The sequence below is a fragment of the Nicotiana tabacum genome, chromosome 24 (assembly GCF_000715075.1).
Source record: "Nicotiana tabacum cultivar K326 chromosome 24, ASM71507v2, whole genome shotgun sequence".
NCBI classification, from domain to species: Eukaryota; Viridiplantae; Streptophyta; class Magnoliopsida; order Solanales; family Solanaceae; genus Nicotiana; species Nicotiana tabacum.
This window is the reverse complement of record NC_134103.1, coordinates 21,932,804-22,004,892: the sequence shown is the minus strand read 5'-3', so window position 1 is coordinate 22,004,892 and position 72,089 is coordinate 21,932,804. Positions and strand designations below refer to the sequence as shown.

General features: G+C 39.8%; 1 protein-coding gene across 1 annotated transcript; it reads left to right on the top strand.

Moving 5' to 3' along the window:
- The first annotated feature begins 47,601 nt into the window (after positions 1 to 47,601).
- LOC142178058 (uncharacterized) lies at positions 47,602 to 47,961 on the top strand. Its single transcript, XM_075247381.1, has one exon. The coding sequence runs from the start codon at positions 47,602 to 47,604 to the stop codon at positions 47,959 to 47,961; it is 360 nt and encodes a 119-aa protein (XP_075103482.1).
- The last annotated feature ends 24,128 nt before the right edge of the window (positions 47,962 to 72,089 follow it).

Genomic DNA, 72,089 nt, shown 5'->3' with positions numbered 1-72,089 from the left:
ATTAGAAGATGGTTGATATAGCTTTACACCAACAAGTTAGTCTCTAAGTTACCCTTCCCTTCTTGATACAATGCCTTACCAGTGTTTATCTCTTTTGCTTCTCTCACTAATTACACATCAGATCTAAAACAGAACTATAATGCATGTTTGGAGTAGAACAAAAAGAGTGATAATGGTTTGTTCAAAGTATGTCTGCTTCAAGCCTAGAACAGATGTATATATACTTCGTGAGGCCTTCTTGATTTTTGATTGACATGAATCTTGAGAGATTACAAACCCACGGGAGTTGATCCTTGAACCGAATCGTAAATTGATTCTTTCCAAGAATAAGGTTAAGTTTCTGTTGATCTTCCTTGACTTGTGGCCTTGACAAGTTTTTCTTCCGCTAGACAGATCTTCCCGTTACTTGAGTGATTGATGATGGATCCCCTGATTTCGAGCTTTAATGATCTTCAGTGTAGAGCTTTGCAATCTTATTTTCCTTTGATTTTGGGACCTTCCTATAATATCTTCAGTCAATCATCTATCAAATCATTGATTGATTTATTTTCCAGATTTTCGCTGATTCTTCCATTTTCATCTCTAATCATTGATACTTTTCCTTTCCTTTGCTTCTAGAGTTCCCGTTGATAGATTGTTTCCTTAGTCCATACTTGAATGATAGAGAATTTTGATTCCTTTGTTTTTATCCCTTGTGATCCTGCACCAAACGTGATATATTATTTTTTCATCATTGAAACTTATATTTAATAGAGTGCTCACTTCCTTTAATATAAAATTGCTATCAACTACATAGTATAAGTGCACAACTATTCGAACGCAATAAAAAAAATATCAAAAAAGTCTTATAGTCACAAGTCAAGTAATAATCAAACATGCGCCTCTAACTTCAGACGTGCCTTTAGTTCAGCCTCAATACCACAACACCCATTTGTCTTTTTTATTCTTGGGTGCTTGCTAGGATCTTATATCAGTTTTCTTATATTTCTTATAAAATTATACACAGTTTATATGGAGGTCAATGGGTGCTTATGCACCTAAAATTAGTACGTAGATCTGCCACTGGTCTTGTAAGTTTAACGAAGGGAGAAAGAAAAGTGACAACCTTCTAATTAATAGTTTGTTTGGTCAAATTTATTTTTGGTTAAAGTCCTTTTTGGGTGCCAAAAAGTACTTTTTTCCTAATTCCTATTACACAGTTTCTGCGAGAAAATTACCTTGCTCACTTAACCTTTTCAAAGTGTGCCTAAGACACACCACTTTTAACAGGTAAATTACACGCAAAAGGAGCGCGTGAAGAGGTAAAAATCGAGCATCTAAATTTTTATTTGAACGGTGTAGATTTGAATAAATTGATCCAGAGGTCTAAATATATTTTTTTCTTTTTATCCTTTTTTCTTTTACCACTACACACAAAATACATAAAAGACAAACATCGCTAATGCAGGATGCTAAAACCTTCGTCCCCAACCTCCCTGTCCATTGGTCTTGTTCCCATAATAAACCCCATCCAAGCACTCCAGTTGATCCAAGTAGAAATAAAAAGAAATAATCTTTAGATTTAACATCTCCCCTTGTGTTTTTTTCTAATGCCATGGATTTATCAGTGAATCCCTCTTCTTTTTCATCTTTTGCTGGTCGAAAATGGTGTTTGCTTGAAACTCCGGCCGGTGAAATAATATAGATTCTGCTTCAAATTGAAGAAGAAAAAAGTTAATACAATTGGGTGCTTCAATTACTTGAATATGACAGTATCACAAGAAGAGAATCAATGGATTGTTTTTGTGGGTTTTATCTGCCATGGCTGCTGAGGTTTTAGAGGAGACACTTCTACAATTTTTACCTAAAATTGTCCATTTTATTTGGGGTTAGGTATAAGTTTATCCTTTATATATTATTTTGAGCACTTATTCGCTCTTAACTTTGCAAGAGTTGAGCAGCTTTAATTTAGTTAACGGAAAACCCAAACGGAGACGAAAACTAACGGGAAATACGTTTGATTGGGTATAAACAAAAGACTTTGAACTAACTTCAGTGGCCCCCAAATTTGCATTAAAAAAAGCTTCAGTTTTTCAACATCATTCCAACACTGTCTATAACTTCAGCAATCTTAAGCAGAAACTTAATCAACATAGTTTTCATTAAAACTATTGGTTTTTTTTCTTTTTTAATTATTTATCACCATTATTCTACAAACCATAAGCACTTTATATCTTGAACAAATTGATACTATAAACATTAGCCGTGAAAAATATTATAGTTGACTGGTCCCACAAAATCGTCGCCAGGCCAACCACATTTGTAGTTGCTAGGTTATGATTTGTTTTTCCCTTCCCCGATGTAGCTAGATTTTATAAAATCAAATTGGGTGTCTATTTTTAACCAGGCGACACAGATTTCAATGAAACCACATTAGTTTTAGGTTTTCATTTGATTTTCTTGTTAAGTGGACTAATGGTGCTTAACTTTTGCAAAGTTAAGGGACGATAAGCGCTCAAGGTGATATATAAAAGACAAAGTTATACCTAGACCCAAACATAAGGGATAATATTAGCTAAAAACTCATACTTCTAATATAATTTAACTGGTGCAAAATTAATAATCCATTTCAGATATCAATCAAAAGAAAATGTAAGAAATTCTGAATTTTTCTTAAAGAATGGGAGAAGAAAGGTGTTTTATGAGGGGATTTTCCGGTTAATCGGAGAGGAAAGATGGTGGGGATGGGGAGGGGATGGGGAGGGGATGGGAAAGATAAGAGACGGGGGGGGGGGGGGGGGATTTGTTTTCTAATTTCTTTTCTTGTTTTAGTTTTATCAATGGGATGCAAATTATGTGTATTCTTTTTTTCCATTGAGATGTGACACATGTCATTGATTTAATTAGCGCGTGTGATGTAATCTCCAAGAATATGTGGTCAAACATAAAACTGGTGTGTCTTAGGCACACTTTAAAAAATTGAGTGTGTAAGATAATTTTCGTCCGCAAAAAGTGTGAAACGAGAATTTGGTCCATAGTTTAAGGGGTAACTTATGTATTTTGCCTTTTTAGAAAGAAATAAAAATATTTTTGAGTATAAGTAGAAGCAATTATTTAGAAGAAGAAAAAAATAACATCTCATTAAAAGAATGTTTTTGAAAAATGCTTTTGAAAACAATAGACTTTTAGCCGGTTTGGCCAAGATTTTTTTTTTTTTTTGCCAAAAATATTTTTTTCCTCTAAAGTTAAAGTGTTTGGCCAAGCTTTTAGAAAGAAAAAAAATATTTTTGAGTTGAAGTAAAAACAATTTTTGAGAAGGAAAAAAGTAGTTTCTCCCTCAAAGTACTTTTGGGGAAAAAAAATACTTAGAAATACTTTTCAGAAGCTTGGCCAAATACTATATAATTGCTGCTCAAATGTGCTTTTCAAATTAATTAGGCACACTACCCTCCCCAGACCCCACCTGTTGGGATCAAACTGGGTTTGTTGTTGTTGTTGTAAATTAATTAGCCACACACAAATTGTTTATCACCAAAAGTACTTTTTTTGAAAAGTACTTTTCAAAATAGGGCGATCTTAGAAGCTTGGCCGAACATGAAGTCATATATATGTTGTACGAGAGTAAAGCTATGTCGGAACTAGAGAGGCAGAAGAGGGCTCACCTGGCTGTCTTTGTCTAAAAATTACACATTTTATATAAAGTTTAAATTTTCTATACAGCAGACGTTAAACTCCCTTGATAAAGAGCCCGTCTGGATTGGCTTAAAAACGTGACTATTCAGCAGAAATAGTTTTCAAGTCAAAAAGTAAGATGTTGGTGTTGCCCAATTTATTGCTTTTGGCTTACTTTAAGCAATTTTAAATTTATTTTTAGCACTTTTTAACTTTGTCAAACAATAAAAAAAACTTAAAAGCTAATTTGACCAACTTAAAAGCCAATCCAAACACCCTTAAGAATTTCTGTCTCCGCGAATAGAGTGAAGCGCATGTTATAATGAGAAAATCAGTAATATATTCTAATGACATTTATAAGAGGTTATGAGAGAACTTTTGGTGTGGAAACTTTAGATGAATTTCGCCAAAAGAAAAGAGGATAGGTAAGGTTGGCGAAAAGGGATGGGGATATGAATACGGAGGATAAATTGAGTAGGTGTTGAAGAAATGCTAGGTAAATATTGCAAAGTTGCCAAAAGTTTAAATACCTTTTGGTATTAGCACAAATAACGTCCCTATTACACTCTTAACCTGAAATTGACGTATTATTCTTAGGGATTATGTTATAAGAAATGTCAATATATAAATGTTTTGGCAACAATTAAATTATTTTATCTATTGTAGCAGGTTCTCAATCCGACAAATGTTTCATCGTTTTCTGTGACTAAGTCTGTATACGGGTAATACCAGGGCTAGTGAGCACCCGATTTTCCGGTGGGAGGCAAACGAAGTAAGGACATAACTACATGAAATTAGGATCGAAGCTAAGAACCTCTTGTACAAAGGCCCGAACGAAGCGCTTACCACTGGGGCCATCGAGATCACCCCCTCCCGAATCCGGTTCGGGCTCTAAGACCTAGGAAGACATAACCAAATGGTTTTACACGACTAACGAAGGGCCGTAATACCAGTGCCCAACCAGATATCACGGCGTGGATCTCGGCCCGTATCGACAGCGGATCAGTGATTACGAAAAAGAAGATTTTCACCTTTCTTAGAATTGTACTTAGAGTAAAAATCTCCTACTATATAAAGGAAAAATTTATTATTCAATGGACACATTGTAACACACATATGAAGGCAATATACACTTCATTTTACACTTTATGGGGCTAAGGATAATAGCAGTAGTTTGATACAAATCTCCATAACACACTCTATTTTACACTTGTTCTTTAAGTTCTCAGTTTCAGGTTAGCTTAAAAATGTCAAATTCTCAATCCGCTCACACGAACGTTGAGAATGGGTCTGGCCATCATCGCGAAAACAACAATCTGGCGCCTAGCAATGAGGTGCCCCCTACTGATCCCAACGGGGTCCCGATAGTAGACTCAGTCGATGCTAACTCACATGTGACCAACGACGCCAACCTTCCTACCGACCCCAAAAATAGCGTTCGCGGAGGAGCCCGACCAACGGCTTAGGGAGCACCCAAAGGTGAAGGCAACGGAGTCAGTCTACGATTGATCTTAAAAATGCTACAGGCTCAGCAGGCGGCGATAGAGCATCTGCAAAACCAATGTCGTGCCCCCAGCTGAGTTGAGTTTGAACCGCCCCAGGAAAACGCCCGAAGAAATGAACAGGTCACCGAAAGTTCGGGCGAAGCTGAGTCCGGTGTCAGCCCTGAAGTAATAAAAATGCTAGAGGCACTAATGAAACGAGTGGAATATGGTGAAAAGAAACTCAAGGCAAATGACAAGAAGGTAGATACATACAATTCCCGAGTTGATCAAATTCTAGGAGCGCCTTCGATATTGAAAGGCCCGGACTCCAAGAAATTTGTCCAAAAGCCTTTTTCTCCTAGCGCAGTACCGAAACTAATCCTGAAGAGGTTTTGTATGAACGATATTCCAAAATATAACGGTACCACGGATCCAACTGAGCATGTGACCTCTTACACATGCCCCATCAAAGGTAACGACTTGGAAGACGACGAAATCAAGTCAGTGTTATTAAAAACGTTTGGCGAAACTCTGTCAAATGGAGCGATGATATGGTACCACAACTTGCCCACAAATTCCATTGATTCGTTCGCTATGCTAGAAGATGCTTTTGTAAAATCTCATGCCGGGGCCATCAAGGTCGATAGTAGAAAATGAGACCTTTTCAAAGTTAAGCAAAGGGACAACGAGATGCTTAGGGAGTTCGTGTCAAGGTTTCAAATGGAACGGATGGACATGTCTCCGGTTTGTGGATGATTAGTCCGTTCAGGCATTTACCCATGGACTCAACCCCCAAAGCTCCTTGGCTTTGCAACAGATGAAAAATAACTTGGTAGAATATCCGGCAGTAACTTGGGCCGACGTCCACAACAGGTACCAGTCAAAAATCAGAGATGAGGATGACAACCTCGGGGCCCTTTTCGGGTCGGTTTACCCCATCAGAACCGAAGACAGACCTAATAGGGTCGTTGATCTTGAATCAAGTCCGGTCCGAGATCGGTATCAACCATACAGTGCATATCGAAGGAGAAACGGGTCCGGGCACAACTCTACAAGGAACGAAAGGAAAAGCTATCGGGGGGCCCAATAGCCGAGGCCTGATGAGCAAAATAGTTTCGATAGGACGCATGTGGGAAAGGAAGCTCCGAGATTATCAGAGTATAACTTCAACGTCGATACAGCTAGCATCGTATCTGTCATCGGGTGCATCAAAGAGACCAAGTGGCCTTGAACATTGCAGTCCTATCCTACCCAAAGAGATCCTAACCTGATGTGTAAGTATCATAGTAGTCATGGCCACAGGACCGAGGACTGCCAAAATTTGAGAGAAGATGTTTCCTGGTTATTTAATAACGAACACCTGCGATAATTTCTGAGTGATCGAGCCAAACACCATTTCATAAATAGGGACGCCAACAAATAGACTGGACTAGAGGAACCCCAACACGTCATCAACATGATCATTGGAAGGGTCAATGTCCCCCAAGGGCCGGTGATAAAGCGCAACAAAGTGTCGATCACTAGGGAGAAGCGCACCCGAGATTATATCCCGGAAGGGACCATTTCATTCAGCGACAAGGATGCATAGGGCATCAGACAATTTCATAATGATGCACTAGTAATTTCCGTACTTATCAACAAATCTCGAGTCAAACGTGTGTTGGTTGATCCAGGTAGCTCGGCCAACATCATTAGATCGGGGGTCGTAGAATAGTTGGGGCTACAAGATCAAATTGTGCCGGCGGTCCAGGTGTTGAATGGATTTAACCTGGCATGCAAAAATACCAAAGGAGAAATAACTTTGCCATTAAATATCGTCGGGACGATTTAGGATACTAAATTCTACGTGATCGAAGGGGATATAAGGTATAACGCCTTATTCGGAAGGCCTTGGGTTCACAACATGAGGGCAGTACACTCGACACTACACCAGACTCTGAAGTTCCCCACACCGGGAAGAATCAAGATATTTTACGGAGAACAGCTAGCCGCAAAGGAAATGTTAGCAGTCTACGAGGTGATCCCAGTGCTCGCGCTCTTGACATCAAAGAACAAGGAGCCGATTAGGAAGGAAGAAACTAAATAGCAATCGTCGGTACCAACCCCGACCGAACCAGAGGAGAAGGGAGAAGGCAAGAATAATAATTATGGAGTCCCTAGATCGTTCATCACCCCTGATTATTCCGATGCCTACAAATCAATGGTCGAGGATCTAGAGCAAGTCATATTGATCAAACACTTACCCAATCGAAAGGTATAACTGGGCACGGGTTTAAATCCCGAGATCAGGAAAAAACTCTTCGAATTTCTTATATCTAACATAGATTATTTCTCTTGGTCCTATCTTGATACGGCAGGGATCCCATGTTACACCCCATATTTTTGTACATGAGAATACGTCGTAAGTCAATTGATGTAAGCTATGAAATAAGATTATATTTGGAAGTATATAAAGTAAGTTAATCATATTACCTTGGAGTTTATAAATATTTAAGATCATGAATAACGAGTACCAAGAGGGTTGGAACGCTTAGAAGCTAAACCAATTGAAGAAAATAAGTTTCGTCGAAAGTCGACAAATTTGGTGTTACACCCTGTGCGTCCTAAGGTGGTATATAATGAATATGAGACTTGTTAATCATGATTTGAATAAGTTTAAAGTCATAATATGACTATATATGATGTTTGGATATAAAATATAAAGTTTGAAAAAAAATGGATTTAACTTACGAAAACATCGAGTTAAGATTTTCCTTGTAACGAGCCGTTTTGAGAAATTAAATTTGTAAGCTTTATGATATCATTTTGGGACATATCTCATACCAAAATGAAGATCTTGGAACATTGTTTCCAATGGTCCAAACCATATATTAACACGACATCGGGGTAGAGAAATATAAATTTTTAAAGTAGGGTCGCCAAGTCACGTCGCCGCACTTCGGAGAAACTAGCAGGTTTATAGGCCAAGTTGCGATGCAGTTTTCTCCCAATATATTGAGAATTACATGGATATCTTTATATGGAATTAAATTCCAAAAATGCAAACCGTTTGTCAATACGATATCGTAGTAAAGAGATACAAGTGTCCGAAGTGGCACTGCTCAGCTTACCCACCTGCTTGGAGAATTGAGGCGGTTGTCTTATTCTCTCGTCATCAATACATATTTTACTCACAAAAAAATCACTCTCAAGATCTCCAAAATCATCCCTAACATATCTCAAGACTACAACAACCAAACACAAGGAAACAACAACTCAAATCATTATCAAAAATGTTAAAGATTACAAGAGAATGCTTCTATGGTGTTGTGGTGTAATTGACGGCTATTGTGAGATAAGTTGAGATGGGGTTTCGAGTTGTATATGCTGTCCAAGGTATGTATAATATCTTCTTGCTTGTGCCTAAGTTTAATCTTGTGTTGGTTGTGTTGTTTGAGTGAAAAACCATAAGATGCTATTGAAGGAACATAGGATACAATTTTCTTTTTGGTTGGACTATTTTGTGGCTAAATATATGGTTTCTGGTGGCTGAAAATTATGATAAATAATTTGATAATGTTGTGGCTGATGTTGTTAAGCTTTTATAGGTGTTAATTAAGTTGATTCTAGAAGAAAAGATGAAAAATAAGTGATTGACGATAAATATTAAGGTGCTAGACGTATGGGGCTTTTTTGGAAGGCATTTTGTTGATGTTTTAAACTAGAAATAATATGGTACATATAAGTATGATGTTCTGAAGGTTGTAAACTAATTTATGGAATAAGAGTTGGATTCAATTTATATATTGTTATGAGTAAAAATGAGCTTGCCGCTCAATATGATTGTTAAGATAATCGGAGAAACTCATATTGGATTATATTGTTGGTTATATTTGTTGTTGTTGGGCTATTGATGACCCTTAGTAGTCTTTGGGATGTATTAAAAATAGTGGAATTTATGCCCTATTTTTCTTAAGCCATACGACTAGCCAAATACGATGGTACGACATTATATGTTAACGGCAATATCATTTCACTTGTTGTAGATGCAAGACGTTGTGTCGAGCTTGGTTGAGTAATAAGGAATATATCATAAAGGTATGTTAAGGCTAAACCTTTCTTTTATTTTGGCATGATCCAGTAACTACATGTGTTTGATAACGAGACATAAAGAGAAATTCATATTCCTGAATTTATGTACATTGTCCAAGTGTCCTAAGTAATAGCATTCTCCCTTATCGGGACTTCATATTTAGTTTAGTTTTGTCTTCTTTCAGCCAAGAGAGCAGAGAGTCTATACATATACAATATCATATTATTTTCACTACCATCGAGCTATAATCGATGGGCAGGCCCCTATTTGGCAACCTATGATCAGATGGTGAGTTATATACCGAGCCTACTGTGGCCGAGCGCCTATGAGCTAGCCCAGAATGGCCAAGATAAAGAGCCTATTATGGCCGAACGCCTATGAGCGAGCCTACTACGGCAGAGTAGTTACACATACCGAGCATTAAAAGGCTGGATAGCTATTTTACTTACTATATTGAGAGAGTTAAGTCAATATCAGCAGGTATGCATATCTTTAGAATATCTTTGACTCCAGTTACTTTCAGTTATTATATTATCAATTTAGTTTTAGCTTTCAGTTATTCTGTTTCCTTACTTAATCGGTACATTATTTCGTACTGACATCCCTTTTGCTGGGGATGCTGCATTTCATATCTGCAGGTCCTGATTGACAGTTGAACAAACCTTCCAGTAGACAGAGTCAAACATCAGCTTGGTTGGTAAGCTCCACTTCCTCGGAGTTACCAGGTCTAGGCCTTGGAGTCCATTTTATATATACAGGTTTGATGGGTAGGCCAAGGCCCTGTCCCGACCATGGTACAGTTCAGTTGTCTCTAGAGGCTTGTAGACGAGTCCTGTATATTCTTTTATCAGTAGATGTTCATGACGGCTTCATCGGCCTGCACAGTTATATATATCAGCTTTTGGGTATGTTTACCCCATAGATGTGAGAGACGTTATTTTCAGACGATTCAGAATATGGCCTCATCGGCCTAGGTTGATGGTTACCCCTTCAGAGTTCACAGTTACAGAGTGGTGCGCTCGGGCAGAGTACGGCACCGGGTGCCGGCCATGCCTCTTCAAGTTTGGGACGTGACAAACTTGGCATCAGAGCAGTTCTGTCCTAGGGAGTCTACAAGTCGTGTATAGTAGAGCCTTGTTTATAGATGTGTTGTGCACCACATTATATAATCAGGAAGCTACAAGAAATTTAGGAGTATGTTACCCTTCTTTCAAATCCACATCATGCTTTAGAGCTGAGTCATAAGAGTTCGAGCCAAGACTTATGTTTGCTAATTATAAGAATGCTTGCAATTTGATAAACTACAGCTAGCCAGAGGGCTAATACAACATGAGGTAAGGGCATTAGAAGAGAGAAAATTCTCGACGACGTGGCCCTGTTTGAGGCCCTATTAGATCGTGCATACCAGATGGTGCACTCTAGAATAGAGCAGTCAGATATGAATACTAGAATGTCTAGAAAAATCTCAGAAGATAGGCAGTGGAATCCTAGAAAGAATAAATATTTACCTTTGTATGGCTCCCATCCCTTGTAAAGAGAGAATGCTAGGCGACCCAAAGAGCCAGTGGATAGAGCAAGGGGAGCTAAAAGCGAAAGAATGTTTTGTTGAAGTTTTTAGAATAAGGTAATAAATAGAGATATTAGCAGGAGAATAAGAAGAGAGTAAATGAAGCATTACGAGTAAGATGTGATAAAAGGGTGGTAACGGTAAATCATAATATGATATGATGACATAGTCTATAGTCAAGTGAAGGAAAAGACAAGAGGTGACATGACTTGAGACAATAAAAGAGTATAGGCCAAAAGTCATATCCTCATTTCGAGAAATGAGTTGGTGACTCCAATGTGATTACCAGAACAAAAATTTAGACCCCCGGAGTAAGAGAAATCAGCATGGGCTAGTGAACAAGATAAACTGATCATCAATTAGGGACTGAGTAATTTGATAATAGTCGGCATCATGAGAATTTCAGATTACGTCCGGCGATAATAGAATGGACAACAGAAGAAGATTCATGAGAAATTCAGAGAATGGTCATTCAGAAAGACGCTTCCCTAAAGCAAGCAATGTGAGGAAAGTTAAGCTTAAGGGACTATATGGGCCAGTTATACTAAGTGTCACCCTTGCAAGTAAGGAATTTTGTTATTCTTGGTACAGAAGGATTTTCGCAAGGCGAGTAAGGGTCATCGATAATGTGAAAAGATACCAAAGATGAAAAGGTAAAACATCTATAGGAAGATCCTCGTGGCTCCAACTCTTAGTACTCCCCTAAAGGGGGGATATGGAGTGATATGGCATTAATTCAGAATTTAGTGGTTCTAGTAACTATGGAATGGAAAAGGAAGAATGCGATAAAAATAAGAAAGGGATGAGATTGCAATTATTCAAAGCCTATAGATATGTTACGATTCCAGAACATTATGAAAACACGACGTCAAGGAGAGGAAGTAAGGGTTCCTACTCGAGATGTTATTGATAGATAAAGAGCCAGTGCGAGACGTAAGTTAAGACATATAAAATGACCCAAGAAAGATTACGCGAAATATTGATATGAGAATGGGCCAACAAGTAGTTAGTAGTTGATCCAGGAAGAGCCTAGTTATGGCTAGATAAGAGGATACAGACAAATCAATAGATCGTGCAAGATAAACATAGTGAACCCCAACATGAGGAATTCATTCTCGCAGATATGACATCGTGATCCTTGAGAAATATTCAGATAGGATTTGGGGTAGTTAAAGATACCGTATGAGTATTACGAAAATAAAAGAGAGTGCCACTGGGAAGACAATCAAAATATCAGTTCAGAAGCAACCCTACAAGCACAAGGGCGTGGAGGTAAGTAACTACGGATAATTATAGGCGAGGAAGGACATCAAAAAAATTCTGTCGAGTATACGATGTAATAAGCTCGTAACTTTACAAGAGTCAGAGGATCCTCCCTACGTACTACAATAAAAGACTAGCTAAAGATATAAGGAAGAAGGCTTCAACCTAAGTACAGTAACCTAAAGAGGAAATGGTCTTGTAACAACAGTCTCACTACAACATTGTATGCACTCTATAAGAAAGTAGGATTCGAGATCATGTGAGTTGCACGGAAATTTCGTCATGCGTGGGAACTAAGAAAAGTTAAGTATGCATTCTATAAGGGGGCAGAAAGACTAGGAAAAGTAATAGCCTACGTTTAAAGAAAGCTGAGAAGAAACAAAAGAAATTATTCGAACAATGATCCACAATTAGTTACGTTATGAATGCACTTAAGATTTCAGAGTATTATCCATTCAGCATATATGTTGACAATCATACAGTCGCAGAAGACTTCGGTATAAGTTAAAAGAAAAGAAAAGAATTGAGTCTAGATCATAGACAAATGATTGAATTGTTAGATGATGGTGTCACGGGTATTCCATAGCGTCAATGAAAGGCTAAAGTAATAACTAATACCATGGGCCGCGGACCGGAAGATGGCTTAAGCCTACATAAAGGCTGATAAGAAGGAATAGGAAACTAAAGAGTTACATAAACTAAGTAAATCAGGAGTCTGATTATTGGACCCAGAATATTATAGAAATCATGATTGAGAACATTGCAGAATTACTCTAATATCATAGGTACAAGAGAGATAGTACAACAACCATATTCTATAACGGCTCTACGATAAATCCAGTTAGAAGAAGTACCAGCCTCATAAGAAATCAGTATGAAGCTCCCCACTGGATTGTGTATGCACCAGAGGTACAAGTATTATAATAGAGCTTCAAGTTGTGGATGTGAATTATACCTATGTGGAAGGAAGGTCATGAGAGAGATAGAAAACGTGATGCCAGATTTTAAGGTAAGTAAGGTAAAGCTGAAAAACGTACAAGATACTCAGGTACAGAAGATTGTGAATAGTATAAATACATATGTGTGGGTCACAAGCTAAAGTATGGTAAAGAGACAAGGTTTTAGGAAGAGAAGAGTAAGGATAAGGAAAGGCGAGAAGGTAACGAGAATGGATAAGTCCTCAGGATTAAGCCCAGGAAAACAAAATAGCTGATGGTTTCTCTAAGTTATAGAAAGTTCAGTATAGTCTGAATGAACTCAAAGGAGTCTAAGACTAATAGCATTTAGAAGAGATGGAATGATGCCCTGGTAATAGAATAAGGGTGTAATTGTGATAGATAAAAGACAACGTTTGGGCCTTCGATTAAGTAATAATTTTAAAAAGGGGGATTTCAAGAACTGTACAGCATTAAAATACCTACGTAAGTGAATCACATTGGGATGCTATGAAATATGGTTATGGAAATATAGTATCAGCCTCAAGTAGACCAGTCTAATCATTTCAGATATTCCCCGATGAGACGTGAGACCTATAGGCAGTGTTACATAAGAGGTCAAGTTATCAGTGGTAGATTATAGATCAATATTGAGGTGAATCAACAATGGATGGATAAAAGTTACAAAGTATGAGATGAGATTAGGCCATCATCCTTAAGATGAACAGTAATAAGGAAGCATTAAGGGTCATAGATTTATACATATGGGATAAGAAACGAGAGTAACCTGGAGTTTGGTAGCAGACCTCAGTAACAATAAACCGAAGTGAGAGTTATGGTATAGTATGACCAACGTAGATAAAGTAAAGCCATAGACGCCTAGAGGGACATCTTGTCATAATTTTATATATGTTCACAAAGTAAGGCCTAGAGATTGGCTAAAAGCTGGAGGGAAGAGTCGCATAAGCGCACATACAAGGAAAAAGTCGTATAGACTGCATGATAGAAGGTAGCAACAATTACGAGATTAGAAGAATTCAGACCACAAGTTGTGGTGTGATAAAGAGGCATAAGGAGGAATGCCCTGTCATTTGGATTGATTCACAGAACAGCTGCCTAGATGGCAAGGATAATATTAAAGTATTAGTAAGAGCTATTGCTTAAGAGATAGATAAGTGCATCAGTCAACATTCGATGACGAATGTTCCAAAGGGGGGAATGATGTTACACCCCATATTTTTGTACGTGAGAATACATCGTAAATCAATTGATATAAGCTCAGAAATAAGATTATATTTGGAAGCATATAAAGTAAGTAGATCATGTTACCTTAGAGGTTATAAATATTTAATATCATGAATAATGAGTACCAAGAGGGTTGGAAAGCTTATAAGCTAAACCAATTGAAGAAAATAAGTTTCGTCGAAAGTCGACAAGTTTGGTGTTACACCCTGTGCGACCTAAGGTGATGCATAATGAATATGAGACTTGTTAATTATAATTGTAATGAGTGTAAAGTCATAATATGACTATATATGATGTTTGGATATAAAATATAAAGTTTGGAAAAAAATGGATTTAACATACGGAAAGATCGAGTTAAGATTTGCCTTGTAATGAGCCGTTTTGAGAAATTATATTTGTAAGCTTTATGATGTTATTTTGTGACATATCTCATACATAAATGAAGTTCTTGAAACATAGTTTCCAACTGTCCAAACCATATATTCACACGACATCGAGGTAGATAAATATGGATTTTTAAAGTAGGGTCGCCAAGTCACGTCCCCGCACTTCGGAGAAACTCGCAGGTTTATAGGCCAAGTTGCGACACAGTTTTCTCCCAATATATTGAGAGTTACATGGATATATTTATATGTAATTAAATCCCTATGTGTCTAGTTTCCATCACTACAAACCCTTTGTCAATACGATATCGAAGTAGAGAGATACAAGTGTCCGAAGTGGCACTACTCAAGTTGTCAAGCAGGCAGCTTACCCACCTGCTTGGAGAATTGAGGCGGTGGTCTTACCCCCTTATATCTCGTCATCAATACATATGTTACTCACGAAACACCACTCTCAAGATCTCCAAAATCATCCCTAACATATCTCAAGATCACAAGAACCAAACTCAAGAAAACAACAACTCAAATCATCATCAAAGATGTTAAAGACTACAAGAGAATGCTTGTATGGTGTTGTGGTGTGATTGAGGGCTATTGTGAGCTAAGTTGAGATGGGGTTTCGAGTTGTAGCTACTGTCCAAGGTATTTATAATATCTTCTTGATTGTGTATAAAGTTAATCTTGTGTTGGTTGTGTTGTTTGAGTGAAAACCCATAAGATGCACTTGAAGGAACATGGGATACGGTTGTCTTTTTGGTTGGACTATTTTGTGGCTAAATATATGGTTTATGGTGGCTGGAAATTGTCAGAAATATTTGATAATATTGTGGATGATTTTGTTAAGCTTTTATAGATGTTAATTAAGTTGATTGAAGAAGAAAATATGAAAAACAAGTGATTGACGATAAATATTAAGGTGCTAAATGTACGAGGCTGTTTTGGAAGGCATTTTGTGGATGTTTTAAACTAGAAATAATATGGTACATATAAGTATGATGTTCTGAAAGTTGTAAAATAATTTATGGAATAAGATTTGGATTCAATTTATATATTGTTATGAGTAAAAATGAGCTTGCCGCTTAATATGATTATTAAGATAATCGGAGAAACTCATATTGGATTATATTGTTGGTGTTGATATTGTTGGTTATAGTTATTGTTGTTGGATTGTTGATGAACCTTAGTGGTCTTTGGGATGTATTAAAAATAGGGGAGTTGCTGCCCGATTTTCCTTAAACCATAAGACTAGCCAAGTATGATAGTACGACATTATATGTTAACGACAATATCATTTCACTTATAGATGCAAGACGTTGTGTTGAGCTTGGTTGAGTAATAAGGAAGATATCATAAAGGTATGTTAAGGCTAAACATTTCTTTCATTTTGTCATGATCCAGTAACTACATGTGTTTGATAACGAGACATAAAGAGAAATTCATATTCCTGAATTTATGTACATTGTCCAAGTGTCCTAAGTTACAGCATTCTCCTTTATCGGGACTTCATATTTAGTTTAGTTTTGTCTTCTTTCAGCCAAGAGAGCAGAGAGTCCATATATATACAGTATCACATTATTTTTACTACTATCGAGCTATAATCGATGGGCAGGCCCCTATTGGGCAACCTATGATCAGATGGTGAGTTATATACCGATCCTACTGTGGCCAAGCGCATATGAGAGAGCCTAGTATCGCCGAGATATAGAGCCTAGTATGGCCGATCGCCTATGAGCGAGCCTACTATGGTAGAGCAGTTACACATACCGAGCCTTATAAGGCCGGACAACTATTTTACTTACTATATTGAGAGAGTTGAGTCAGTATCAGCAGGTACGCATATCTTCAGATTATCTTTGACTCCAGTTACTTTCAGTTATTATTTTATCAGTTTAGTTTCAGCTTTTAGTTATTATGTTGCCTTACATACTGAGTACATTATTTCGTACTGACGTCCCTTTTGCTGGGGACGCTGACAGTTGGACAAACTTTCTAGTAGACAGAGTCAAACATCAGCTTGGTTGGTAAGCTCCACTTCCTCAGAGTTACCAGGTCTAGGCCTTGGAGTACATTTTATATATACTGGTTTGATGGGTAGGTCGAGGCCCTATCCTGACCATAATACAGTTTAGTTATCTCTAGAGGCTTGTAGACGAGTCTTGTATATTCTTTTATCAGTAGATGTTCATGGCGGCTTCATCGTCCTGCACAGTTATATATATCAGCTTTTGGGTATGTTTACCCCACAAATGAGAGTGGCGTTATTTTTAGATGATTCAGAATATGGCCTTATCGGCCTAGGTTGAGGGTTACCCCTCCAGAGTTCACAGTTACAAAGTGGTACGCTCGAGCCGAGTACGGCACCGGGTGCCTACCATGCCTCTTCAAGTTTGGGGCATGACATCCCACCGTAGATAACCACTTATAAGTTAAAGTTGGACCCGAAGTTCCATCCGGTTAAACAGAAGAGAAGGCCTTAGTCTGAATTCAAGCATGCATTTATCAAAGACGAGGTATCTAAACTCCTTAAAATAGGTTTTATTCGGGAAGTTAAATACCCGGACTGGTTAGCTAATGTAGTGGTAGTCCCTAAAAATGAAATAAATTAAGAATGTGCGTAGATTACAATGTCTTGAAAAAGGCATGCCCTATGGACTCTTTTCCTTTGCCTAACATCGATCGCATGATCGATGCGACGGCCGGGCACAAGATACTCAGCTTTCTCGATGCCTATACTGGGTACAACCAAATCCGTATGGACTCAGGCGATCAAGTAAAGACTTATTTTATCACTAAATTTGGCACTTATTGTTATAACGTAATGTCGTTCGGGTTAAAAACGACGGGGCCACTTACCAACGCCTAGTAAACCGGATGTTCGAAGAACAAATAGAAATATCAATGGAGGTTTATATTGACGACTGTTGACTGCCAATTTGACCCTCCCCTTTTAAATTAATTAATTTATACTTAATAATTTATAATAAATGTCTTCAAAGTATTTTCTAGTAATGAATATCTATTTTCACAAATTAACCAAGCATTAGTTTTAAAATTAATCACATAGCATTGACATTATATAATTACAAATATATTTACTATTTTAGGATTGTTAAAATAATTTCTATATGTAGGTTCTATAATTAATTTAATAAATTACTCTTTAATTTCTGGTTAATTATATTACTATGTGAAAATTCAAAAATTAGCAATACAATTTAGGAAAAGGAAGTATTTTATAAATAATTAATTGCAATAATTAGTAGTATTTAATAATTATAATTTTACTATATTTTATTAAAAATAATTAAGTTTATTTAAATTAATTTCAAAAGGGTAAAAGGCTACAGGGCTATAATTGCATTTCCTTAATTAAACATGGGTGGCTATTCTTTAAATGAATTTCAGCCCAATTATAGGGTTTTTTTTATTACTATCCTCTCATTGTTTTCGATTGAAAAATCTATACTCAGTCATGTTTATACTTGTTTGCCGCATAAATCAGTTTTATGACTCTATTTTGATGCATATAAATGTTTTGGGCCGAATGCCATGTTTTACTGAAATGCCCGAGGGGCTTGAGAGGGCCGAGGGCCTGATTTGTGAGGATATTTATGGGATTGGGCTGCACGCCGCAGCACGTTGATATCGGTCGAGGGCCTGATTGTGAGGATGAATGTGGATCGAGGCTGCCCATCTGCAACATACTTTATTATTATAGCACGTGAGTTGTCCGTATAGCACGTGAGTTGTCCGTGCAGATTATAGCGCTTGGGCTGAAGGAGCCCTTCCGGAGTCTGTACACACCCCCAGTGAGCGCAGGTACCTACTGAGTGCGAGTGTCGAGTGCCGAGTGATGAGTGTTGAGTGACTAGGAGGCATACGTGATTGTGAGGTATGCCCGAGTGGCAAGAGTGATTGTGAGGTATGCCCGAGTGGCATGAGTGACTGTGAGGTTTGCCCGAGGGGCTGTATATGAGTGAAGTTTTGCTCAAGGGGTTGTTTATGATTTCATCATTTTTGCTCACCTTTGCATTTTTCCTCTGTTGAAAACTGTTGAAAAATATCTTTAAATGATTTTTACTGGAACTAGGTTTAAACGAGATGTTTTGATTCAAATCCTGATTTTAAAAGCATGTGGTATTTTACTGAGATTTCTTGATATGAACGTTATATGCTTTATTGCTCGTCACTATTGCTCAGTCTTTATTTATTGTTGTTACTTACTGAGTTGGCGTACTCACGTTACTCCCTGCACCTTGTGTGTAAATTCAGGTGTAGCTGGGTACGGTAGCGATTATTGATTGTTCTGGTTGCAGATTTTCTTGAAGATAGCAAGGTAGCTATTTGGCGATCGCAAACCCTGCTCTTCTCCCTCTTATCTTACTCTAGTTGTATTTAGCTATTTTCCAGGCTGAGTTAGCCTTGATATCGTTAGACAGATTGTAGTAGATGCTCATGACTAGTGACACCCCGATGTCGGGCTTTTCCTTTCGCACTTTTATTTTGATTGGAACTCCTTTATGAAGGTTTCTTTTATGTTAAATAACATTGGAATTATCTTTGAAATGAAAATATCTGTTTGTTTTGGAAATGAGTCGGCTTGCCTAGTTCCACGATAGGCGCCATCACAACAGGGGTTAGCTTGGGTTGTGACAGATTTGTATCAGAACCTAGGTAACATAGGTCTCACAAGTCATGAGTGGGTTTAGTAGAGTCTTGTAGATCGGTACAGAGACGTCTGTACTTATCTTCAAGAGGCTGCAGAACCCTTAGGAAAATTTCACTTTCTTGTATTCTATCGTGCGAAATTGATTCACTTGAAACATAACTCTTTGAATTCCTTCCAAACATTCGTATGCGCACATGAGTGCTCGGTATCAATTATGCATCGCCGACTTGTGATTCTATGAATGAGGTTCGAGATGTGTATTATGTGTTTTGGTGATGGGCTAGTCTAGAGGACTTGAGGCTAGGTTTAAACCGTAGTTTTGGCTCGATAGCTTCAGTTGTAACCTGTACATTTGGACTCATATGTCCGGTAATGCCCCTACGAGTGGAATTCGTGGCTAGATGAGCGGTGGAATGGCTTTGTGATGAGTATGATGTAACTGCGGGATGTGTTAAGATGATTTGAATGTGACGAGAATTATTTCCTTGAAATGTAAAGGAAGGCCATTGGGCGCTTGATTTTCGTTTTGATGTGACGTACGGTCTCGAGTGTGAATGTTTTGAAGGATCTTTCACGTTGTTAAATTTTGGGGCAAATTAAATTTTCATGTCTTGTCAATGAGTTTGGACTCAAGAAGAGTAAGTGATTGTGTAGTAATTGTGGTTGCGAATGGGTATTTTTGATGTTGATGGCTTGAGAAAGATGATCTTCGAAGAGACTTAGAGTCGGTAACATTTTATTGGTTCAGGTGCGAGAAAGATACATTTCGATTTGATGCAGCAGTTGGGTAGCAAGGTATGAGGGAAGACATGACGGGAAGTGTTTCGTGGTGGTTGAAGAACTAGCAGGTCAAGTAGGAGAAGTAGAGGTTGAGAAGTTTCTTAAAGGAGATAATTTAACCGAAGTAAGAATGGCATATTAGCATATGAATTCACTAGTAGGGTAGTCATGCGCCTTGAGAAAGTGTAGAATGGTTTAGAATCGTGTTAGTATGTGAATCGGCCTGCAGACTCTATTTGGAGTGATGATTAGTGTACAAAGGAAAATTGAATATGGCAGAAAGGAGTGTGTTTGAAATGAATAGAGGCGTAAGATCTGATTATCATGTCAGGTGCAATATGACTTGAGTTTGGAAGGTATTGTTGATGTATAGTTAATGTCAATAGGGAAAGTGCAGACTTATACAAATTGTGGGCGAGCATGAACTCAGGAGAATTTACGGATTTAGTGGTCGTTGCACTCAGTGCAGTGTCATTGGAAGATATCGGTAAGGAATTCCACATATGGGTTATCTCCTGTGTGCAGCTAGTAGTGGTGTGATGTTGATGAAGCTTTTGCGAGGAATATTACTTGCAACCGGGTAGGAGGTCGCATGTGTGATTTTGGCTGGAGATTCAGAATGTTCATGAAAGGCTTAATAAAAGACTTCGAGAAGTCTGGCAGGTTAACGGTGCGAGACCTTGGTAATTGAGAAGAAGAAATCCTTACGGGTTCTAATTTTATATAATTGCAGCTTAAGGCTAAGTGGGGGAGTCTACTATTGACGAGTTAATTGCACGGTTATGGGTCGTATTAGTTTCGGTTCGGGGTATACCGGTGAATCAGTTATGACTTGCAGAGGTCGAGATCGAGGATGACTCGGGTAAAGGAATATCTAGACACAAGTTGTATTACACTCTATGGTTATAGGAGGACCATAAAATAATTGAGGGGTTATTCACAGAGAATGTAGTGTACATGGAGCGGGAATTAGCTCGGTTGCGTAAGAGTGTGGGTTACTCTTTATTCCCTTGTGTGTTGGTGTGCTAATGGGGCACAGGTCATTTCGGTCCGTTTGGTCGGTTAATTCGAAATTTGAGTAGAGTGGATAACTCTCGAGAATGGTTCCAATGGATTTAAGATTTATAAATATGGCTAGAAAACTGGGAGTTGCATTGAACGGTGTTGAGACTCGTAGCATCTTATATCATTGTGAATTATACATTTCATTATCAAGAAGGTGAAGGAAACAATTTTAGGTTCACATAAAGTCTCTTCGGAGTAAGCATTATTGGTTATGGAACCTTTGGGATACATAAAAAGGGAATTCGACGGCTTATAAGACTTCAGGCGGCGTGATTCAATGCTAGAGTCCGTGGGGTAAGTTTTAGTTAAGGATAGTAGTGTTCTAACAAGGAAAAAAGTAGCAATTTGAAGGCAATTTAGAAAGAACTTGGAGAAATAGGACAGCTTGGTTATGTGCGAATGGATTTCAAAGTGTTCATGATGGGTTCTACCATGGTTTGAACCGGATATTTTCTATCGATGTTCCGAAACGTGTTGTTTGTTATGATTTCCTCCTAGAAAGAAGCAATAAAGAGGTTTCTAACTAATAAGGTATGTAATTTGCTAGTGACTCAGAATTTATAATGGAATTCTTATGCTTGTCACATGATGGCATAATAGATGTGGTGTGTTGTGCGGGAATAGGATTTATATGTACAAGGTCACAGTTTAGTTTTGAAGGGAAGGACATAAATTCTTAGGCAGCATGAACGGTTTCCGATGACCAGGTAAATGATATTACTATCTGGTATAGCTTGATGAGAGTGTACATTTCAGAAGGGGTAGTGTGTTTTGATTTATGGCTACTTCGCTGGTATTGCGGCACTCTCCTGGTTGATCGACTGTTGATATTCAAATTTTTCCAGGTGGCACGGAAGAATTTTTAAAGTATTCTCGTGGGATAATTGTATATGAGAGAGGTGTTAGGCATTCGGGCAGTGGAGGTGGAATCAAATATGGTGATTCATGTGTTCTATGGAATTGGAGATTGGGAGCTCTCAGGAGCAGATTGTTTCATGGTTGTGGACTGTGAAGTTGTGGCCGGAGCTAGCCAGATGATAGAAGGTGTTATGATTCTGTCATTGTGGACTTTCGGAGGTTGTTTATCTATTGGTGGCTGACCATAGTTGATTTGGGACCCATTTGTAGGCCCAATTAGGATGTGTATTCTATACCGAGCCGGATTGATTCGCTCCATACTGCTATTGTTGAAGGATGTGCCATTCGGTTGATGTGAAGCTTATTCATGTTCTGAAATGATTTGTGAGTTACTCTTCTATGCTACGAGGAGTTGTGATTCGTTGGTTATATGCACATATGGTGCGGTTCTATTGTGGCCTTATAGCGGAATTTGAGCGAGAATAGTATTGGATATTGCTTGGTTGATGACGTATTGGTTATGTTCTTTCCGGTTTTATGTTGCATGGTGTCGTTTGCTTCTCCGTGGCTATGGTAATGCACTTTGGGTACTTGATGTCAAATTGCGCATGGTTATTGATTTTAGCAGGGTGGCTTGAGGTGTTTCATATGGACCATTATTTGGATAGGGTCGCATATTGCAGCAGAGTTATATGGAAATATGATCCCTCGTGTAAGATTCATGTGTTATGGTTCTGCGGTGTGTGATGGGTTCTTAGCATTGCGTCGGGGTGGTACTCGTCGAGCTTGCGGAACGGTTCTCCTATTTGGGTCATTGTTACGATTGGGTACATTTGGAATGTTGCTATCTGGTGCACAGATTGCACGGTTTGTGGCTTTAGATTGTATTGATGTGTCATGTCACTAGAGTGGTCGTGTTAGATGAGACGAGGTCATTGGGCCTAGAATGGATGCTATCAGATTTGATTGTGGTATAATTGGAGGATAATATCGGAAGTCAACTTTGAAATTAGCTATAGTTCTTGTAGAAGGAACGGGAGCTCCATGACTTGTTGGTCTAATGAATGGTTATGAATTCGGTGTGTTTCTTTTATCATCGGCAGTGTACGAAGGTTTTAGAATGAGGTTTTGTCTGATATGAGGTTTATTACCATCACAGGGTTGATTTGAGTAGATACTATGATTTGAAATCATTGTTTCGAGCATTCGAGCTATGCGGTATTTGAATTTGAATATTTGAGTTATGGTTACGGCTTTTGGTACAGCTTGTTCAGACTTATATGGTATGTAGATGCGAACCTCTGATCTAATAGGAAATTTTGGATGTTGGAAATTTGATTCGAAGGCTTGTGGGATAGGTTGAATTGAGAAATTTCAGTTATGATGTGCTATCATACCTGTATGGGATAGGGTGACATGGGATCACCCCCGGGTATGTGCATGGGAAAGTTACACAGCCATTTCTTGGCTTTTGGAACAACTCTTGGCACGTTCGAGGACGAACGTATGTTTAAGTGGGGGAGGATGTAACGACCCAGCCGGTCGTTTCGGGAGTTATAGCCCCATTTCCCCCATTTCTGTTTCCTTTATGCTCTTAAGCTATATTATGATATACTGGGTTAGTTGGTTTGAGCCCGGAGTGGTTTCGAAGTGGAATGAGACACTTAGTCTATTATTTAGAACCTTAGGTTGGAAAAGTCAACAGATGTTGACCTATGTGTAAACGATCTCAGATTTGAATTTTGATGGATTCGTTAACTCCGTTAGGTGATTTTGGACTTAGGAGCGTGTCCGGAATGTGATTTGGAGGTCCGTGGTAGAATTAGGCTTGAATTGGCGAAATTGGAAATTTGGCTATTTCGGTCGGCAGTGGAAAATTTGATATCGGGGTCGGAATGGAATTCCGGAAGTTGGAGTAGGTTCGTAATGTCATTTGTGATGTGTGTGAAAAATTTGAGGTCATTCGGACGTGGTTTGGTTGGTTTCACCATCGATTGCCGAATTTGGAAATTTAGAAGTTCTTAGGCTTGAATCCGAGGGTAATTTGACGATTTGATGTTGTTTTGAGTGATTCGAAGGTTCGACTAAGTTTGTATGTTGATATATGACTTGTTGGTATTTTTAGTTGAGGTCCCTAGGGCATCGGGGTGATTCCGGGTGGTTAACGGATTTGTCGAAGTTGGAAAATGCAGTTGAAGCTGCTGCTACTGCTATTTTCGCACCTACGGAAGAAATAGTCGCAGGTGCGAGGCCGCTGGTGAGTTTGGGGAAGCCGAAGATGCGGAAATGGAAGGCCAAGGCTGGGAACACAGGTGCGAAGAATTGGCCACATCTGCGCACCGGCAGGTGCGAGGCCAGGAGCGCAGATGCAGAAAGGAAGAGTTGGGCTGGTTTCGCAGAAGCGGAAATGTTATGCAAGTGCGCGCCTGCAGGTGCGGAACCTGGGGTCGCAGGTGCGGAATTGAGGGCTTAAGTGGTTCTCGCAGGTGCGAGGATTCGACAGCAGGAGCGGACATATGGCCACAGGTGCGACTGTGCTGGGCTGAAAAGCCCTAGCTCGTGCGTTTTGTCTTCATTTTCCATTTTTGGATTTGAGAAACTCGGGAGAGAGGCAATGTTTCGAAGGTTTTCAAGGAGCAATGTTGGGGGTAAGTGATTCTAACCCATAATGGTATAAATTTCATGAATCTATGGCCTTGTTCATCATTAATTAATAGGATTTTGGAGTGAAAGTAGGGGGTTAGGGCTTGGAATTTTTAAGAGTTTAATTTAAGGATTTGAAGGACCAAACGATGTCGGATTTTGATGAATTTGGTATGGTTAGATTCGTGAGTGAATGAGCTTTCTAGTTTTGTAAATTTTGTCGAATTTCGAGATGTGGGCTCGGGGGCCGGGTTTGAGCCAATTTCGGATTTTGGTCTAATTTTGTAGCTTTTCCATTGGAATTCATTCCATTAGTGTATATTGATGGTATTGTACTGATTGTGAATAGATTTGGAGCATTTGGAGGCCGAGTCCAGAGGCAAGAGCATTGTAGGGTAGAGATTTGACCGATTTGAGGTAAGTAATGATTGTAAATCTAGTCCCGAGGGTACGAAACCCCGGATTTTCTAAATGTTTTATGACTCTATTTTGATGCATATAAATGTTTTGGGCCGAATGCCCTGTTTTACTGAAATGCCCGAGGGGCTTGAGAGGTTTATGACTGAGTGAGGCCGAGGGCTTGATTTGTGAGGATATTTATGGGATCGGGCTGCATGCCGCAGCATGTTGATATCGGCCGAGGGCCTGATTGTGAGGATGAGTGTGGATCGGGGCTGCCCGCCTGTAGCATACTTTATTATTATAGCACATGAGTTGTCTGTGCAGCACGTGAGTTGTCCATACAGATTATAGCGCTTGGGCTGAAGGAGCCCCTCCGGAGTCTGTACACACCCCCAGTGAGCGCAGGTACCTACTGAGTGCGAGTGCCGAGTGCTGAGTGACTGGGAGGCATGAGTGATTGTGAGGTATGCCTGAGTGGCAAGAGTGATTGTGAGGTATGCCCGAGTGGCAAGAGTGATTGTGAGGTTTGCCCGAGTGGCACGAGTGACTGTGAGGTTTGCCCGAGGGGCTGTATATGAGTGATGTTTTGCCCGAGTGGCTGTTTATGATTTCATCATTTTAGCTCACCTTTGCATTTTTCCTCTGTTGAAATCTGTTGAAAAATATCTTTAAATGATTTTTACTGGAACTGGGTTTAAACGAGCTATTTTGATTCAAATCCTGATTTTAAAAGCATGTGGTATTTTACTGAGATTTCCTGATATGAACGTTATATGCTTTATTGCTCGTCACTACTACTTAGTCTTTATTTATTGTTGTTACTTACTGACTTGGCGTACTCACGTTATTCCCTGCACCTTGTGTGCAGATTTAGGTGTAGCTGGACACGGTAGTGGTTATTTATTGTTCTGGTTGCAGATTTTCTTGGAGATAGCAAGGTAGTTGTTTGGCTATCGCAGCCCCTGCTCTTCTCCCTCTTATCTTCCTCTAGTTGTATTTAGCTATTTTCCGGGCTGAGTTAGCCTTGATATCGTTAGACAGATTGTAGTAGATGCTCATAACTAGTGACACCCCGATGTCGGGCTTTTCTTTCCGCACTTTTATTTTGATTGGAACTCATTTATGAAGGTTTCTTTTATGTTAAATAACATTGGAATTATCTTTGAAATGAAAATATCGATTTGTTTTGGAAATGAGTCGGCTTGCCTAGTTCCACAATAGGCGCCATCACGACAGGGGTTAGCTTGGGTCGTGACAACTCCAGTCTATCCCTACTGTTAATTTTAAAACCAAATCCGATCCCCTAAAATCTTAGAAGGACCTTTGCTGATGTTATCTAAACATGATGATTTGCAGAAGCTAACACTATAGGAGTATGACTCTATTAAAGCCCTAAGGGACTCCATGTTTTAATCTATGAATTTGTAGACTTATTGAGAGAGTTAATCTTGTCCTAGATATATTTGATAACCTTTGTAAATAGTTAGCCATGATTGTATTTCCTGAACCTTCATTGATGACCTTTAAAGTGTTAAAGTAGTATTATCAACCTATGTATGTGCTAAAAGCAAAACCAATCAGTTCATACTTGGTTTGCCAGAAACAAGAACCGTTGTATCTATTGAGTTATTGCTGTGTAGCTTTGCCTTTCCTTGGAATATTGTCCTGCTCTAATATTCAGACCTTTGTAGTATGCTTATGATGCTTCTGCTCCTCAACTGTATGTGTTTTAAAATCATATCTTTAGATTCATGTGATATACATTTGTTTGGTATCCAATGTAGACTATATATTCTTATGTTAGGAAGGAAAGTATATTTTTGTGGAAGGCAATGCTATAGCATTTAGTTTACATTGAAAGGGCCTCATTGGCATTTAAACCTGTAAGAAAAATATGTTGTTAGTGCTTAAGGGTATATGGGAGTGGAGTTTGACTCTAGGTTGGGCTGCCCTACCCGGCACAAGCATTTCCCTGGGGCTTAAGTCCCTTGAGAACTTTTAAGTGTCGGGGGATTCAAAGGGAATATCGACATTGAGTAGAACTTCCTTCTTAGCCCTTAATTCATTGACACATTAGTTCTTTGGGGGTTTAATGTTTAATGACAACAAAAGGTTTTCAATGTGAATTATTTGCTAAGTAGACCCCCTATATTAAAATAATTTCCCACAGTATTGATTATTTTCTTGTTCCAATTGTTTGTCTATACACATGTCATATATGTTTTGAATATGTTGAGAATGTGAGATATACTTCTAATGATCTTCTTTCTTTTTTGGGCATGTATACATTTGGGCCTGCTGAGTTCCTATGGAATTCAAGCCCAACTAGCTTCGCTGCATTTTCTAAAGAGTCCAGTCAGCTATAGTCGCGCCTGTCAATTGTTGGGCCTACCTTATTGAGGCCCAACCATCAGAGTCCAGTCCTCTCTCCCTAACTTCTTTCGTTACTGCCCATTATTTCCATAACTTCTTTCGTTACTGCCCATTATTTCCATAGCCTAGCTTACTGCTTAATTATTTTTGCTTACTGCCTTTGTCGTTTGATCATATTTCATTACCATGTACTTAACACTCATATATTAGATTATGTACTTTATTTTCATGCTCTAATATTACATGAAACATAGGCAAATATAACTAATATAGGACTTAAAGAGAATTAGTTAGTAATTAATATTTGTTCCGTTAATTATAACTTGTTCATCTTGAACAGTCATATCTATTAAAGATTTTGAAACCCAGGCTCCAATCAAAAATAACAGTCCATTTTCAAAAGAAATTAGAAAAAGAATCGTTGGTCTTTGCTAATAAGGAACGAAACCAGATTTTTTATGAAAACAGTAATGAACGGTCACCCAAATGAATTTTCAAAGATTCACCTTCTTCAGAATTTTTAAAACCAAGGCACATTTAGAATTACTTTTCTTACGAACATCTTTAAAATTATACAAGAATCTATTCTTTAAATTAATTACTTTCATAACTTAATAATTACAAGCCTTAAAATATAGACTACTTTCAGAACTCTCTTAACCTTCAATAACTTTTTTACAATCTCACTTCCCTCCTAAGTCTTACATATTACTCCCTTTAATATATATATAGTAAGCCATGCCTTAGTAGTAATTAAGCATAGTATAAATAACTGATTCCTTAAAATTAGTCTAAGTCCTATGGAGCTACCTCGGGTAGATTTTAAGGGGTGCCTAACACCTTCTCCTTAGAAGAACAAGCACTCTTTCCCATAATCTCACCGGTTTGCTGACCTGTAAAGAATATAACTTAGTAATAAAATAGGTATCGACACATAATTAGGAAAGACACCCGGATGTCAACGGGTCATGCTCTTAATGAAATAACTTATGTGGAAAGAAAACAAATATGACAAGACACTTACGGATCCAAAGCAAATACTTACCCAAATATCTTTCTATTACGCACCTCAAAAAATGGAAATCAACCAAAACATCCCTGAAATCAGCATGGTAATGGGAGCACCACATAAGTTGAAATAGTGGTGGAAGAATATTCGTCGGGAACATGGATATGAGGTTGGGACGCACCTGGGGACATTAACTGCATTGATGAACATCCGAGCAGACAGGGTGCTCCATCGCCTGTTGATAGAATTTTGGATCCGGCCTCGGTGGTGTTTAAATTTGCCGATTGTGAGTTAGTACCAACATTGGAAAAAGTCACAAGTTTCACGGAGCTGCCGTTCAATAGAATACAGGCAGTATTACCAGTTACTATGGCCGGTTACCCGTTCTTGGATGCCTTAGGCCTTGCCAACGGCAGAAGCCTCAAAAGTATTAAGGACGGATAGGTGAGCCTCAACCAGATGTTCGATAGATTTGGGCACCGTGAAAGCTATGAATGTTATTCAGGGGAGTTTCAATGTGACCAAGTGACATAGGAGAGTCTAAGGCCTATCACTTTCATAATGGCACTGTGTGGTTTATTGGTCTTCCTACAGTGAAGGGGCTGTATCAACATCAACCTTCCGTGGGCGATCTTCAAGCTACTTTGGTGCTGATCTTCAAGTTGAGATGCTGAGGACTTAGTCTGCATGCGCATAAGGGTATGACTTCTTTAAAGGTTGTCACTTGCTGCTTCAGACATGGGCTACTGAACATTTCTTCCAGCGAGAGGCCACCATCGACTACTTTGTGGGCGTCAACAATAGGGGTGTACATGAGTCGGGTTGGTTCGGATTTTTAATTACCAGACCAAACCAATGGTATCGGGTTATTAAATATAAATATCAAACCAAACCAAAAAAAGTCGGGGTTTTTAATCTCGGTTTTTCTCAGGTTTTTGGATTTTTTCTGGTTTTTTTTTATAAAGTCTTCATAGCATAAAACGTAAAATTTGTGCTCCAAATATTTCTATAATCCTAGTAAGACAGAACTATATAAGGTATTTTTTAATAAAATATAATAAATATGAGATGAGTCATGTTATTGTACTAAAATATTCAATAATAAAAATAATAAAATTGCATAAAATAAATATTATTAATAAGCCATAATGAAAACAAACATAATTTAAAATTATGACTAATAAGTACTATTATTTACATGACTAACCACTAAAAGAAAAATAAGTTATACATTTTATCTAAACCATGAAAAAACTAAAAAATAGATATCCAACACTATTTTCATTCATAGTACAATTGAATTGAATGTCTTTTATTAGCATTAGTATTGATTTGATTTTGGTTAAGGATTTATTCGAGTTACTAACATTTATGGACTATAGAACTTATTGGAGCATCCAAATATTATAAGCCCAAGCTTGAAATAATACGTTAAAGGATAAAATTATGAAAAAGCTTAAGAAATATTTATAAACAACACTACCATAAATATTTTTATGTATTAAATATATTTAAAACTTTTATACATATAATGTCGGGTTAGTTTGGTTTCGGTTTGACTTTTTTTAGTTAAAACCAAACCAAACCAAATATGATCGGGTTTTATTTTCAACACCAAACTAAATCAAACCAAACTATAGTCGGGTGTTTTTTCTTGGTTTGACTCGGATTATTGGGTTGGTGCGGTTTGTCAGTTTCATTTATACACCCCTAGTCAGCAATATGATCCGCAGCCACAATGAAAGAATGAGACACCGAATCTCCCCATATGGGCAAGAAGAATGGAGGGAAATACTGACCAATCTGACAAGAGAATGGATCAACTGGAAACTCTCTTGGTTAAGTGGAAGGTCCTCAGAAATACTTCATTGAGTTGATCGGACTGGAAGGCATTCAACCATACTCACCCCTGCGTGTCCTCAGACAGTTTGGGATGATCCTAGATATGCCTCTGTGGACAAGGACGGTTCCATACGAGGATGAGTACAATGGAAAGATCCCAATTTCCAGGATAAGAAGACTGCAAGAAGACTGGAATAGCCTGGTAACAATGCCTATGGGTCAAAACTCAAGGTGTACTCCTGAGTATTACGTCTGGATTAATAAAGAAGATGAACTAGCCTGCCCAAGCAGAGAGGGTATAGTCTGGTTAGAGGATGTGGTGCTTTCTATGTATATTTACCATGAGATCCTACCGCATTATCTTGCGACTACGTTAATGCATCATCATGTAATCCTGGGATCCATTGACCATATCTTACCACCCGTTGAAGACGATGATTGGGTAGTGAAATGCATCTAGATAGAATCAAGCACTGAGCCAGAAGAAGATCTAGAGGAGGAGTCTGAATTCAACGATGATAAGGAGGAGTTTGAGGAAGACCTGGAGAAGGATCTGAAAGAGGAGCACGAAGAAGAGAAGAAAATTGGAAATGACTCGGGGGATGGTTATTAGAGTTGGTGTATTTCCCCTCTTTCCCACTTTGTACCCTCATCCCCAGTCTTCTCTTTTACTTTCCAAAAAGGCGACTTGTCCAAGCCCATGCAGTTCTATGAAACAATGATGTAATCCTTGTTCCCACTTGTATCAGTCCAAATTATCAATTAAAAAAATTTCTTCGGATCTAAATGTGTCAAATCTAAAGGTATGTCAAATATTTGCGAATTAGGCCTACCTCCGGGAATGAGAGGTCCCCGCGAATTCTAGGAATGCGCTAGCTGTAATGCACAAATTATCTACTCTGTGTGATTTCCTGCTCGTATAAATGAAGAAACTAACTCTTGTTCCTTTTCTTTTTATTTCCACTTATTTTAATTTTGCTTTATTATTATCCCCAAAAAGAAATGAAACTTGGTTTGTGTCGGCCAAAACTGGCAGAACCACCATACAATCTAAGGTCAAAGGGAAAGATGTCACCCGCATAAGACCCAACTGAACATGCTCTGGTCATAGCTGACAACCCGGGGCGGTCAAGGGAAAATGACGACACTAGGAATGATGAACATATGGCTAGGATGGCCCAGGAAATTGAGTCCTTAAGGGAGGAGGTACAACATATCTGAGAGCTGGCGCACCTGGCTGTGACAACACTTCCTTAGCCACCTAGATTGCCTTCTTTGGATTCACTTCCAGATCACTTTCCTTCCACATCACGCCAAAACAACAACACCCCAACTTCAACTCCCACCACTCAAGTCATACCTCTAGTAACCCCCGCTAACCCACCAAATCCCTCTATCCATACTCCTTACGTACCACAATATACTCAAACATCACAGAACCCGCCTATTACCACTAATGTAACTACCCCTCCTAGTGACGGAGTCACTTTTACCACTAACTCGCACACACCTATGGAACATGCCGCCACCTATGAGCAGTACGTTCCCCCTATATGCCAGTTTTGAACCTACCTTTATAGCACCTGTCATGATCGGGTGCCTTATGATATTGACCAATACGCCAAGATGGAGAGAGAAGCCAAGTGTAAGGAAGAAGAGTCAGTATCTGAGCAATTGCAAATGTTGAGAAGTCACATGAAGAGTCTCCAAGTTGCCCGGGGAAGTAAAAGTTTGGACTACGAGGACCTGTGTATTTATCTAGACGTGGATATGCCAGTAGGGTGCAAACCCCCAAAGTTCGATATCTTCAATGGGACGGGGGACCCTCACGCACATTTGAGGGAATATTGGGACAAGTTAGTTAGAGTGAGGAGGAATGAAAGCTAAGGATGAAGTTATTTATAAGAAGTTTGATGAGAGAGGCACTCACCTGGTATACTCGACAGGATAAATTAGAGAACTTGGCAAGATATGGCGGAGGACTTCATGAATCATTTTTGATTCAACGCAGAGATCAATCCTGATCGGTTCGCACTGGTGAACCTGCAGAAAAAACTATTTGAGTCATTCCAAGAATATGTACAACGGTGGAGATCGAAGGCTGCCAGGGCACAACTTCCACTGGATGGCAGTGAGCTAACCAAATATTTCATCAGAGCCCAGTAGGGAATATACTTTGAAAAGATGATGGGAATAATGGAACAGAAGTTCCCCGAGTTGGTCAAGATGGGAGATTTCTTGGAAGAGGGCATAAAATCTGGTAAAGTACAACCCATGGCAGCACTGCAAGCGGCCAGCAAGGCCATCAAATTATGGTCAATTAGAAGGAGAAAGAAGAAGAAAGAGGAGGTTTCAGCAGTCATCCATTACTGCCAACCCAACCCACATCGCGGGAGCACCTCTTATTCCCCAAACAACCACTCACCACCTCTTACACTCTAGTTTATAATACCCATCCATATTACCACCCTCAACCACAATACAACCCTGCTCGAGCCAATAATAACCAAAACCCACAATGACCATTTGCTCATGTACAAAACACTATTCATCAGAACCGACCTACTTATACACCATGCCCTCATTCCAAATTTGAAGAGAGGGGTCTAGGAACTTATACCCCGATTGCTGAGCCTTTGGCTCTAATCGAGATTGAGAAGAGCAAGATTGATACATTGAATCGAGGGAGGGTTCCTGAACATCCCTCCAAGTAATTTGATACCACTAAAAGATGCGTGTACCATTCGAATGTACCTGGACATGATACTGAAGATTGCTTCAAGTTGAAAAATGAAATTAAAACCCTGATCAAGGGCGAAGCCATTCTGTTCACTCTGGCACCACCCGATGTGAATCACAACCCACTGCCAAATCATCAAAACTAGGGAGCTAACATGATCACATTAGACGAACAGTATAATATGAAAGGAACAATTATCACTATAGGAAATGCAGAAGCCGCAAGGATCCCTCCTCAAAAGGCTCCGATCATTACAGTACAATTGAGGCCTACAGTGATAGTTCAGACTTATCTGTAGCAACATGTCGATGCTACTAGAGACGACGAAGGTCGGTAGTGCAAAACCGTCCCATGTACATACCAGCAAAAGGGAATTGCCAAAATGACAGACTCTACTGTAGCCCATGGTATGACTAGGCTTGGGAGATACTACGCTCCTGAAGATTTCAATCGAGGAAATCCGGGGAGAGAACAAATTCCAAGGAGGAACATAACAAACCCAAAAGATGCTGAGTTTTGGAAAAGAATGTCAAGCAAAGAGTACTCTGTGGAAGAGCAGTTGAAGAAAACTCCAGCATAGATATCTATCATGGATCTATTAATGAGTTCCGACAATCATAAGGACGTCCTTTTAAAAGTAATAAGTGGGGTAAATGTACCAAGTAACATCACTAGTGAGGCGTTGGCTGCGAGAATTAGGAAAATGGTCGAATAAAACATGATTACTTTCAGAAGTGATGAACTTCTTGTTGAAGGCCCATGTCACAACAAGTCTCTTCACATCACAGTCAAGTGCGGGGAAAAAATAGTGTCCCAACTGTTGGTCGATGGTAGATCATTAGTCAACATTTGTCCGCTCTCCACCCTGCGGAAGTTAGGAATCCATTGGAGAGAAGTCAAAGAAAGCCACGTAAGGATGAGAGACTTTGATGGTTCACAAAGGGATGTTATAGGAGAAATGTATTTAGCCTTACAAATCGGGTCGGTCGAGTTTTCGGTGTTGTTTCAAGTGATGGACATCTCCTCTTCCTACAACTTGCTGCTGGGAAGGCCCTGTATACATATAGCAGGGGTCGTGCCATCCACCTTGCACCAATGGATAGAATTTGAGTGGGGATGCCAGGAGATCGTGGTTCATGGCGAGTGGGGTCACTCTGCCTATTTGGAGTATGTTGTTCCATTCATTGAAGGGCTGGACGTAGTTGTCTTCCACGTTGTGGAAATCATGCAGACTACTGAGATGGAGAAGACTGAACAAAATTTGAGAACGCAGTCGTCGTATAGATCCAAAATGGCTATGAGCGAGATGATAAAATATGAATACATGCCAAGAACAGGGTTGGGAGCCAAGTCAGATGGAATCACAGAGCCAATTGAACATAATGGGCAGAAAGGAAGGGCTAGTATAGGATATAAACCTCCAGAAGGGAAAGCTCTCACCGTTAAATCCGGGAAAAATGTTTTTGTGATAGAGTATGTTGCAAGTCTGGGACAGAGTTCAGTACCTGAAGATGATATCATCGGCTGAATGGGAAAGTTATTCGTGAATATGATTGAAGAATGTTGTGAAGGAATTGACATCAAGACACTAACTATCAGGGATGTCGAACCAGGGGAAGAGCTGCAGAATTGGACCGCCATTCCATCATTGGTTCGCCAGGAGTCTTGGTAGTATGGAACTGTAAAAGTTTTCTTTTGAAAAGAGCACGATCAATTGAGGCATGTATCATGTATATACCTTTTTGTCATTTGCCTCTTGTGAATGCGTAACACGTTCCCCTTTTGATGAAATAAAAAAACATTTTCCTAAATATTGAAACTTTGTTTTACCGCTTTATTTATACTTAGCTTCTTTTTCAGCAATCAGACCGATAAAAACTGCTTTCTGCGATTATGACATGTAACAAAACCATTGAGCGCAAAAATCCGGATTACGAGGAGTGTGACGAGAGAATGATGCCAAACAATCTCCCGTAGGAGATCGAGTAGTTAGAAAGTCAGAAAAAGCCCAAACTGGAAGAAACAGAAGTGGCCAATCTTGGAAGTGAAGAAGACGTAAAAGAAACTAGGATCAGCATTATCATGACCCAAAACCTAACATGTCGTAATGGCGCCTATCGAAGGTACTAGGCAAGCCGACGTTCCTAAAATACTCCAGTAATTCAATAGAAAAGGTAGTTTAAAACTTTTTCATATCAAAAATTTTTCATAAAAACCAAAGTTGAACTCAATATATAATCAAAATGCGGAAACTAGCCCCAAACATCGGGGTGTCACTAAGTCATGAGCATCTAGACAACCAAACTAATACAACCAGTGTCTAAGTATCAATACAAGACAGAAAAAAATATAGAAGGAGAGACAAGGTCCTGTAGATGCCGGCAGCTACCTCGTAGTCTCCAGTACTCGATCGCGCCCGAACTCAACGACCTCCGTGATCAAACACACCTGGATTTGCACATGAAGTGCAGTGTGTATCATGAGTACAACCAACTCAGCAAGTAACAGAAATAAATAAGGAAAAGAGAAGCAATGACGAACTATACAGTACAATTCATTTTCAATAATTTCAGCAAAGAATAGACATACTTTCAAATCCGATAATTTCAGTCAAATCAGTTTTATACATTTAAAGTGCAGGTACTCCGGATATAGAAACCTTCAGAAATTTCACAGCAATGACAGATAGAAACTAAGTGCATCAACAATTGAAAAGCAAGTATAGCCTCTCAGGGCAACAGTCACTCAAACCCTCAACAACTCGGCACTCAACTCTCAGCCCTCAATGCACACGCTCACTAGGTACCTGCGCTCACTAGGGGTGTTCAGACTCATGAGGGGCTCCTACAGCCCAAGCGCTATAATCTGCACGGATAACTCACGTGCTGCACGGACAATTCACGTGCCATAGTATAAATATCTGGATCCGTGAGGACAACTCACGTGCCCTAGTATAAATATACGGATCCGCACGGACAACTCACGTGCCATAGAACAATACCTCACAACCAGGCCTTCGGCCTTACTCAGTTATGAACCTCTCTAGGCTCATAGCTCTCAATAAAGAAAGGGAAAACAGCCCAAATCAAAGTGTTACAGTATATAATCAGGGAAAAATAATAGAGACTGAGGTAAACATGTACAAGAATCACTATGACTGAATATAACTACTATGAGTAGGAATATAGCCTAAGCATGATCTCTAATATGAAGGCGGTCAAGTTCTAGTAGACAGGAATGCATATAAGTACAAATAAAGGCTATTAGACTTCACAGTCTCCCGGGACGGACCAAGTCTCAATCCCTCACGGCGTACACCTAAATGCCCGTCCAAACAGTCATATTATACCAAACTCCGGGTTTCATACCCTCAAGACAAGATTATAACGGTTACTTACCTCAACAATGTAGAACTCCTACTCTGAAATGCCCTTTCCTCTCGAATCGGCCTCTAAATGACCTGAATCTAGCCACAAGCAATCAAATACGATCAATATGAGCTAAAGGAATGAATCCCACAAGGAAAATACCAATTTATAGGCCAAATCCCGAAATTCACTCAAACCCGACCCCCGGGCCCACGTCTCGAAATCCAACAAAAGTCACAAAACCCGAAATCCCATTCACTCCCGAGTCCACCCATACTAAATTCATCATAATCTGACCTCATTTGTCCCTCAAATTCCCAAATTACTCTCTCCAAAATCCCAAGCCCTAACCCCTTATTTCACTCCAAAACTCCTACTAATTAGGTGAGAAATGAACGGAAAAACATCATAGCTATGAGTATTAGAGTTCAAGCAACTTACCTTAGTGAATATCCTCGAATCCCCTTCAAAAATCACTCCAAAAGCTCCAAGGTCCGACTTGAAAATGGTGGAAATGAACAAAAATTTGCGAAGTCTTCTATCTATAGATTCTGCCCAGGTTTTCACACCTGCGGCTCAAAAATGTGCACCTGCGAAGCCGCTTTTGCGCAAAAATCTCCGCATCTGCGGAAAATCACTTAAGTGCTCATCTCCACGCCTGCGTTCTATATCCGCTTCCGTAACCTCGCAGATACGGAAAAGACCTCGCACCTGTGGCCACTTCCAGTCCTACTCACTTCCGCATCTGCGACTCAGCCTCGCATCTGCGGGCTCGCAGATGCGACCAATCTTACGCACCTGCGGTTCAAGCCCAGGTCCTCTATGTCTGCATTTGCGGCTCACCAAGCACATCAGCGACCTCGGACCTATGGCTCCGCCTCCGCAGGTGCCGAAATACCAGTAGCAGCAGCTTCAGCTGCATTCTTCCAACTTCAAGCATTCCTTTAACAACCCGGACTCACCCCAAGCCCCTCGGGACCTCAACAAAGCATACCAACAAGTCATATATCAACATACAAACTTAGAAAAATCACTCAAAACAATATCAATATACCAAATTACCCTCGGATTCAAGCCTAAGAACTTCTAACTTCCCAAATTCCGCAAACGACGCCGACACTACCAAACCACGTCCGGGTGACCTCAAATTTTATACACACGTCACAAATGACACCACGAACCTACTCCAACTTCCGAAAATCCATTCCGACCCCGGTATCAAATTTTCCACTGCCGACCGAAATCGCCAAATTTCTAACTTTTGCCAATTCAAGTCTAATTCTACTACGGACCTCCAAATCACATTTCGGACGCACTCTTATGTCCAAAATCACCTAATGGAGCTAACAGAACCATCAAAATTCAAATCCGAGATCTTTTACACATAAGTCAACATCCGGTTGACTTTTCCAACTTAAGCTTCTACTTTAGAGACTAAGTATCTCAATCCACTCCGAAACCACTCTGGACCCAAATCAACTAACTCGGTATACCATAATATAACTGAAAAGCACAAAAGAAAGCAGAAATGGGGAAAACGGGGATATAACGCTCGAAATGACCCGTCGGATCATTAGATCCTCCCTTTCTTAAACAAACGTTCGTCCTCGAACGGGTCTAGAAACAAACCTGGAGTCTCAAATATTTGTCTCCCGCTCGGTCTCCCAGGCGGCCTTCTCCACAGGATGACCTCTCAAGTGCACCTTTACCGAATCTATGTCCTTTCACCTCAACTTCCGAACCTGCCGATCCAAAATGGCCACAGGCTCTACATCATAAGTCATATCACCCTCCAACTGAACCGTGCTGAAGTCTAAAACATGGGACGGATCGCCAATGTACTTCCGTAGCATGGAAACATGAAACACTGGATGCACACTCGACAAGCTGGGTGGCAAGGCAAGCTTATAAGCCACCTCCCCTATCCTCTGAAGCACCTCAAAAGGCCCAATGAACCAGGGGCTCAACTTGCCCATCTTCCCAAACCTCATAACACCCTTCATGGGTGATACCTTCAGCAAAACCTTCTTCCAAACCATAAACGACACATCATGGACCTTTCTGTCAGCGTAACTGTTTTGCCTAGACTGCATCGTGCGAAGCCGCTCCTGAATCAATTTTGCCTTATCTAATGCATCCTGGACCAAGTCTGTACCCAAGAGCCTAGACTCACCCGGCTCAAACCATCCTATCGGAGATCTACATCTCCTCCCATATAAAGCCTCGTACAGAGCCATCTGAATACTCGACTGGTAACTGTTGTTATATGCAAACTCCGCGAGCGGAAAACACTGGTCCCATAAACCCCCAAAGTCAATGACACAAGCGCACAACATGTCCTCTAATATCTGAATAGAGAGCTCGGACTGCCCATCCGTCTGAGGGTGAAAAGTTATGCTCAACTCAACCTGAGTACCCAACTCTCGCTGCACGACCCTCCAAAACTGCGATGTAAACTGAGTACCTCTATCTGAAATTATGGAAACTAGAATACCATGCAGGCGAACAACCTCTCGGATATAAATCTCGGCCAACCGCTCTGAAGTATATGTAGTACCAACTGGAATGAAGTGTGCGGACTTGTTCAGCCGATCCACAATCATCCAAATAGCATTAAACTTCCTCGAAGTCCGTGAGAGCCGAACTACGAAGTCCATGATGATCCGCTCCCACTTCCACTCTGGAATCTCTAACCTATGAAGCAAGCCACCCGGTCTCTGATGCTCATACTTAACTTCCTGACATTTGAGACACCGAGCCACAAATCCAACTATATCCTTCTTCATTCGCTCCACCAATAGTGCTGCCTTAAATCCTGGTACATCTTCGCGGCACCCGGATGGATGGAATACCGCGAGCTGTGGGCCTCCTCAAGAATCAACTCCCTAAGCTCATCTACATTAGGCATACATATCAGGCCCTGCATCCTCAACACGCCATCATCACCATTGGTCACATCCGTAGTATCACCTCGCTGAACCCTATCCTGAAGAACGAGCAGGTGGGGGTCATCATACTGACGCTCCCTGATACGGTCATAAAGAGAAGATCTGGAGACCACATAAGCCAATACCCGACTCGGCTCCGAAATATCCAATATGACAAGCTGGCCTGCTAAGGCCTGAACATCCAATTCCAAGGGTCTCTCTACTGCTGGGAGATATGCTAAACTCCCCAAACTCTTAGCCCGGTGACTCAAAGCATCGGCCACCACATTGGCCTTTCCCGAATGGTACAAAATAGTGATATCGTAGTCCTTAAGAAGCTACAACCATCTCCGCTTATGCAAGTTAAGATCCTTCTGCTTCAACAGATACTGTAAACTCCGGTGACCAGTATAGATCTCACAATGAACTCCATACAAATAATGATGCCAAATCTTCAAGGCGTGAACAATGGTTGCTAACTCAAGATCATGGACATGATAGTTCTTCTCATGGGTCTTCAATTGGCACGAGGTGTAGGCAATCACCCTACCCTCCTGCATCAGAACACATCCACTACCTACCCTCGAGGCATCACAATACACGATGTAAGAACCTAAAGCTGATGGCAGAACTAACACTGGAGCTGTGGTCAAAGCAGTCTTGAGCTTCTGAAAGTTCTCCTCACAATCATCCGACCACCTGAATGGAGCACCCTTTTGGGTCAATTTGGTCAAGGGTGACGCAATAGATGAAAATCCGTCCACAAAGAGACGGTAATAACCCGCCAAACCAACAAAGCTCCTAATCTCCGTGGCTGAGGATGGTTTAGGCCAACTCTGCACCGCCTCTATCTTCTTCGGATCCACCTGAATACCCTCACTGGACACCACGTGCCCTAAGAATGCTACTGAACCGAGCCAAAACTCACACTTGGAGAACATTACATAAAGCTTCTCCTCACTCAATCTCTGAAATACAACCCTCAAATGTTGTGCATGCTCCTCCTGGCTACGAGAGTACACCAGGATGTCATCAATGAATACAATAATGAATGAGTCCAAATAGGACTGGAATACAATGTTCATCAAATGCATGAACATTGCTGGGGCATTGGACATCCCAAAAGACATCACCAAGAACTCATAATGGCCATAACGGGTACTAAAAGTTGTCTTAAGAATATCTGAATTCCGAATCTTCAGCTGGTGATAACCAGACCTCAAATCAGTCTTGGAGAACACCCTCGCTCCCTAAAGCTGGTCAATAAATCATCAATACGAGGCAAAGGATACTTGTTCTTGACTGTGACCTTGTTCAACTGCCTGTAATCAATGCATATTCTCATAGAACTATCCTTCTTCTTTACAAATAGAACTGGTGCACCCCAAGGTGACACACTAGGCCGAATAAACCCCTTATCAAGGAGTTCTTGAAGTTGTTCCTTCCACTACTTCAACTCCGCTAGTGCTATACAATACGGTGGAATAGAAATAGGCTGAATACCCGGCACCAAATCTATACTGAAATCAATATCCCTGTCACGCGCCAAGCCTGTCAGGTCTGCAGGAAAAACATCTGGGAAATCACGTACCACCGGAACAGAATCAATGGCAGGAGTCTCTGCACTAACATCCCTCACAAAAGCCAAATAGGATAGACAACCCTTCTCAACCATATGTTGAGCCTTCAAGTATGAAATCATCCTACTAGGTACATAGTCTATAGAACTTCTCCACTCAACCCTCGCAAATCTCGGCATCGCCAACATCACGATCTTAGTGTGATAATCTAGAATAACATGACATGGAGATAACCAATCCATACCTAATATCACATCAAAGTCAACCATACTGAGCAGCAAAAGGTCCACTTGGGTCTCCAGAACCCCAATAGTCACCACACATGACCGATATATGCGGTCCACAACAATAGTATCGCCTACAGGAGTAGATACATGAACAGATGAAACTAAAGACCCACGGGGCATATCCAAAAAATGGGCGAAATACGAGGAAACATATGAATACATGGAACCAGGGTCAAATAATACAGAGGCATCTCTATGACAAACTGAGACAATACTTGTAATCACAGCATCTGAAGCAATAGCATCTGGTCTGGCAGGGAGGGCATAGAAACGGGCCTGACCACCCCCTGATCTGCCTCCCCCCCTCGGGCGACCCCTAGCTGACTGGGATCCACCCCTAGTTGGCTAAGCTCCACCCCTGGCTGGCTGGGCGGGTGGTAGAGGAATTGGTGCTGGTACCATCGGTCGAGTACTCCACTGTGGAGTCCCACACAATATCCTAGGGCAATCTCTCATAATGTGACCAAAATTTCCGCACTCGAAATAACCCCTCCTCTGACGAAACTGCTGCACCTGATGCCCAAAAGAACTACCCGGGGATATCTGAGCGGATGGGGCATGATGAGAACTCTGTGATGGTAGTGCACTAAATGATGACTGGCCCTGCTGATGACTGTGAAAATCATGGCCAGATGATGCACCACGGTGAAATGGCCGAGCTGTCTGAGCCTGTCTGAAATGAAGACCTTTACTATGCTGGAACTGACCCCCAGAAGGAGTACCGCTGAATTCGCCCTGACCACGAGGCCTCTTGGCCTCCCTCTCAACCCTCTCCTGACTACAAACCATCTCAATCTACCGAGCAATGTCGACAACCTCATCAAAGGTAGCACCAAACACCCTCTCTTTGGTCATAAGCAACTGTAGCTGAAAAGTGAGACCATCTATAAACCTAATGATACTCTCTCTGTTTGTGGGAACCAACCAGATAGCATGACAAGCCAATTCCGAGAATCATATCTCATACTGCATCACAGACATATCACCCTGGCGAAGCTGCTCAAACTGTCTACGCAGCTCTTCTCTGCGGGACTGAGGCACGAACTTCTCCAAAAAGACCACGGAGAAATGCTGCCAAGTAAGGGGTATTGCGCCAACAGGCCTACGCCTCTCGTAAGTCTCCCACCATCTGAGTACAGTCCCAGAAAACTAAAATGTAGTGAATGAGACCCCATAAGTCTCCAGAATACGAGCTGTACGGAGTATCCTCTGACACCTGTCCAAGAAGTCCTGGGCATCCTCTCTCTCTATGCCACTTAAAGGTGGAGGTTAGAGTCTCCCAAACCTCTCCAACCTACGCTGATAATCCTCAGGCATAGCAGGAACCACACATTCCTGAGCAACTGCAACCGGCTGGGCTGGTGGTGCCTCCGGTGTCTGGAGTCCCTGAACAACCTGCTCGGGTGTGCGAGCGGCGGGAGTCTGAGTGCCTCCCCCGGCCTGAGAAATGGTTGCGGCCGTCGGGATAGAGACCGCCTGAGCAAGGTCGGTACACGTTGTCAGAATCTGAGCTAGGGCCTCTTGGAGGCCTGGAATCATAATAAGCATGGGTGGTGCCTGAGCTGGTGCATCAACAACTGGAATCTGGTCCTGATCTGACACAACTGGTAGATCTGCAGGTACTGCCCCAGCTGTTGTGCGGGCTGCACCTCTGCCCCTACCACGGCCCCTACCACGGCCTCGGCCTCTCGCGGCCCTGGCTGGTGGTACTGGTGACTGGCCTTCCTGACCGGTAGCATAAGTCCTCACCATCTGTGAGAGAATGAAACAATAGGTGTTTAGTTACCAGAATAAATAGATACGAACGACAATAATCCAATAATGTGAAATTTTCCTAAGGGTTCTGTAGCCTCTCGAAGATAAGTACAGACGTCTCCGTACCGATCCGCAAGACTCTACTAAACCTGCTCATGACTCGTGAGACCTATGTAACCTAGGCTCTGATACCAACTTGTCACGATCGAAAACCTAACATGTTGTGATGGTGTATATCGATGGTACTAGGTAAGCCAACGTTCCCAAAATACTCCAGTAATTCAATAGAAAAGGTAGTTTAAAACTTTTTCATATCAGACATATTTCATAAAAACCAAAGTTGAACTCAATATAGAATCAAAATGCAGAAACTAGCCCCATACATCGGTGTGTCACTAAGTCATGAGCATCTAGAAAACCAAACTAATACAACCAGTGTCTAAGTATCAATACAAGACATTAAGAAATATAGAAGGAGAGACAAGGTCCTACAGACGCCGGTAGCTACCTCGTAGTCTCCAGTACTCGATCACGCCCGAACTCAACGACCTCCGTGATCAAATACACCTAGATCTGCACATGAAGTGCAGAGTGTAGCATGAGTACAACCAACTCAACAAGTAACAGAAATAAATAAGGAACTGAGAAGAGCGACGATCTATACAGCACAATTCATTTTCAATAATTCCAGCAAATAATAAACATACTTTCAAATCCGGCAATTTCAGTCAAATCAGTTTTATACAGTTAAAGTGCAGGTACTCCGGATATAGAAACTTTCAAAAAATTCACAACAATGACAGATAGAAACTAAGTGAAATCAACAATTGAAAAGCAAGAACAGCCTCTCAGGGCAACAGTCACTCAAACCCTCAATAACTCGGCACTCAACTCTCAGCCCTCAATGCACACGCTCAATAGGTACCTGCGCTCACTAGGGGTGTTCAGACTCATGAGGGGCTCCTACAGCCCAAGCGCTATAATCTGCACTGACAACTCACGTGCTGTACGGACAACTCACGTGTCCTAGTATAAATACAAGGATCCGCACAGACATCACGTGTTTCACGGACAACTCACGTGCCATAGAACAATACCTCACAACCAGTCCTTCGACCTTACTCAGTCATGAACCTCTCTAGTCCCATAGCTCTCAATAAAGAAAGGGAAAACAGCCCAAATCAAAGTGTTGCAGTATATTATCAGGGAAATATAACAGAGACTGAGGTAAACATGTACAAGAATCACTATGACTGAATATAACTACCATGAGCAGGAATATAGCCTAAGCATGATCTCTAATATGAAGGCAGTCAAGTTCTAGTAGACAGGAATGCATATAAACATAAATAAAGGCTATTAGACTTCACAGTTTCCCGGGATGGACCAAGTCTCAATCACTCATGGCGTACACCCATACGTCTGTCACCTAGCATGGGTGCCACCTCCAAACAGTCACATTATACCAAACTTCGGGTTTCATACTCTCAAGACCAGATTTAAAACTGTTACTTACCTCAACAGCGTAGAACTCCTAATCCGAAATGTCCTTTCCTCTCGAACCAGCCTCCAAATGACCCGAATCTAGCCACAAGCAATAAAATACGATCAATATGAGCTAAAGGAATGAATCCCATAAGGAAAATACCAATTTATAGGCCGAATCCCAAAATTCACTCAAACCCGGCCCCCAGGCCCGTGTCTCGAAATCCAAAAAAAAGTCACAAAACCTGAAAGCCTATTCACTCCTGAGTCCACCCATACTAAATTCATCAATATCCGACCTCATTTGGTCCCTCAAATCCCCAAATTACTCTCTCCAAAATCCCAACCCCTAACCCCTTATTTCACTCCAAAAATCCTACTAATTAGGTGAGAAATTAATGGGAAAATACCATAGCTAGGAGTATTAGAGCTCAAGCAACTTACCTCGGTGAATATCCTTGAATCCCCTTCAAAACTCACTCCAAAAGCTCTAAGGTCCGACTTGAAAAAGGTGGAAATAAACAAAAATTCACAAAGTCTTCTATCTATAGGTTTTGTCCAAGTTTTCACACCTGCGGCTCAAAAATGCGCACCTGCGGAGCCGCTTTTGCGCAAAAATCTCCGCATCTGCAGAAAATCACTTAAATGCCCATCTCCGCACCTGCGTTCCATATCCGCTTTTGCGACTTCGCAGTTGCGGAAAAGACCTCGCACCTGTGGCCACTGCCAGTCCTCCTCACTTCCGCATCTGCGACTCAGCCTCGCATCTGCGGGCTTGCAGATGCGACCAATCTTATGCACCTGCGATTCCAACCCAAGTCCTCTATGTCTGCATCTGCTGCTCGCCAAGCACACCAGCGACCTCGCACCTGCGGCTCCCCCTCCGCATGTGCTGAAATACCAGTAGCAGCAGCTTCAGCTGGATTCTTCCAACTTCAAACAATCTGTTAACCACCCGGACTCACCCCGAGCCCCTCGGGACTTCAACCAAACATACCAACAAGTCATATATTAACATACAAGCTTAGACAGATCATCAAATCACTCAAAACAATATCAAAACACCAAATTACCCTCGGATTCAAGCCTAAGAACTTCTAACTTCCCAAATACCGCAAACGATGCCGAAACCTACCAAACCACGTCCGACTGACCTCACATTTTGCACACATGTCACAATTGACACTACGAACCTACTCCAACTTCTGGAAATCCATTCCAACCCCGATATCAAATTTTCCATTGCCGACTGAAATCGCCAAATTTCCAATTTTGCCAAGTCAAGCCTAATTCCCCTACGGGCCTCCAAATCACATTTCGGATGCACTCCAAAGTACAATTTCACCTAACGGAGCTAACGGAACCATCAAAATTCAAATCCGAGATCATTTACACATAAGTCAACATCCTGTTGACTTTTCCAACTTAAGGTTCTACTTTAGAGACTAAGTGTCTCAATCTACTCCGAAACCACTCCGGACCCAAAATAACGAACTCGGTAAACCATAATATAGCGGAAAAGCACAAAAGGAAGCAGAAATGGGGGAAACGGGACTATAACTCTCGAAACGACCGGCTGGGTCGTTACAAGCGTTCACCTAGAAACAGAGCAGAAGGAAAATATGATTGATCTTCTCCGACAGTACATCGATGTGTTCGCATGGTCGTATGATGACATGCCAGGATTAAGCACCAACATTGTCTCACATTGACTTCCCACCAACCGTACAAGATCGCCAGTCAAGCAGAATCCCAGAAAGTTCAAACATGATTTAAGTCCGAGGATAAAGGAAGACCGAAGAAGTGACCAAACATATACAAGAAAATGTAGTAAGGGTCACCAACTATCCAAGCTGGTTGGCAAACATTTTTCCAGTGCCCAAGAAGGACAGAAAAATCAGAATATGCGTGGACTACCGAGATCTCAACAAAGCTAGTCCAAAAGACGATTTCCCTATGGCAAACATCCACATCCTCATTGACAATTATGCTAAGCATGAACTGCAGTAATTTGTGGATTGTTTTGCTAGATACCATCAAATCTTAATGCACGGGGAAGATGCAGAGAAGACAACTTTCACTACACCTTGGGGAGTCTACAGTTATAGAGTTATGTCGTTCGGTCTCAAGGACGTTGGTACCACCTACATGAGGGCCATGACGACCCTCTTTCACGACATGATTCATAAGGAGATTGAAGTATATATGGATGATGTCATCATAAAGTCTCGAAAGAGCTCGGAACACTTGGACGACTTGAGGAAATTTTCTGAACACATGCGAAGATACAATTTGAATTTGAATCCAGCGAAGTGTGCGTTCGGAGTCCCCGCTGGAAATTTATTGGGTTTCATTGTAAGCAGGAAGGGATAGAGCTGAACCCATTAAAAATCAAGGCCATCAAAGAATTACCGCCACCAAAGAGAAAGAAGGATGTCATAAATTTCTTGGGCAGATTGAACTACATCAGTCGTTTCATAGCCTAGTCCATGGTAATCTATGAACCCATTTTCAAGCTGTTGAAGAAAGATGCTGCCATAAAATGGATGGAAGAGTGCCAGAAAGCCTTCGAAAGAATCAAAGAGTATCTCTGAAACCCGCCAGTGCTAGTTCCCCCCGAACCAGGGAAACCATTGTTACTCTATTTATCAGTCTTGGACAACGCCTTCGGCTGTGTATTGGGTCAGCATGATGGAAGTGGGAGAAAGGAGCGTGCCATCTACTACTTAAGCAAGAAGTTCATGCCATGCGAGGCCAAGTATACCCTGATAAAACGCATTTTTTATGCTCTGGCTTGGATTGCTCAGAAGCTAAGGAATTACATGTCAGCGTACACCACACATTTGATATTTCGGCTCGACCCGCTCAAGTACATTTTTCAGAAACAAATGCCCATCGAAAAAATAGCTAAATGGCAAATTCTCCACAGCGAATTTGACATTATGTAGATAACTTAGAAGGCTATCAAAGTAAAATCTTTAGCTGATTACCTCGCCGAGAATCCGGTAGATGGAGATTACGAACTGCTTACCACGTATTTCCCTGATGAAGAAGTACTATTTGTCGGGGAAGATATTGCAGAATCATACCCTAGGTGGAAAATATTTTTCGATTGAGCAGCAAACTTCAAAGGAGTCGGGACTGGGGCAGTCCTGATTTTAGAATCTGAACAACACTATCCAGCATCGGCAAAGATAAGATTCCTTTGCACCAATAATATGACTGAATATGAACCATGCATCCTTGGAATCAGAATGGCAGTCAACATGAACATCAAAGAGCATTTGGACATAGGAGATTCTGATTTGCTGATACACCAGGTCCAAGGAGAATGGTCTACCAAGAATGTCAAGATACTGCTGTACCTACACTGCGTGAAGGAGATGAGCAAGAAATTCACAAATATTGAGTTCAATCACGTCCCCAGGATCCAGAACGAGTTCGACGATGCCCTTGCAACCCTATCGTCTATGATTCAGCATATAGACAAGAACTACATCGACCCTATCGAGGTAGAGATTAGGGATCAACATGCCTATTTCTTCCATGTAGAAGAAGAACCCGATGGCAAACCATAGTATCACGACATCAAGAAATTCCTTGCGACCAGGGAATACCTGGAGAACGCTACTAATGGTCAAAAGCAAGCCTTTGGGAGGCTAGCAACCCACTTTGTCCTCAACAGGGAAGTCCTGTATAGGAGGACCCCAGACTTAGGTTTGTTGAGGTGTGTAGACGCTGCTAAAGCAACCAGACTATTAGAGGAAATACATGAAGGGGCGTGCGGACCCCTCAGAAAGGAATATGTAGGCAATACTCATCGGATTAAATTGTATTTTGTAATTGAACTACGTTTTGGTCTGATTCCACTTAGATATGCAGGTTGTCTGAGTCAGACTCGACCATTTTCATTCTTAATCTCATCATTTTGTATCTGTTGTAATCGAACTACACTTTGACCTGATTCCATTTGGATACGTAGGCTGCCTAAGTCAGGCTCGGTCATCTTCATCATATTTCATCATAACCCATGAACTACGTTCACATCTGATTCCATTTGGATATGAAGGCAACCTGAAAAGTTTTGGTCTCAACCCTAGGAAAACCTTTGTAATGCAATAGTTCAAATTAGGATGCAGTCGCAACAGCAAACAGCCACATTATCAGTGGTGTCATCAAAGTAAAAATCAATAGGACAAGGTTTTCAAGAGGATACGCTCGCATGTGAAGAGCCTTTCGTAACGTGTCATAATCCAGAACGACAGCATTTGCCTTAAAAACATGTTATTTTCGAAATATTTTCTAAAACAAAATATATGTATATACCGTAATCTATTTCATCTACCAGACTTCATAGCACGATCATGTTCAAGGCCGGGGAAAACCAACACTATGGTTGACACAAACCAACTTCCCCCCTACTAAGAAGTTTTCTTTGAGTGCAGGGTCAACATGGAGTAAGGAAGCACTAGGACCACACTGGGGCAAATGACGGATCCCCCACTTGCCTAAAATCATCCCTTTTTCTCTGTCATGACCCAAAATCTATCTATTCATGATGTCACTTAACCCAACCCGTCAGGTAAGCCAATTAACATCTATCTAATTTAATGAGATTTATAAGAATAGAAATGATAATACAATTGCTTTTATAGAGGAATTTTACAAGGACTGGTAGTACAAATCATGAGCTTTTGAGATTTAGAATTTACAAATCTGGTATGAAATAAAGTACATCATATGTTTGAACTATAAAGGAACAGAATAAAATTCTAAAGCTACCACGATCAAGAGGCGGTTATGGCCAGAACGCAGGTACATCTTCAAATCCAGCTCCCGCCCTGCACAGCAACATCAACATCAACATCCAACATTTTCACGCAAGGTATAGAAGTGTAGTATGAGTACAACCGACCCCATGTACTCAATAAGTAACAAACCTAACCTTAGGTTGAAAGTAGTGACGAGCTAGGACAAGGGTCAGGGTCCAACTCCAATAACCAGCAACAGTTCATAACAATATAATAAAATGGTGCATGAAAATAACTCAGAGATAAGATGCTCAACTCGTTTACAGTTATGAGGGCATGCGTAGCATAAGGAAATGCATCTCTATGCATATATCTCAAGTACGCATGTCAAATGCAATGTATCTCAGTGATGAACTCATGTACTCACACTCTCAGAGTACTCGAGTAAGTTTGAAAACTATGATTTTTCCCAGAAACCTTTCAACGATAAACAAGAAGTTTCATTTTCAGATAGCATGGGGAAAATACATCCCTATGCCTATATGTCAATATACAGGTGACATAATGAATGTCACCAAAACTGGGTAGCATAAGGAAATGCATCTCTATGCATATATCTCAAGTACGCATGTCAAATGCAATGTATCTCAGTGATGAACTCATGTACTAACACTCTCAGAGTACTCAATCTCACTGTCTCGTATCCTCTCTCACCATTGCTCAATACTCAGCACTCTTGTACAGTAGCTGTTGCGGCGATACGGCATGCAGCCCGATCCAATCATATAAGTATCCATAAGGCTCGTTGCGGCGTGCAACCCGATCCACAATCCATAAATAGCCATAAGGCTCGTTGTGGCGTGCAACTCGATCCACATATAGATAGCCATAAAGCTCGTTGCGGCATACAACCCGATCCACCTATATATAGCCATAAGGCTCGTTACAGCGTGAAACCTGATCCACGTATATATATATATATATATGTGTGTGTGTGTGTGTGTGTGTGTGTGTGTGTGTGTGTATGTATGTATGTATGTATATATACATTTTTATGTACAAATAATATATAAATACGTAGCCATAAGGCTCGTTGCGGCGTGCAACATATATATATATATATATGTGTGTGTGTGTGTGTGTGTGTGTGTGTGTGTGTGTGTGTGTGTGTGTGTGTGTGTATATATATATATATATATATATATATATATATATATATATATATATATATATATATATATATATATATATATAGAGAGAGAGAGAGAGAGAGAGAGAGAGAGAGAGAGAGAGAGTCTCGCGGGCTCACAACGCTCATGCTAAGCAGCCCTAATCAATGGTGCAAGATGTGACAATATACAATAACAGAGACTGAGATATGATATGAAATGATGAATGCTACTGAGTACATATCTGCAATTAAGCAAATAACTCAACAGCAAAGAACGACCACGGTGGGTCCCAATAGTACCAGCATATAGCCTAAACATGCTTTTTAGCATAAATTACAGCTCAAGTGCTCTAATACATAGAGTACAGCAAAAATATTTAGATAAGATCGCTACACAGTTTCACGGAATCGACTAAATCACAACTCACACAGTGCACTCCCCCACTCCCATCACCTAGCATGCGCGTCACCTCAACATCAATCACATAACACGTAATTTGGGGTTTCATACCCTCAACACCAAGTTTAGAAGTGTTACTTACCTCGAACAAATATATGTATATATGTATATATATGTGTGTGTGTATATATATATATATATCACAGCACGACACTTAGGCCCCAACTCAGTCACCAATATCTCCAGTCTCACGGGTTCACAACGCTCATACTAAGCAGCCCTAATCAATGGTGCAAGATGTGACAATATACAATAACAGAGATTGAGATATGATATAAAATGATGAATGCTGCTGAGTACATAACTGCAATTAAGCAAATAACTCAACAGCAAAGAACGACCATTGTGGGTCCCAATAGTACCAGCATATAGCCTAAACATGATTTTTAGCATAAATTACAGCTCAAGTGCTCTAACACATAGAGTACAGCAAAAATATTTAGATAAGATCGCTACACAGTTTCACGGAATCGACTAAATCACAACTCACACGGTGCACTCCCCCACTCCCGTCACCTTGCATGCGCGTCACCTCAACATCAATCACATAACATATAATTTGGGGTTTCATACCCTCAGCACCAAGTTTAGAAGTGTTACTTACCTCGAACAAGCCAAATCCAATACTAAACAAGCCAGATAATGCTCCAAAATGCCATCACGTGCGTACCGGCCTCCGAACGACTCGAAAGCAACCAAAAGAAACTCAAATACATCAAATAATGCCAAAGGAAACAAACCCAATCGATAAAGATTGAATCTTTAGTCAAAAGCCCAAAATCATCCTAAAATTCAAACCTGGGCCCACACCTCGAAACCCGATAAAACTCATAAAATCCGACGACCCATTCAATTACGTGTCCAACCATACTAGTTTCACTCAAATCCGACTCTGAATCGATGTTCAAAATTCAAAACCTCACTCTATGAAACTTTAGGCAAAACCCACCAAATTTTCTCTTTTGAAATCATCTCCAATTGCCAAGAACGAAGATAGATTCATCATATAAAATCAAAAATGAGTAGAGAACACTTAGCCCAATCCACATGGGGAAAATTTCTTCAAGAATCATTTCAATCCGAGCTCCATAGCTCCAATTATGATAAAATGGCCGAAACCCCCGAAATAGAGTACTTATAATTCTACCCGGGCATTCCTCTTACACGAATGCGAAAAATCCATCGCGTTCGCATGAACCAAAATAATTTGCCACCGAAATACTCTACGTATTCGCGGCATAACCCTCGCGAACATGATTCACAATAGCTCCACCTAACATGATCGCGTAAGCTACTTCACGAACACGAAGGCATACTCCCCAGTCCCAGCTTCTCATTTTTGCCCTACGCGAATGCAGTCATAAGGTTGTGAACACGATACCCAGACCTCACAAAGGTGCGCGAACGCAATGCCACTAGCACGAATGTGATGAAGGAAAAAGGCCAGCTCCTATGATACACTACGCGATCGCGTCCCAATCTTTGCAATTGCGAAGAAAGTTTGAAACACGAGCAAACAGCATGTACCAACAGTGCCAAAATGAAAGAAAATGATCTGAATACCATCCGAAACACTACTGAGCTCCTCTGGACCCCGTCCAAATATACCAAAAAGTTCCATGACATAACACGGGCCTTCTCGAGGCCTCAAATCACACATAACAACATCGAAATAATGAATCGCGCCTCAAATCAAACTTAAATGAACTTTGAACTTCCAAAACTTGCGCCGAAACATATCGAATCAACTCGGAATAAACTCAAATTTTGCACACAATTCCCAAATAACATAACGAAGCTATTCCAATTCCCGGAAACATAATCTGAATCCGATATTCTCAAAGTCAACTCCCGATCAAACTTATGAACTTTCCAAACCTTTAAATTTTCAACTTTCGCTAATTTGTGACGAAACCTTCTAGAAATATCCAAATAAAAATCTGGACATATGCCCGAGTCCAAAATCATCATTCAGACCTAACGGAACCATCAAAACTCTGTTCCGGGGTCAAATTCACAAAAGTCAAACTTGGAGCTACTCATGCCCTCAAACGGAGCTACTCATGCCCTCAAACTACCGATGATTCTGAATAACCTAAAAATTAAAACCGATGATTCACACAAGTAATAATACAACATACAGAGCTACTCATTCCCTCAAACTACCGATCAAAGTGCAAATGCTCAAATGGACCAGTCGTGTCATTACATTCTCCTTTACTCAAATTTTTCTGGTACAGCTAAAGCTAACTTTTGAATCCTTTGCTGGTATCTCAGAATCAGACGGCGGATAGGGAACTTATACATAGAAAATTGTCTACTCACCTAATCGGTTCATCTTGTACAAAACAAACGTCGGCTTCGCCAATCGAAGTCATGTATATAGCAAACGGTTAGCTTAATCAATCGGAGTGCCCTGTACAGATAGAACATCAGCTTCGCAAATCGAAGTCCAGTATATAGAAAACTGTAAGCTCAATCAATCGAAGTGCCCTGTACAAATCAAACGTCGGCTACGTCAATCGGAGCCTTATATATAGCAAACTACAAACTTCGCCAACAAAGCAATCCGCATCACCGCTCCATCACAACGGACACCAGAATAGACAATCGCAAACCTCGTCACTGACGTTCTGCCAATCGATGGCGACAACCTAGCTTCGCAGTCAAGAGTATCTCTTAGCCATGCTTTTATTTTATTTGCTATTACTTTGAATATTTTAACATTTTGTTCATGAAACTTTAAGCATGATTACAGTTTTAATCAATCACTCCTAAGCGTAGATTACTTTACACTTCAGTGTGAAGCTCTCCCAACAAGTGGAGATGTACTCTACCAATCAAGCTCTCCCGACAAGCGGAGACATTTTTTAGTGCAAAGATCTCCCAACAAGCGGAGACGCACTTTACCAATCAAGATCTCCCAACAAGTGAAGATAATTTTCAAATGCTCCGACAGTTGTGTAACGGTACACAACCCGACTAACAAATCGAGTTAGGATCAAGTATCACATCATCCCAATCTCAAATAACAGCTCGCCGATAGCCAGCCATCATCATTCCTGCATCATTTACATCGCATCTTAATGTATGCTGCATTACAATATGTTGGTATGCATGTATTCCATTCATTTTGCAGGAACAAAAACCGCAACGTGGAACATTTTCTTAGCAGTAGACCGAACTACAACTCTAAGGGAACATCCAACCCAGTAGCGGGCTTAAGATCAAGACGATCAGCGAGCTCAAAATTTTGAATCATTCAAATTAGGCCGCAAAATTCAAGCTGCCATGAGTGACCAATCTTACGTCTCACTGTATCATCGCAATACAATACTGGGCAAATCATGCGAGTGTCGTTTCCCCAAAGTCCCTACTCTATAAATACATAAGGCCTGATTCTCGTTAAGCCCAAGGTATGTAAGCAATTAAAAGATAGAATTCGACCCAATATTCCCAAATCTTTCTTGATTCTTCGTCAACTCAATCCTGCAATTCACCATCCCCATTTCCTGCAATACCTGCCTAAAAGTCGGGACAAAATTGGCTTTGGTTCAATTTCTTTGCCCGAAAACTCTTTCATCATCTCCGGCCAAAGAGGGGTAGCTGTTGACGGCCAATTTTGACCCTCCCCTTTTAAATTAATTTATTTATACTTAATAATTTACAATAAATATTTTCAAAGTAATTTCTAGTAATGAATATCTATTTTTCACAAATTAACCAAGCATTTGTTTTAAAATTAATCACATAGAATTAACATTATTAATTAAAAATATATTTACTATTTTAGGATTACTAAAATAATTTTATACGTAGGTTCTATAATTAATTTAATAAATTACTCTTTAATTTCTCGTTAATTAGATTACTATGTGAAAATTCAAAAATTAACAATACAATTTACGAAAAGGAAGTATTGTATAAACAATTAATTACAATAATTAGTAGTATATAATAATTATAATTTTACTACATTTTATTGAAAATAATTAATTTTTTTAAAATTAATTTCAAAGGGTAAAAGGCTAAAGGGCTATAATTGCAATTCCTTAATTAAATATAGGGTGGCTATTCTTTAAATGAATTTCTACCCAATTATCAAGACCAAATCCAAATCTGACCTAGACCCAATTCCCTTCTCTCCACCTTGGCAATCTCCGTCACCTCTTTTGGACCAATGAGATCACGCCACATCACCCGTATCTCCCACTCATAAAGAAAACACAAATGAATCTGGACCATTGGTCTATCCTATAAACGGTCCGCATTTAATCCTCTTTTTCTATTTTTTATCTTTAGTCTTATAAGACTCAATCTCCGCCGTCAAACCCCAGAGATCTTATGGCCCTCATATTCCCTCATTTAAAATGTTTTAATCCTAAAATATCAGGACCGTTGATCTAAATGATCAACGGCCAAGATCTTATTCCCATATCTTAAACTCGGAGACGACCACCCCAATCTCCCAAACCCTAATCACTCTAACACGAACCCGGCCTTCTCACTTTACCTTTTCTCTCCCTTTTCTCTCAAACTTACACGCTTAAATCAATCAAAAACCTTGCAAAAATTTGTGCAAGGTCATGAATCCATCAGGAAATCATCCATATTGTCTTCTTTGTTCGCAATTCTCGCTAAGCCTTTACCCTTTAACCGATAAAATTTGAAATCCCCAAATCTTAACCCTAGACTCAAAGATTAAAGTTCAAATCATCTAGTTTCTGTTATGTTCTTTCAAATTGGAGCATGTATGAGCATGTCTCAGAATCTAATCATATTTATTTAAGGTCCAGATGTCAAATGCAATAACCTCCGATGGTCCTTGGCCCCAAATCAATCTACCCCCCCCCCCCCCAATGTAAAACCCTCACTAATTTTCACCTATGTCTCTTAGATTTCCACTCGATTTAGCTTACATCAATTGGTAATCGTCATCTTTCACTATCTGATTTGAATCCTATGAAACCCTAGAGCCTTCAACAGACACTGTTTGGCCAAACGCACAAGCAAGTATGTGCGGTCGTCAAGTAATAAAGTGACTAAAAGTCGGATGTCGAACCCACGAGTACTTGTGATTAACTATTAACTAAATTAGACTATCCTAATTATCTAAACAAGAATTAAACCTTGAATTATGTGACCTTAATCTAATTAATATTAAAAGAAAATAAATAATGAACTCTGAACAAAGGAAGAGAAGATTTTTATGTTATCAATATAATGAAAACGATCCAGGGTTATGGGCTATCTAACATTCTTATTGTATTCTTCAATTGAATTGACTAACTAATTTATCTAGTTTATTAGTTAACAGGATTAATATTGCTCATAAGAATCTGTCGAGTTCTTACTCGCCTATTCAAGCTAACCTAACTCCTATATGTCTATGGAGTTAGAATCAACAAGAACGCATTTATAATTCCTGTAAATTAACCAAGTAAGGCAATTAGGTATATGTCTATCCTAACTGCGAATCCGTTCCCCGATGCCCAGGTTCAAGAACTTGCTCTACTCAATCCTATATGCAATATAGAATTTCGACTTTCGAATTCAACCCTAGATTCGTAAGTAGTATTCAATTGGTGATTAAGCAATCAAATAATTAAGCGCAAGATTGAATAAATAAACCAATATGATAATCAAGACAACAAAATCAATATCCAAATAATAATAGTCATGAAAGAACCACAACCCTAGAACGTGAAGTTTAGCTCCATATAGACATGGTATCCAAACAACAAATCATACAAAGAAACATAAAAATTACTATGTTTGGTAGAAGAAAGATGAAACCCAGCCTCCATGGCGGCTTTGTGCTCTCCCTTGGTCAAAAGTTATGTAAAACCTGTGTTTAATGACTATTTATAGATGTAGAAATAGGTCTAGGCAAAATAACCAAGTCCAAGACAAAAAACGAGACAAAATTGCCTCAAATCCCGAACACCGTGCGTCACCACATAGAACGTGCAAAGCAGCTCGTGCTGGACCTCGCGTCGCTCAGCCTAACGCGAGGAATTTCTCTCGCGTCTCCTAACTCTTTCTACTTCAACTATTTGCTGCCTAACTTCTTCGATTTTATTTTCTAATTGATGCTTCATGTCTTTTTGCAAACTTTCAGCCAATTAACTTAATTAATGCTCATGCTTTCAACTTCCTCCATCATAATGTCATAATGTTTCCATCATTAGGTACTCATGAGCTACTAATTGTAGTGTATAAAATACACTTAAAATATTCATCTTGCTCCCAAATTCCATCTTCAAACTACCTACACTCAAATTAAACACAATTAAGCACAAATATAGTATAATTTAACATTAAAGCCCAAAAATGTATGGTAAGTAATGCACTAAAAATATATAATTATAGCCAAACATCACTACCCCACACTTAAACGTTACTCGTCCTCGAGTCAACCAACAATTTACCGTGAGCACTTTATATGTAACACATTTGAAGCACATTATACCAATGACTATGGTTGATAGCAACCATTAAACTCTAGCATATGCAATCACATACACTTCCCTTCACTTTATGTCATACTTCACAAATATTCAAAACAAAGACAACATGCTCATAACAATCCTAGCCTCAAAAACTGACTCAATGTCACAATGCACTCATGGCTTGAACACTCAACATTGTAGAGAAGTCTAATAACATTACATATTCCTCGTGAAATCATGTGCCCTCACAACAAGAATAAGAGAGTAAGTTGAATCCACATATTCAAATCAAATGCTCAAATATATTTTAAGGACTCGCATATATCAAAGGAAATCGCTCACTCTCCCAAAGAAGTCACATGCATGCAATTAGTACCATAAGCTTGCCCATAATGTAAATCTCTACTAATGTAAGCTCGCTCGATATGAAATCAATTAGGACTTTTTCATGGTTGTAATGTGGGCGAAGGGACAGGTAGGATATATTTAGGAATAGTGGCTCACCCTCCTAAGCACTTTAACACATCACAAGATTAACTTTTAAGCACAAATGTTTCAATCCCAACTTCAATTTCACAACTAAAATCACCCCCCAAAAACGTTCCCTATTTCTTTAAGCACTACTTTAATTTATGCCCCACTAGCAAGAACAAGATGTCAATTTATTTATCTATTTTTTTTCTTTTACTTTCAATAATAGTTTTCTCTTCTTTTACAATTTTCGCTAGTGGTGTATTCCTTTACAAAATAAGTGCAATTTTCTTCCTTTCATTGGTTCCACTCTAAAGCCATAAAATTCCCTCCTTACTTATTCTAGCGCTCATTTTACAATTAAAGTGCTTTAAGAGGTAAAAGGATCAAAATAATATCAATTAAGAACAAAAGGGATATTGTCTTTTTAATGTGGGTGCCAAATAAAAGTCTATAGGTTCAAAAGGGTTAACTAGGGATAAATTTTATTCATGGTAAGCAATAAAGCTCAAAAAGATCAAAGAAAGCCTAAATCATTTTTCAAATGGAGCATCACCTAAACTTTCGCAAAACTCACATACCGGGCAAGTTCTAGACACAAGTACAATACATGGACTACACAAAGTCTCACCACACGTGGCACATGACTCACTAAGGATGGTACCATTCCGACTCTCAAACTAATGCAAGTATTCACGAAACCACGAGATATTAAGCATTAAGCACAAAGTGAATATAAGTCAAGAAAATGAGACATAGGCGTCACAAAACATGCTATCCAATTTATAAAGGCATCATGATCAATTTTAAAATATAGGGAAGGTACTACACATGCCAAAGCCTAAATATGCTACTATCAAACAAGTCAAGAGTGCCTAGAAATCTCATATTTCTTCCTCCATTTATTTCCTAAATTCTAATCTACTCTAAAAATAAATAATTACTACTACCCGGTTCAAGTTACATCCCATAGAAAAAAATCGAGGCATAAAGAAAAATCACGGGGGATTATTACTACCTAAAGACATACTTTTGTATTATTTTTTTTATTTTTAAATTTCTTTTCTAGACTTTAATCCCGCAAGAAAACTGTCTAGGAGATCCATAGTCAGGAAAAGTCCAATTCATTATTTCTAATTTTAAAATTAATCACCTAAAATACTACACTACTATAAAAAATAAAAATACGAAACTGAAAAAAATAAGAAATTAACATGCTAACATAATACTACTAATGATCTAAAGGAATTCTCTCACTCCACACTTAAAAGAGTACAGTATCCCCAATGTACAAATAAAGCAAAAATAATAAGGGTGGACAAGAAACTTCCTGAAAGACCAAAGGCTGAAGCAATAGCAGCTCACGGGATACTCAGACTTCACCCAAGGATGATCCTTTGTGCGGGTACCTCGCACTAGTTCCAACCATCTGGCTCGCTTTTGCACACTTCCAGTGTCTTTTCTTCCTATGCTCATAATCCTACAAAATAAAACAACACTACAAAAATAAAATAATAAAAAAATTAACAAAAATAAAAGAAAGCGGTAAAGTTGGGTTGCCTCCCAACAAGAGCCTAATTTAACGTCGCGGCACGACGTGAACTACTTTTTCCTCCACCTTGAACTTATGAATTGTAAGGGCATGCAGTATATGGCTATGCTCCTTTGGCGGGGATGCAAAAACAAACAGGCCAAGTAATAAATTTTTCACTATATACTTCTTTTCCTTTATATGGTCAATGTAATTTTTTCTCTCTGGCACGACAAATCCAAGAATGTAAGTAGCTTGTTCCTCTTCTATTGACTCCTCCAAAGGCTCAGATAACTCGATTTCCATGTCATCATCCAAACACAATGTTGAAAAATATTTAGAATGAGGACCAACACGCCCCAACTTTGGAATTGTATTAATATTTACATCCTCATATTTACATGCACTAGAGTCTTCAAAGATAACATTATCTACTCCCTCATATGACTCTAGAACACTCTTCCCAACATTGACATCCTCAAGAAAAATATGATATAATGGTTGGTATTCTTGTTTTAGCTCTTCAATTTGGTCTAGAAAATATTTTTCAGCTTCACACAACTCATCATTAAATTGGTGGGCGTTGAACGCATCAACCTTCGCACTCAAATCTGTATACAAGTTGTGCAAATCCAAGCTAAACCTGTCAATGTTTTGTGCAAGATCAACTCTCTCCTTTGACCAATCATTCACCAACTTTGTTAGAAGATAACGTCGCTTCGCATATTCTCTTAATCGTGAATATTCGTCCCAATACCAACCCTTACTCCCATATTCAAACTCAGACCTCCCAGAGTTCAGGTTATGACAAACCCAAAAAGATGGGCCATAAAAGTCTTCCGTCAACTAAGCGTCTTCATCAATAACCTTACCTCCGAATATTTCATCCCCAGATGTCATGTTGAGAGAACTAGAAACACACTAAGAGAAAGATAAAATTGTTATAAAAATAAAAATATTTACAAAAATGAAAAAAAACTTGTAAAGATAAAATTAAAAGTCTAATCTAGAAAACAAGCTAATTCTAAATCCCCAGCAACGGCGCCAAAAACTTGTTGCGGCCAAACGCACACGCAAGTATATGCGGTCGTCAAGTAATAAAGTGATTAAAAGTCGGATGTCGAACCCACAAGGACTTGTGATTAACTATTAACTAAATTAGACTATCCTAATTATCTAAAAAGGAATTAAACCTAGAATTATGTGACCTTAATCTAATTAAAATAAAAAGAAAACAAATAATGAACTTTGAACAAAGGAAGAGCAGATTTGTATGTTATCAATGTAATGAAAACGATCCAGGGTTATGGGCTATCTAACATTCCTATTGTATTCTTCAATTGAATTGACTAACTAATCTATCTAGTTTATTGGTTAACATGGTTAATATTGCTCATAAGAATCTGTCGAGTTCTTACTCGCCTATTCAAGCTAACCTAACACATATATGCCTATAAATACATAGTCTGTTTGAATAGAACATAACAGAGCGTTTATAAAACTAAGGCTACCATGAACAAGAGGCAGCTACAACAGGAAAGCAGGTACATCTTCAAATCTGACAACCATCGAGCACAGCAACAACAGCAGCCAACATCTGCACGCAATGTGCAGAAGTATAGTATCAGTACAACTGACCCCATGTACTGAGTAAGTAACAAACCTAACCTTAGGTTGAAAGTAGTGACGAGCTTTTACCAAGGTCGGGTCCAAAACCAATAATCCACAACAGTCCATAACCACGTAAAGAAAAAAATACAATAGGTAACTCAGAGATAAAATGCTCAGCTAAATCATGATTTCAAAATTTATAATTCTTCCTTTCAAGTACATTAATGAAAACCCAAATCGTTTATCAAAGTTACCAAAAATATGAATAAGTTTGGAAACAATAATTTTCCCGAAATCCTTTCAATAATAAATAAGATGTTTCGTTTTCTTTTCAGATAACCCGTGTAAAACAAATCCATCACTATGCCCATCTGTCAACATGTGTGAGAAATTATGAATGATGTAATATCGTACAGCATGAGGAAAAATACATCTCTATGCTTGTATGTCATGTATGCATGTCAATGCAATGTATCTCAGAGATAAAATCATATGCATACTCTCAAAGTATCATTTCACTCAGTCCTCCAAGTCACTCAGTCCTCATAGTCACTCAGTCCTCACAGTCACTCAATCCTCACAAATCGCTCGGAACTCGCACTCAGTAGGTACCTGCTCACTGGGGGTGTGTACAGACTCCGAAGGGGCTCCTTCAGTCCAAGCGCTATAATCTACACAGACAACTCACGTTCTGCATGGACAACTCACGTGCTATAATAATATCTAGATCCGCACGGACAACTCATGTATTGCACAGACAACTCACGTGCTATAATAAAGCCTATAAGGCCTGCTGCAGGCGGGCATCCCTGATCCACATAATAATCCTAACAATCAGGCCCTCGGCCTCACTCAGTCATCAATCTCTCCAGTATCTCTCTCTCATAGGCTCACAATGTTGTAAAAATAGCCCGAAAAAGATGATATGATGTATCAATAAATAACAACAGAGACTGAGACATGATATGTAATGATACGAATATGACTGAGTATAAATTTTCAATTTAAAACAAATAATTCACAGCAATATGACCTATGTGGGTCCCAATAATACTGGCATATAGCCTCAACATGATTTTTAATATGATTCCCAGCTCAATTCCTGTAGCACATAAAACTACATAGAAAATGCCAAGATTATTTGGCTACAAAATTCTACGGAAACAATTATGTCATAATTTCTATGGTGCACGCCCACTCGCCCGTCACCTAGCATGTGTTTCACCTCCAAACAATTCACATAATATACATATTCAGGGTCCATACCTTCAGCTCCAAGATTATAAGAGTTACTTACCTCGAACAAGCTAAACAATGCTCCAGAAATTCCATTTTGCGCATATCAATTAATTTAATTCAGTCCACAAAATTTATAGGAATTTATTCCATATAAAAATACTAATTTTTTCCACAAAAATCTGAAATTACACTCAAAAATCTCGGAACCCGACAAAAATTACAAAATCCAAAAGCCCATTAAACCACGAGTCTAACCATACTAATTTTACCAAAATCCGACCTCAACTCGACCTCCAAATCTTCAAATCTTATTTTCAAATCCCTAAGTTTGAACCCACGATTTACACCTCAAAAACATATAATCTAGTCGGATTATTCAATGATAATTTAATATTATGGAGTAGAAATGATCATAAGGGACTTACCTCAAGTTTTTCCGTGAAAACCTTGCTCAAATATCGCCCAACCCGAGCTTGAAATGCCCCAAAAATGGCAAAAGCTCGGAACCCCTCTGTTTTTGTATTGCCCGGGGGTTTTCGCACCTGCGGTGATTTCTTCGCACCCACGGAAAAACTCTCGCGCCTGTGATGATTTCTTCGCGCGTGGAAAAACTTTTTGCACCCGTGGTGCCTGGCCAGCTCATGCAATTTTTGCTTCTGCGACTAATTCCTCGCATACGCGAGCTCGCACCTGCGGCCCTTTTTCGTGCAGGTGCGATCATACAATATGCCCAGCTGCTTCAGCTCCTCCTCCAAATCCAAATTCGATCCATTAAACATCCGAACTCACCCGAGGCCCTCCGGGACCTAACCAAATATACCAACAAGTCCTAAAATATTATACGAACTTAGTCGAGCCTTCAAATCACATCCAACAACAATAAAAACATGAATCACACATAGATTCAAGCCTAATGAACTTTGAAACTTCCAATTTCTACAAACAACGTCGGAACCTATCAAATCACGTCCGATTGACCTCAAATTTTTCACACAAATCACAATTGACATAACATATGTATTCCATTTTTCAGAATCGGATTCCGACCCCGATATCAAAAAGTCAACCCCCCGGTCAAACTTTCCAAAAATTCGACTTCCGTCATTTCAAGCCTAATCCCACTATGGACCTCCAAATAATTTTTCGGATACGCTCCTAAGTCCAAAATCACCATACAAAGCTATTGGAATCATCAGAATTCAATTACGAGGTCGTTTACACATAAGTGAATATCCGGTCACTTTTCCAACTTAAGTTTTTAATTATGAGACTAAGTGTCTCATTTCACTCTAAAATCCTTCCGGACCCGAACCAACTAACCCGATAAGTCATAAATCAACTGTAAAGCATAATTTGAGTAGTAAATGGGAAAGCAGGGCTGTGATACTCAAAACGACCGGCCGGGTCATTACATTCTCCCCCGCTTAAACATACGTTCGTCCTCGAACGTGCCAAGAGTTGTTCTTAACCTTCAAATCTCTATTCCACCTTATGACGCACGTACTCGGGGGTGAACCCACGTCACCATATCCCATATAGGCTTGACAACACAATACAACTGAAAATCATTGATTTAACCTTAGCCCACAAACCTTGGAATTTAATTTCCATCCTTAAAAATTTCTTTCAAGACACGAATCTTACATTTACACATTGTATGAGTCTGAACAAGTTGTATCTATCCATAACCATAACCACAGACATAATCACCTAACATATTACACAACTCGGATGCTTGTAGCACCATTCCTGATCACAATGACTAATCCAAAACCAACCAAATACTAGTATTAAACCCATAGTGAACCAAACCTTATCCCAAAACCTCTGTACACTATTGATAATACAAGAAACACGCGAAATTTCATGACCACTTACCAGATCAACAAGCCATGGAGCTCTCTCGCCCCAACCAGAACCATAATCCTCTCTTAAGCCGACTTTCAATATTACCCTTCCGAACATATAGTAATCAAACCCGATAGTACTCATTCTAGGTCCAATAACCTTATATTACTAAACACAACTACTCCATAGACATGCCGCACCAATATAACTCAGAGCCACAACCAGTGTCATCTGTGCACCAATACGCAACAATTCAAATGTACTCAGTTATGGAAAATGACTCAAATGAGAGAACTTCCCCGCCAGATTAATAAGTACCGCCACAAAGAAATGCTAAAAATTCAGCACGCATCGTAGAACCATCACACGATTCTAACACAAGGTTTATACCTTAACATAACTCTACTGTAATGCGCGACCCCGTCCAAACGCTTGTCCATATTATCTACTTCGAGTCACCCTGCTCAAAATCAATAACGACGGAGAGGAAAATGACAAAAATTCCACACGAAACCTGAAAGAACAAAACCATTACGCAATCGATCATGCAATACCCAAATACTCATCTCTCTTGAATTCCGCCATGAGGCCCCCAATAAAACCGCACCATCTGTGCACATAACCAATGAATCACAACTCCTCGTAGCATAAATGAGTAACTCACAGATTATTTCAGAAAACGAATAAGTTCAACATCAACCGAATGGCACATCCCTCAACAATAGCAGTATAGAGCCAATCATTCCAGCTCGGTGTAGAATACACATCTTAATTGGGCCTATCAATGGACCCCCAAATCAACTCTGGTCACCCATAAATAGACAAATAACCCTCCAAAAATTCACCACGACTGATTCATAATACATCCTATCATCTGACTAGCTTTGGCCACGACTTCACAGTCCGCAACCAAGAAATAATCTGCTCCTGAAACTCCCAAATTCCAAATTTATAGGACACGTAAATCATCATAACTGATCCCAATTCTAGCCTTCGACTGACTAACCCATCTTTCATGCACGATCATTCCACAATAAAAACTCTCATAATTCTTCCGTGCCACATAGAAATAATTTGAATATCAGCAGTCTATCAACCATGTGAGTACCGTAATACTAATTATACATCCGTAAGTCAAACTACAATGTGCCTTCTGAAATCTGCCCCCTTCTCATACAATATCAAGGAGTAATAGTATTCATCTAGTTATTTGGAACCGCCCATATTGTCCAATATTCGTTACCTTCTCTTCAAGACTGTACCGACACCTTGTACATGTAAATCTAACTTTCGCACAACATATAACATAAACATCTATCTTGCCATCATGTGAAAAGCACAAGAATCTTATTATCAACTTTGAGTCACCAATAATTTACATACTCTATTAGTTAGAAACTTTTCTCTTGCTTCTTTCCAGGAGGAAATCACAATACACAACATGTTCTCCACATCGGTAGAAAAGTATTCAGCTCAAACCATGGTAGAAACTATCAAGAATACTTTGGAATCCATTTGCACATAATCAAGCCATGCAGGTCACCAAACCCAAGAATATTTCCACCAAAACATCTGTAAAGTGTTACCACATTGTAATTACCCAAAGGACCGATCCTACCATTACCATACTAGTCCAGTCTACTACCCAGTTGTCCTATTTCTCCGAGTCCCTTCCGAATTTGCCTTCAAATTGATACTTCTCCTTGCTAAAACACCAAGATCTTTAACCACAACTCACCTCCACAAACCTTAGCATAGAACCACAACGCCCTACGGCTCTTAAGAAATTGTGTTCTTCTTAAGCACCTCCATAAATACCACAACTGTAACACTCACTCTGAAAATACCTTATGTGAATTTAAAATTGTTCTTCTTACCTTCCTTATACTGAAACATAGAGTCCCTAGTCATATAAAATTTCCTCAAGTCCAGTCGCCATTAATTGCAAATCTCAGATTTTATCCATACATAAGTCCGGAGAAATTCTCAATTGCTATATATAAACTTCGAACCTATTGGAACTTTCTCGAGAGTCTCCCCCTTTGTTCAAATCCAAATTACACCGCCCAAATGGGCCAAGAGACACGTGCCCCAATAGCACAACAACACTCAAAGAATAAACTCTACTTTTTAATACCACAGATCAATTCCATACTCCGTGGGCACTACATTATTCACAAATAATAACTCACTCATCCCACGATTTTTATATACTCATAAAGCGCAATACAACCCGTATCCAAAAATTTCCTTACTAGAGTCATTCTCGAACTCTACCTCTGCAAGTCATCACTGATTTCCAAGTAAACCTCAGACCAAAACAAAAATTTGACACATAGCCATGAATTAAATTGTCAATAGAAGACTCCCGCACTTGGCTTGAAGCCATAAATCAAAACATTCGATAACTCACAATAACCATACTCTCTTACTGCCATAATGCTGCAGTCAGTTCAATGAAAATTCTTCTCAAGCTCATGTGACACCAACCATAAAATACCTCGATCATCCTCTAAGCTCGCATTTATTCTCTTGACAGTCAAGTCAACTTCCTCACCCAGATTCAAATTCGAATCTCAACACATGTAACCCGCTGGTAGAAAAGAAGCTCTCTAATCAACATTATAAAGAACACACCTATGTAGATACTCTGCAGGAGATAACCCACCTGCTTAGCCTCAAATTGGCATCTTGTTATACCCTTTCGCAGCCACAATTGCTATGAAATCACTTAATCTTTCTGAGTCCAAACTCATTAACCAGACATGAGAATTTAATTTTCCCCAAAATTTAACAACGTGAAAGATCTTTCAAAACATTCACACTTGAGACCATACGTCACATCAAAACGAAAATCAAGCACCCAATGGCCTTCCTTTACACTTCAAGGAAACACTTCTCGACATATTCACATTGTCTTAACACATCCTGCAGTTACATCATACTCATCACAAAGCTATTTCACCGCTCATCGAGCCACAAATTCCACTCGTAGGGACATTACCGGACATATGAGTCCAATTGTACATGTTACAACTGAAGCTACCAAGCTTAAGCTACGGTCTAACCATGGCCTCAAGTCCTCCAGACTGGCCTATCACCAAAACACAGAATACTCACCTCGAACCTCATCCATGTAATCACAAGCCAGCGATGCACAGCTAATACCGAGCGCACATATGCGCATATGAATACGTGGAAGGAACTCAAAGAGATATATTTCAAGATGAATCAATTTCGCACGATAAGGAAAGAAATATAGGAAGTATATATCCTAAATGCCCTGTAGCCTCTCGAAGATAAGTATGGACATCATCATACCGATCCGCAAGACTCTACTAGACACTTGCTCATGACTCGTAGAACCTATGAACCTAGAGCTCTGATACCAGCTTGTCACGACCCAAAATCCAACTAGTCTTGATGGCACCTAACCCAACCCGTTAGGTAAGCCAATTACTAACTATCTGATTCCAATTACATTAATAAGGCTATTAATTAAAAGAAAATATCTAAAACTAATACTTTTTTCCAAGAACTAGTAGTACAAATCATGAGCTTCTAAGAATAGAGTTTACAAAGCGGAGATGAAATAAATACATAGTCTCTTTGAATAGTACATAACAGAGCTTTTATAAATCTAAGGCTACCATGAACAAGAGGCAGCTACAACAGGAACGCATGTACATCTTCAAATCCGGCAACCATCGAGCACAGCAACAACAACAGCCAACTTCTGCACGCAATGTGCATAAGTGTAGTATCAGTACAACCGACCCCATGTACTGAGTAAGTAACAAACCTAACCTTAGGTTGAAAGTAGTGATGAGCTTTTATCAAGGTCGGGTCCAAAACCAATAGTCCACAACAGTCCATAACTACGTAAAGTAAATAATACAAGAGGTAACACAGAGATAAAATGCTCAGCTAAATCATGATTTCAAAATTTATAATTCTTCCTTTCAAGTACATCAGTGAAAACCCAAATCGTTTACCGAAGTTGCCAAAAATATGAATAAGTTTGGAAATAATAATTTTCCCGAAATTCTTTCAATAATAAATAAGATGTTTCATTTTCTTTCCACATAAATCATGTAAAACAAACACATAATTATGCACATCTGTCAACATGTGTGAGAAATCATGAATAATGTAATATCGTACAGTCTGAGGAAAAATACATCTCTATGCATGTATGTCATGTGTGCATGTCAATGCAATGTATCTCAGAGATAAAATCATATGCATACTCTCAGAGTATCATTTCACTCAATCCTCCCAATCACTTAGTCCTCACAGTCACTCAGTCCTCATAGTCACTCAATCCTCCCAAATCACTCGGCACTCGCACTCAGTAGGTACCTGCGCTCACTGGGGGTGTGTATAGATTCCGGAGGGACTCCATCAGCCCAAGTGCTATAATCTGCACGGATAACTCACGTGCTGCATGGACAACTCACGTGCTATAATAAAGCCTATAAGGCCTGCTACAGACGAGCATCCCCGATCCAAATAATAATCCTCACAATCAGGCCCTCGACCTCACTCAGTCATCAATCTCTCTAGTCTCTCTCTCTCTCTCATGGGCTCACAATGTCATAACAATTGCCTAAAAATGATGATATGATATATCAATAAATAACAACAGAGACTGAGACATGATATATAATGGCATGAATATGACTGAGTATAAATTTTCAATTTAAAACAAATAATTTACAGCAATATGACCTCTGTGGGTCCCAATAATACTGGCATATAGCCTCAACATGATTTTTAATATTATTTTCAGCTCAATTCCTTTAGCACATAAAACTACATAGAAAATGCCAAGATTATTTGGCTACAAAATTCCACGGAAACAATTATGTCACAATTTCTATGGTGCACGCCCACATGCTCATCACCTAGCATGTGTGTCACCTCCAAACAATTCACATAATACACATATTCAGGGTCGGTACCCTCAGCTCCAAGACTAGAAGAGTTACTTACCTCGAACAAGCCGAATCCAATGTCGAGCAAGCTAAACAATGCTCCAGAAATTCTATTCTGCGTGTATCAACTTCCAAATGGCTCTAATCTAGCCACAATTAATTTAATTCAGTCCATAAAATTTATAGGAATTTATTCCATATCAAAATACTAATTTTTTACACAAAAATCCGAAATTACACTCAAAATTTGCCCGTGGGGCCCACATCTCGAAACCCGACAAAAGTTACAAAATCTGGAAGCTTATTAAACCACGAGTCTAAGCATACTAATTTTATCAAAATCCGACCTCAACTCGACCTCCAACTTTTGAAATCTTATTTTCAAATCCCTAAGTTCAAACCCCTGATTTACACCTCAAAAACATGTAATATAGTCGTATTATTCGATGATAATTCAATATTATGGAGTATAAATAATCACAAGAGACTTACCTCAAGTTTTACCGTGAAAACCTTGCTCAAACATCGCCCAACCCGAGCTTGAAATGCCCTAAAATGGCAAAAGCTCGGAACCCCTCTGTTTTTGTATTGCCCTAGGGTTTTCGCACCCGTGGAAAAACTCTCGCGCCCGGGATGTCCGCGCCTGCGATGATTTCTTTGCGCTTGTGGTCTTCGAACCTGCGGCAAAACTCTCGTGCAGCGGTGTCCGCGCCTGCGACGATTTCTTCGCGCCTGCGGTCTTCGCACCCCCGGCAAAATTTTTTGCACCCGCGGTGCATGGCCAGCTCATGCAATTTCCGCTTCTGCGGCTAATTCCTCGCATCCACGAGCTCGCACCTGCGGCCTTTTTTCGCGCAGGTGCAATCATACCAGATGCCCAGCTACTTCAGCTCCTCCTCCAAATCCAAATTCGGTCCGTTAAGCATCCGAACTCACCCGAGGCCCTCTGGGACCCCAACCAAATATACCAACAAGTCCTAAAATATTGTACGAACTTAGTCGAACCTTTAAATCACATCCAACAATACTAAAAACACGAATCACACATAGATTCAAGCCTAATGAACTTTGAAACTTCAAATTTCTACAAACGACGCCGGAACCTATCAAATCACGTCCGATTGACCTCAAAATTTGTACACAAGTCACAATTGACATAACGGAGGTATTCCAATTTTCCGAATCGGATTCCGACCCCGATATCAAAAAAGTCAACCCCCGGTCAAACTTCCCAAAAATTCAACTTCCGCCATTTCAAGCCTAATCCCACTACGGACCTCCAAATAATTTTTCGGACACGCTCCTAAGTCCAAAATCACCATACGGAGCTATTGGAATCATCAGAATTAAATTCTGAGGTCGTTTACACATAAGTGAATATCCTGTCACTTTTCCAACTTAAGTTTTTAATTATGAGACTAAGTGTCTCATTTCACTCCGAAATTCTTCCAGACCCGAACCAACTAACCCGATAAGTCATAAATCAACTGTAAGGAATAATTTGAGTAGTAAATAGGGAAACTGGGTTGTGATACTCAAAACGACCGGCCGGATCGTTACACTTTGCTTGTCATCAAGCAAATAAATTTGTCCCCACCTCTTTAGAGTTAAGGGTCATTTCAGCGAGTCACATGTGAGCCATTCACACATCAGTTGGGACTAATAATTACCCACACTACTCATGCATTATCGACAAGGTGACAAATTAAATATTCATGCACATATAGTTCTAATATGACATTTGAGATTCAAGAATTGACTTTACTCATAAAGGACTCTTGTTCTATCATGTAGGTCATGGTGGACTCCAAACTCTTCCTCCTCTACTTTTCATTTGCCAAGCTCATTTAAGAAATTAGCACTCAATATTAGGATTCATGAAAAGTCCACTCATCTCTCACAAGAGAATATCATAAGTACGGCTTCAAGTACCATAGGCTTGCCCCTCATGTAGATCGCCACTAATGTAAGCTCACTTGGTTCAAAATCAAGTAGGACATCCTTCGAGTTATAATGAAGGCTTTTGGATTAGGGTAGGGTACCATATGGGTAAGTGGTTACACCTTTCCTTAGGCACTCCACATTTTCAATACTCGGCTCACAATTACCAATCCTTAGAGGCATTTTCTTTTCATTAGGGACTAGAGAGACTTAATATCACTCTTTCTTGTTCATTTCATTCTTTTTCTCTATTTTTGATTATTCATGCTAGGGATCATTACCTCTTTTTGAATCCATCAACCCTTCCACTTATTCACGTTTTGCATTTTTATTTTTGTTCTTTTATTTTCTTACCTTCTATTTTCATAGAGATCATTTCTTTTCTCTTTTTGTGCCTTGATACCTTTTTCAAACTTCTCACCTCTCCCCCAAACTTATGTTTTAAGCCACTTGTTTCACAAGAGTGTTAAGGAAAGTCCGGGTGCCAAGATAGTGTCACGACAAAGTGGGTAAAGGCTTATAACACGGTTATCAAATGAGAAAGGCTAACGACTCAAAGGGGTTGACTAGGGATAATAACATTGGTTGGAAATAGAAAGTTCAAACGGGCCAAGGAAAGCCTACAATCACCTCTCAAACCAAGAAAAACTTAGGATTTCGCCTTGAAACACATGTGGGGCAAATTCTAGACCCTTCGCACAGATACTTGGACTAGCAACAATTCATCTCACCCCTCACGCAACTAGATTGTAAAAGAGGATAGAGTCGAGAGCCTACAATGACCATATTCAAGTTAAAAGATCACTATGGTCCAATTAAACCACTCGATGATTACCAAAGTCAACTCAAAAGTCACACAAACACTAACTAGAGTTATTTCTTTCAAAAACCTTGTCTCTAACTATAAGCACGTAGTTAAGTGTGTTGGTACCAATTGAAGCACGATTAAGTCTTCGATAATGACTTGATTAGGTATTTTTATTCATTACTACTACTATTATTACCTAAACACAAAAATTGACTCATTCCTTTAAGAAGGTTATCACGCCATCCATCGTTAGGACGAGTCACACGGTTCACACAAAAACTACCTTTGGAAAGAACTGTGGTGTTAAGAAAACCAAAGGCTTATTATCTACTAAAGCATAAAAAGAAGCTACTTAATAAAACAAGAACTAATATGGAAAAAATAACGAAGCTAGTAAGAAAAGGCTACGAAAAATAGGTAAATATACATAAGAGAAGAGAGAGAAGCTAGATAAATACAAATAAGAAAAGAAAGAGTACCATCAAA

Coding starts and splice junctions, on each gene's coding strand:
- LOC142178058 (XM_075247381.1), top strand. CDS start 47,602: ATGACTGAATATGAACCATGCATCCTTGGAATCAGAATGGCAGTCAAC.